The sequence below is a fragment of the Sinohyriopsis cumingii genome, unplaced genomic scaffold (genome assembly GCF_028554795.1).
Source record: "Sinohyriopsis cumingii isolate HCF-2022 unplaced genomic scaffold, ASM2855479v2 utg000898l, whole genome shotgun sequence".
Classification (NCBI taxonomy): domain Eukaryota; kingdom Metazoa; phylum Mollusca; class Bivalvia; order Unionida; family Unionidae; genus Sinohyriopsis; species Sinohyriopsis cumingii.
The window spans coordinates 1,463,480-1,535,568 of record NW_028315941.1 but is presented as its reverse complement, the minus strand read 5'-3'; the positions used below and the strand labels follow the sequence as shown (position 1 = coordinate 1,535,568).

The window sequence follows — 72,089 nt, the reverse complement described above, 5'->3', positions numbered from 1 at the left end:
TTGCGAGTGCATTAATAAACAAAATTTACTGATTCACAATCAATGGGGATTTATCTTTTTAAATATAGTTTTTGTTCCTCAAACCAGCGGCTAAATATTGTATTAGTCAACAGGCAAATCTGTACTATCATTATCGGATTCGTTGTGTCTGTTATTTATTTGTTCTTCAGTTGAATTGCAGCTTGTGCTATTGTTTATTGCGTCATCGAAGACGGACAAAACATCCTGTAAAAGATAAAAAGATTGCATTAAATCGTCTGGATTCAAACATTTTGAGCAAAAAAAAATACCCCAGATTGTAATGAAAATAAAGGTTACAATTTTGATGTGCACATATCAAGTCACGTAGAACTGGGTTGCAAAAATAATCTAAGCGATTAGCTTTATATGCGTCAAATAACCTATATCATTTCGGCTATGGGAGATATATATTGTAAATGTGATTGTTTAGCGAAGTGTGTTTTTATCGCAGATATACAGAGGGAAATATAAGTCACATTGCAAGAGAACGTTCATTCATAGTATGCCTACATCTATGAAAATATAACTTGTAGAATATAACTAAATTAATCCAATAATTCGTTTCATTTGTTTTGCTATGGTTCTTTTGTGTGTGTGTGTGTGTGTGAACGTGTGTGTATCTGAGAGAGAGAGAGAGAGAGAGAGAGAGAGAGAGAGAGAGAGACAGAGAGAGAGAGAGAGAGAGTGTGTGTGTGTGTAAAAGCTACCTCATCTATAGTACTATACGGGTTTTCCTGGGACATTTCCTCAAAACTGTCATTTCGAAGGTTGTTTATTCTTCCAGATTGATTGTCAGATTCCCTGTCTTTTCGTTCCTTTGCATAGAGAGATTCTAGTTTGCTCCAATTCTCGAGCACACTCATCTCCTAGCTGATGTTCCTCACAGCTAGAACTAGAAAAGCATTTCCCCTTTATCGAATTATAGCCTTGAGTGCCAGTTCTGAGGCCCCACCCATTAAATTTGAAGAGGAGTATAACATCTACAAAGATAATTCACTCCTTAATGGGTAAAAACAGTCCTTTGTAGAATTTAAAAGATTATGTAAACTCCTTGATTTTCTTTTATGATTTGGGTACTTTGGCTGTAAAGTCCACCATTTGTATCGTCCTGTGTGTTAGGACGAGGTAAGCGTCTGTTCTGTATCATGGATGTCCCTTGTGACGTGTATTCATTTGTGAGCGTTGAAGATTGATAACAAGTTCATTCGGTGATTTGGAATCTATTTGCAATAAATTTATGGACTATAATGTAATTGATATTAAATTCAACGAATACGTGCTAGATCTAACAATACAGGGGTGTCAAGAGATTTCAATCTTTCTGGCAATATATGCCAATCCACTAATAGGTATGTCAATATTATTTGTGTAACGGAAGCTAATGTAAAAATGGACTTAAATTAGATGAATATTGAACAATGTGCTCCAATAAATATAACCTTGCATCTCACATGTTTAAATAAGAACCAATAGTAGAGAAGAGTTTTAAAATTGGGCATAACTCGTTTGAACATGTACACATTTTCGTGGTGAAGCATGCAAGAAAAGGCAAGACTAATTCGTTTGCAAACTGTGGTCTTAAAATGCTTACCGATGCAAGTCGAAAAGGGAAATAAATGTACATTTTATACAAAATGAGAAAATTGATTTGTTTAGTCACGTAAATATTTAGGTGGTGACCATAATGTACAGTACGTTTCATGGCAAAGCATCAAAACTGTAGTGGCACTAAGGAAATTGTGTCATGTACGTCCCTAGGCTACAGGATACAGAGGGCAATGACTCTAAGTAAACTTACTGTAGCAATGAGAGTTCTCGATATTCACATCTTTCAGAGATTAACATGAAACTGATAAAGGTTTATGTCAATCCATCAAAAGGAGTATTACATGTGCATGCTATATAAGTTGAATATTACTGATATCATCATTGAGTATATGGGAATTTAACATTAGTGTTTGATTAACTATTTGGATATTTCGGAGTTTAACGTTACGACTGTCACAATAGCATCCTATAGAAGTATATTAATAAAGATATCGAAATGTAGTCATATGAGGATTTAACACCACTATTTAAGCCGCTCTTTGGATTTATTTGAATATGGCATTACGGATGCCATATGGAATTCTATGGACATGTAACTCTATATTCTAATATAAATTTAACATTACGGATATCACTATCGGGGTCAATGCGAACTTAACATGAGCAAAACATGTTGTCGTCTACTTTCTTTCCGCCTGTTAAACTACTTTCCGTATTTCTATAAAACGCAAATTATATGGACAGGGTAAAAGCACAGGGTTTCATTGTCTCCAATGTAGAGTGAAGAGTGGAAAAACAGTTTTGTTGTCTGTGTGTCAGAATGAGCTATGAATGATTGCCAAACAGAGCAACATATAAATTATATATTCAGTGACCATATTACAGTGTTTATCATAAGGAATAATCTAGGCAAGGTCGGCTCGAAGTAATAAGGCGCCATGTGGAAAACACATTTGGTGACCCTCCCTGATTATTAAAATATTTTCTGCTGCTAAGAGGGCTGATCAGGAATTGGTGTAACTTATGACCAAATAAAAGAAATGTATATATGACGGGAAAAGAAGGTATTGTTTAATTTTAGCTCCTTGGTTGATTTTTTGTGCCTTTTTTCTTCTCCGATTTGGCACCCCTCTGAAAACGGCTCCCTATGGAAACGCACTGCTCATGCCTAACTTGCCCTATGCCTGTGTATAGGTAAAGTTTCTGTAGAACTATCTTACTTGCCTTTGTTCCAATATTCAGCGCCCCGATAAGTCCTAATGTACTGATACATGTTTTGAACAGAGGTAAGCACAGATCGGTGAATAATTTGATACAATATTCATAAGTCTTTGTAGTGCAACAGAAACAGGTCATTGTTGACTTTACATACAGTGTACTAATTAACAACGCCATATCATATCCTATTGATAAATATATTTTGAAGTGTTAATGAAGGGCGTGTATAAAATACATTCAGTGGCTCTTATGTTGCAATATTTGCCTATATATATACATATATATATATATATATATATATATATATATATATATAAATATACTTCCATCCTCAGAGGGGCCCCGAGTGGCCGAGTGGTCTAAAGCGCTCTCCGTTACGGGTCACTGCCATCTCACCTCTGTCTGCGTGGGTTCGAGTCACGGATTCGGCTACTGTGGGTATGTGAGAAAGCTTGCCAGTAGCTTCTCGTGGGTCGGTGGTTCTTTCCGGAGTTTTCCCGGGTTCTTCCTCCACCATTAATACTGGCCGCCATGTATAGCCTATCGTGTGTTGAAAAATGGCGTTAAACCCTACAATAACAACAATAATAACCATCCTCAGACTTTCTACATTTACAATATCTAACCTTAAATATGAAAGTCTGTTTTGAATAAATTATTAAAGAATATTGAAACGTTTTAGGACGAAAGCAATTACTCGCGAGAAAAGTATTTAACATAACCAAGATGACATATTCCAGAGAAAGATTAAAGAACAATATTTTTATTTTTATTTTTATTGTTTGTGGGAGAGATATTATTTGATAAGAAATCATATTTGTCATTTTAAATTAGCATAGGAAATGCATTGATAATATTTAACTAATGGCAGAAAAAGGAGCACTTTTAGAGACAAACACAAATATTATCACTAAATACCCAACACATGCAAGCAAACATGTGTAGTATTAGAAACAATAATCATACATGCATTTGGCGTTACACTTGTTGTTTTAAGTTTATATGCCTATATTTAGTAAAGAAAAATTTGAAATAGCAAATTAAATTGCATTTATAAATTGTATCTAATGGCATGTACTTTCATAGACACATATCATAAAGTTCTGACATCCCACACTTAGAAACTAATATGTACTGAGAAAAAATATTTATCTTGATGATGATTTAGTGATGAACGGTTACATTTGGGTGTGAGAGATGAAATAATATTTCTTCTAACTATGTAGGGGTGAAAATATTGTTTATTTTGTATTAATTTCCAGAATCGACAATCTTGGGTGAATGAAAATGATAGCCCACAGTTTAAAAAGATATTAAGAACAGATTTGAGCTTATAAATCTGCTTGATGTCAATTGTGCCATTTAAATTTAGCGTCGTATGTTCTAGAAATATAGTTGTTTCTAGCATTTGGTTTTTGGACACAATGCCCTTTGGAACGATGAAAAGTAGACGCTCTTTTCGACAACGTGGTCTAAAATTAGTTTGTAAGTGTTTTGTGATAGATTGTAAGCATGTATCCTTTTTAGCCTATCATAAACCTTCTACTCATGTCAATAGTTTATAAGAACCAGTGTTAGGTTGTAAGTATTTTTGTGCATGTGTTAATAAGCGCACACCCGTTACTCCGATATATTAGTTTATAGATGTGGATGATTTATTGTAAGTATTTGTGCTAGTTAACAAATTATACAACTTCCCTAGCCATACAGTAATGTGCAACATCGATTAGCCAAGAAGTAATGGATGGTTGGATGGATAGATATATGTATGTATGGATGCGTTCATGTACGTACTTATGCATGCATGTACACGCGCATGTTTATGTAGGTATGTATGTAAGTGAAATCAGTGTTTTGACAAATTTGATGATGAAAGGCATTTTTTACTTCTGATGGCAAACTTATATCAGCTCATCGATCACTTTGAGAACTGACGAAGCAGCAGTAACTATCGAAGTTTTGAGATCCAAGAACAAGCATCGCAAGCAAGACATTTTATGGCATACATGCAGCAAATGAACATGTCAAAACAGCAGCTGACAAGGAAGCTATTTTTCTTTTGTGACAACAAGATTCTTATGGGTATGACTTTTTGCTGTTGACAGCTGGTAACTTAGACATTCACACACGCTTCAAGAGACACGTTAATTGTTTCGTCTCTATATTTTGTATACTCGATAGCAACCTAAGGTACGACCTTGTAATCAAATCAAAACGATGCACCCGTGCCTCTGCCCTAAAGGGACGAAGTGTGGGTCACCTACACGTCGGTTTTTAATCTGTTATGTTAAAGCGATCAGCTCAATCTGCATGTTATGAGTCTTGTCGATGCTATAAATTCAACAGGACTGTTACATTCAATCCGAGATGGATTTTCAGACTGTCTTGTGTGATACAAATGTGGTACCAATCTCAAATCATGGCTTGACATCATCGTTAGAACGCGTCCAACTTAGAATGAAACAAGTCAGTGATAAACGTGGCCGATTTTTCTACATGGACGTCTGAAATAAAATCATTGATCTGACGGTGCAAATGTACACCATCGTTTGCAAATCTCTATAAATAACCTTGCTTAAAGTTTGGATATAGAAATAATGTTCTAGTGGTACATATATTTTTGTCCTTGGACGATCTTGACTCTCGGTCATGATAATAGCAGTTTAGTAATTATGGCAGTAACGGTTGTTGTGGTAGTGATGATGAATTGTAAGAGACGTCATCTTTGTTACAAGTGCTAGCACTGTTTTCATCGAGAGTGGGAACATAGTACATTGTCGATGTTGCAGTTCCTTCACTTCTGACTGCTCTATATAGATGTGTATTCGTTTATCATGATAATCCATCCTGGCATAAGGTTTTAATCGATTGTAGTTTCACTACATACATATAGGGACCCGACACAGGACGTTTAAGTGCAAATTGTGTTTAAGAGTCAGCCGATCACCTTAACTCCCTATATATTGGTTTGTAGTTGAAAGTATTTGTTTGTAAGGACGAGGGTCTGTTACCATAAAGTAATAGATATGTTGTCCCTTTTATGTTATTTTGTAAGAATGAGCATCTGTTTGTAAGCAAAATATTATTATCTTCTCGTATGATATCACTTTGATATGGATTTGTAGGCATATGGATGTTTGTCTTCACAAGTGTCTATACTTTGTATCACAATTAACCACCGTACCCATTTTTCCTTGTTGGGCTGTAAGTTTATCATTGTTTGTTGTCTTGTATTATACCCCATGCCTTTCATCCAATTTTGTATGTGTATATGCCTTTCCATGATGAGTGTTTGTCAAAGTATCATACCCCTTCCTCCTCTAGACGTATTAGTTTGTACGTGTGGGTTGTTACCATTGTTCCGATTCGTCTTTATTTGTAAAACAATAAGTGCTTTTCTGCTATTTGGTTATAAGTATATTACTTTGCTATTTCAAACATCACGCCATCTTTTGTTTATAACGTATCATAGTGATATCAAACTTTATTCAGAATACTAATATAATCTATGCTGAGGGTTAGCACCGAGACAAGGAAATCCTAGTCAAGGGGTTATAGTACATGTCTCCCACACGAGGCATTGTCTCGTCGAGAGACAAATAATGCAGTCCCGCAACTGGGATTTCATTGTCGTTTTGCAAACACCAACATTAATTATGTTTTCACTATTTTTTCCAATTAAATTATAACAATCCTGCACCTTTGAAACATAGTTAGCAGACTTAACAAATACATTATTAATCATGTACTATTATTGCCTCTCGCTTTATATAAATGTATTCCGGTGTCGTATTCTTTTTTGACAACTTGAATAATTATCGAAGTATAATCTAGTTAGAGATGATGCTCTTACAAAGGAAAGAGAACACTTTAAAAAATATTATTGTTACGTGTTGTTAACTATTGCACCATGAGCGTCTGGAGTAACATGCTATTGTTTGTAAACACCGCAAAGTAAAATTAGTATGTTAAATATAGCAGTAGGGTGACCTGTCGACCCTAGGTACACAAGTTCTACGGATAAGAAAATAGAAACATAACACTTGATATTATTACGGTATTACCACATTTAATCGATGGATGTCATATACAAATAACAATAAGTAATTAATATATTGTATACGGATAACATTTAATGTTCATCAGTTTTGAGTTGGAAAAGGTCTGTAGTAGCCAAAGGTACGATACAATACTGGTTACACGGTTCTAACACAGGGTGTGTAGTAACTGGGAGGATATTTCTAATTCATGATTTTCTTGGAAATTTATATTTTATGTCCTGGAAATATGGCACGTTTTGCTTGTACTAGTGCAATGATACGCTACATTGAAATTGCCTTGTGGAATGGCAAGAGGGCAGATGGATAAACGACACTTAATGGTAAGTGTACGAGTTTCCATTTACGATTGCATTATAATTGATTCTAGTGGGGCAGACGGGGTGTTTGACTAAGTATGAATAAGCAGGTCTGACATTACGCATTTCTGGTTGTTTCGATAGCTCCAAGAGAATTTGGATCGTTGTATTCAGTGATGAGCGCGCTTAGAGCTCTTTCAAATAGCTAGACTCCGTGTGCGTGTGCGTTTTTCTCCAAATAATTTCGTATGGTGTGTTATCAAGGCTGAAGAAAGCTAATCTTTGATATAGAATCAACAGCACACAGTTCAAGAATGTTTATATATTCGTATTATTGCGCCATAGACGAATCGCAATTCGACATACCTATAGTATTGGTATATCAAATTGCTTATACTTACACTATGCTATTTTTAATACACACACACACACACACACACACACACACACACATATATATATATATATATATATATATATATATATATATATATATATATATATATATATATATATATATATATATATATATATATACATATGTAATTTCTACAGGAATACAAACTTAATTGTTTTATGTTTCGAGTAGATTACTTCAACCTGACGCGGATGCCGAAAACATTTTATGGTGACCTAGAAATTGATGAACCATATCACCAACTATTATTGTATGTACAATTATGAAAGTGCAAATTGTATCCCGGATATTTGATTGGTATAATATTAATCATTGGTAGTTGGGTGACTAATAAGAAATTTAGAGAATTATTTCAGAGGAAATGTGCCGGCTGCAAAAAGATGATTTTTTTGTGCGTGGTTGTCTTTTTTTGTCTGCTTGGTTTAAACTGTTGGGTTGCAATATTCTAAGGCGGCCTTTCTACGATACAAATAAATCAAAGATTTTGTTCTGTCTTTATGTTTGTCTAATCTCTGTTTTATATTTGACTTTGGAAAAGACTCAAGAGTCGAATGCGCACAGTCTATTTAGAAACTAGTTTGATTGCTGTCAGTTTATTGCATGTATCATAATCAATCCCTGACACACGTGATTCCATATATATATATGATGTAGCCGGGTGGTCCCTGAGTGCATTAAAGCAAAGTCGCCAAAAGTAGTATCTATTGTGTTTGCAACAAAATTTTCAATAAGGCATGTAATAGCAGGGCCATCGAGTACTTAAAGCAAGGTCGACAAATATCTATACTTATCTCTCTGAATGGCAAGCTCACTGGGTACAATGGAACAAAGTATGAACCAAATTATGTATACATTGTTGTGTGTACCTGTCATTGACAACTCAGTTTGAGAGGCATACAGCAAACATATATGATACCTAGTTCTCAATGAGAAATAGGTTCACTTTATGGAACTGTTTTAGTAATTTACCACCTATCGATTATATGACTCCATATTTTGAACATTACAGTCGACGTGACAAGAATGAAGGAAGAAGTGTGTTAATGCATGCCAGGTAATTCTATCAATAAAACAGATATCAGAAACGTCGTACATCATGCATATTAGTTACGACTATATATTATGCTATATAAGTTGATCGGGACACATGACAGTGTTCAATTGAAAACAAGTCAAAAAAGGACCATGTTGCTTTTGATAACTGCTTATGAATTCATTATTTCTCTTCCCTATCCCTGTCACTATCTGTTACAAAAAAAATACAGATACGTACTACGGTACAATTCGTGAACAGTAGCAATGTTTTTCTGTTAAAAGGAAAGGATGGTCGTGTTCAATCTTCATATTTATACAAACAAATAGTGTCTGTCGGACTAAATCTCTGTGTCTGTGTGTGTGTGTGTGTGTGTGTGTGTGTGTGTGTGTGTGTGTGTGTGTTCAAACTTGTAATATGAGGTTTTTACAAATTTTGTCGCTGATCTTAAATTCCCGTTTGTCACAAAAGTGATTCAAACGTTCATATTAAATTCCCATAGATCCTCATTATGACATCCATGATCGCACTTTTCCCCTTCTAACAAAGATTTAAAATTAGGCGTTGTATAATAATTATATTAAATTATATACTGAGATTCGAAAAGCAGATATTATGTGTATTATGCTATCAAGAACAATATAAAATATTATATATTAGATATGAAATAGTATTACTGACTGATAGACTTTATCGATAGCTAATTCTAATATTAACCTAGCGTATATTTTTGTTGTATATTTTCCAATGATACTTTTACTATGGAATGACTAAATACAGAAAACTTGTTAAACTAGGTACATGTGCAAACAGTATTGGTAAAAAAGCATACCTGCTTTATTAGAAACATTCTTACGCCACTGCCTCACCAACAAATATTATATGACCATCAGCAAAACAGCGAATCCAACAAATCCCATACCGATCACTGTCGTTTGAATGTCGTAGTTGGCAATAATCATACATTTTTCAATCATGAAGAGATGTGGAAATTAAACTTATGTAACATAGTTAATGTTTTTTTGTAATCATCAGTGCATGCGAAAAGTATGTATGTATGTATGTATGTATGTATGTATGTATGTATGTATGTATGCATGCATGCATGCATGCATGCATGCATGCATGCATGCATGTATGTATGTATGTATGTATGTATGTATGTATGTATGTATGTATGTATGTATGTATGTATGTATGTATGTATGTATGTATGTGTGTATGTATGTATGTATGTATGTATGTATGTATGTATGTATGTATGTATGTATGTATGTATCCCACGCTTGTTTATAACTGATTATGAAATAATGTACAAGATCAAATACGTTTCTTCGCAACTATTCGTTAATTTTGAAACATAAAAGTCGATCAATTTTGTTTGTGTATTAAGCTTAGAACCAGTTGATATAATGCAAAACCGGCATAACAAATGTTCATAAATCCTTAATACTTTGTCAAACAATTAACTTTTCATTTGATATGTCGACGTCATGCAGCGAAGAATGAATCTCAGTTCAAAACAGACTTTTCATTAACTAGGCCTTCAAAAAGTTCAGACATATGCCAGTTTTAAAATTTACATCACATTACTGCATGGCATGTGCATTATCTGCCATCCAAGTTAATGGGATAAATCTTACAGTGTATTATGTTATATACAAAGAATAGTTAAGAAACAATCGCCGGAAAAACGATTGTCTAAAGGATACATTTTAAAGGGAACCAAGCATCATACCTAAGGTTCCCTAATGTTGATCAAAAGTAAGGAAGAGAAAATCTTCTGAAGTTTAATGAATAAAAAATGATTAGCTCGTCTGGAACTAATGCAATACGTCACCTCTCATGCTTTCCTCCTTTCGTTTGTCATCTGTGATTAAAATATTTATTGATCCATTTATTTCTGGTTCTATTAATATCATAATACTTGTCCAAGAGTAATTAAATGTTCTGCAATTGAGTTAGTCTTAACTGGAACTTCGGAGAAGTTTTGTATTAAAGTATGATTTACCTTTCTAACCGTATCACCCTCTTTGCATTGTTTATTAACTCCCGGTGTTATTGTTGTTAGATATTTAACGTTATAGTGTATTTCATGTGGAAAATAGGAGTGGAAAGTATAGGTTAAAAGCTGTAGCAGCATGAATTGTTGAGCGCTCACCCTTCCAAAAACATTGTTAATCGAATACAATATTTGTACCATTGTGGGGGGCATTGTCTTATGAATCTTACATGAAATCTAATAATACGGATATTTAGTGGTGCATGAACAATCTGACAATTTAAGTTTGATATGTTTTTTTTAATCTTTGGTGACAATTTTGGAACATTAACATATTTTATATAACATTTAGAAACAGTTTCATTTTACACATGTTAATATAATAATACTAATAATTCTATGTCAGGACTTCACGTTGTAAATACATGTATTGAATGCGAAGTTAAATTTTATTCCTGTTTTGGTAGTATCGGATGTGCTTGTGAATTGAACGACAAAATATTCAGTCCTTTTGAATATTAAGTTCAATAGTTATTATCCCAACAGGTATATATACGATATGCAGCGAGATTTTCTGCTCTTAAACAGATTGGTCTATATTTAAAAGTTAAATTTAAGGAGTTTTTTAACACAAAAGGTTAGATCAGATATCGACTCTAACAGGAACGATTATTTTTGCTGCAATTGAAGAGTTACCGGAAATGTCATGGTTCTTTTTTATATACGCAATCTGGATTTGTGATTATTTGCAAAGACGCGTGCATGTATTCTATTAATTACGAAAATAAGGGATTAAGGATTGGCTGGGTCTTTCTTTGCGTGAAAAGGGGTAAATGAAATTCTGTCCAAATACATTTTTGTATATACTTTATGTATTCTAAAATATGTTCTGCAGCTCGAACACATTCGCCTGTACACTCATAATTTGAATTTATATAGCTTCAGGGCTATATGTAATGCGACACCAGACGACTTCGCAAATCCTATAGTCGACGTCAAGGCCAGCACACTAAGGCACATTCAGGGAGCACAAATATGATTGAATGATTGATTGATTAATTTTATTTTTAACGGCGCATCAGCACTGTAAGGCTATTTATCGCCAAACAAAATGTTATATGTATAATCTTTAAAAAATTATGATAAATCACATCTCGACCACCGATATTAAAACACAAATAGTTGAAATTAAAATGGTAAGATGGTAAGGGTGATCAATACAGCTTCCGGATCAACGGGGGATGTAAATGTTGTATGTCAATGAAAAATGATGAAAAGGTATTTAAAAGGGACGGTATATATATTGCATAAAACTGCACAAGATGACAGCATAAAAGTTAGATTTTATAGTAAATATTTACTGCTTTTAGGAACTCTATAATACAAGTGATGTTTATAGTATCAAAAAGTTCTTTCATGTCATGCGCAATGTAATACCGATCGCGCGTAGGTTGCAGGTCAAAGCATTCTATCATAAAGTGCTTGACAGTGAATGGTTCATTGCAAGAAACGCACTCTGGTGGGTCTTCACCTTTTAGTATGTGGGAGTGGGTAATGTAAGTATGACCAATTCGGATTCTTGCAATGACTATTTTCTCCTTACGAATGGTTCTGTAGAAAGGAGTCCATTCTCCTAGAGTTGGCTTGTTTGCATGAAGTTTCTTATTTACAGCATCATTCCATGATGCTTGCCACTTCTGCCGTAAGGACTTTCTGATACTAGGTTTAAAAACAGTATACGGTATTTTAAAATCAGATGGTTCTAGAGTAAGGGCCATTTTAGCAGCGCGATCAGCCTTTTCGTTACCTTTAGTACCAGTATGGCTAGGTAGCCGCAATATATTATATCGTTGGAGATACTCATCTCGGTATTTTTGACGAGTATGTTTTTCAATAATGGATTATCAAGTTTTCTATTATGTAGTTACTGAAGTACTGATAGTGAGTCGGAGAAGATGATACTGTTTAAAATACGTTTGCTTCATATATGTTGCAGAGCAAGGTCTGTTGCTCTGGTTTCGGCTGAAAAAATTGATGTTCCACTTGATAAACGAACTTGCGTTGTGTGATTTCTACAGACGATGGCTGCAGGAGCCTTTACCTCATCCTTTGATCCGTCGGTATAAATTCTTGTGTTGTTTTTAAATTCGGTGAGGAGTTCTTGATAACAGTTGTGGAAGATGGAACGGTTTATCTCAGATTTTTTTTCAATCGTGTAGCGTAAAAAGTACGTTTGGTTGCTTAATTAGCCAGGGTGGTGTTTCAGAGATGGACGTTTTGTGAATTTTAGAAAGATCAATTTTTGTATTGTCAAGGCTGCATGATATTCTAATGCGAAAGGAAGGTATGGCGTTTGGTTTATTTTCGTATAAGGTTTTGTGTTTGGGTTGAAAAAGAGCCGAAAAAGCAGGATTTAGGGGATTTGATTTTAATTTGAGAGCATAGTGTGCGGAAAGCATTTCTCTACGATGCGATAACCGTGGTTCGTTCGCTTCAACTAGCAGGCTTTCACACGGGGATGTTTTAAATTCTCCCAGAGCCAGTCTTATTCACTGATGATGAATTGGATCAAGCATTTTAAGATACGATTTTCTTGCTGAACCATACACAACGCAACCATAGTCCAGTTTGGAGCGAATAAACGTTCTGTATAAATTTAAGATGGATTTTATATCAGCACCGCTGTCAGTGTGCGCTACTACTTTAAGCATGTTAAGTGCTTTTAAGCACTTAGCTTTTAAGTTCTTTAGGTGTGGTATAAAGGTCAGTTTTCTGTCAAAGATTATACCTAAACATTTTGTTTCCTCAACAACTGGAATAGGTGTTCATCCAGCGTGAGCTTCGGTTCATCGTGATGTCTTCGTAACTGAGAGAAATGCATGCATACCGTTTTTGATTTCGAGAATTTGAAACCGTTTGCATTGGCCCAATTTTGAATTTTGTTTATATTTTGCTGCAGCTGTCTTTCAATTGTATGCATGTGCTTTGATCGATAACATATTACAAAATCATCAACGTATAACGAGCAATCCACACCAGGAGCCAAACACTTGGTGCTGCTATTAATTTTGATGTTAAAAAGCGTCACAGATAAAATACTGCCCTGGGGCACGCCCATCTCTTACTCGTGCAGATCTGAGAGGGTGGAGCCCACTCGTACCTTGAATTCTCTGTCGGAGAGAAAGTTGGATATGAACAAGGGCAGACGGCATTTTAGACCTAGATAGTGCGTGTCATTTAGTATCCCGTACTTCCATGTAGTTTCATATGCCTTTTCTAAATCAAATGTTCTTTCTTAATAAATGCATCGCGAATAAATGTTTCCAGTCTAAACAGATGATCATTGGTGTTACGGCCATATCGAAAGCCACTTTGGAAAGGAGATATGAAATAGTTAGTTTCCTTGTACCAGTACCAGACAAGCCGAGAATTGATCATTCATTCCATTGTTTTGCATACACAGTTTGTGAGTATAATTGGTCGATAGCTATTGGGGTCTTCGCTATCTTTACCGGGTTTGAGGACTGGTATTTCAGTTGCTTCTTTCCAGATATTTGGTACATTACCAGTAAACCATAAATCATTGAAGAGTTTCAAAAGAGATGTTAATGATAATTCTGGAAGGTGTTTCAAAAATTGGTAATGTATTTCGTCAGGCTCAGCGGATGTATCATGGGCCTTATCTAAAGCCTTCCTAAGCTCCGATAGTGAGAACAATTGATTATGACTTTCCGAGTTGTTGGATGTGAATTTTAAACGTGAATTTTCTTCTTGAGTTTTAAATTTTCGGAAGGCTTCTGAATAATTAGATGATGATGAATTTTTTGAGAAACTTTCAGGAAGAGTATTTGCAATGTCACGTTTTGAACTAAAGCTGTTATTGTTCAGTGTCAGATGTCGGAGAGGGTTTTGTTTTCTCTCTCCTTTTATTTTACGTATAGTGTCCCAAAGTTTCTTAACAGAGGAACGAGAGTTTAAAAAAGAAACATATTTATTCCATGATGCTCGTTTACTTTCTTTGATTGTGCGGCGAGCTTTGGCATGGACAATGCGATATATATTTAAGTTTTCGAGCGTCGGATGATTATTAAACTTTTTTAATGCTTCTTGGCGTAGTCTAATGGCTTCCTTACATTCCTTAGTGACCCAATGTTTTTGGGTTCTTTTACTATACAGCGAGGACTTGGGAACATATTCTTCTGCAGTCTCTATTAAAATAGATGTAAAATGCTGAATAGGGTCATTAGGTTTCAAATTTAGTCCAATCGGCCTTCTTTATATTCCATTTTGGAATTATGTCATCAATTGTAGAATTAATATTTTCAAGGATATTGGAAAGTGATCACTGCTGTGATGGTCATCAGCGACCTTACATTCATAGTCCAAAAGCAGCGAAGGAGAACAAATTGTCAAATCGATGCACATATATGTACCCGTTCCTGGGAGTAAATATGTCAGTGTTTTGGTGTTATATAGACACAGATCGTGTCTAGAAATAAAGTCTTCAACTTTTTTTTCACCTCTGTCACTTATATGATTTGATCCCCATAAAATGTTATGGGCATTAAAGTCCCCGAGTAAAACAAATGGCGCGGGAAGCTGTTGAACAAGGTCGTCTAATTCGTTTGGTACTAGGTTAGTGTTTGGTGGTAAGCAAATAGAGCAAAATGTAATGACTCGATGAAGAGTGACGCTCACAGCAATGGCTTGTAAATTTGTGTTTAAAGGGATGACGCTATGAGGGCTCTGTTGTTCACAATAACAGAGACTCCTCCTGAGGCCTTGTCAACATTTTGAGAGTAGTTGTTAAAAAGGGAGTAGTTTTTAAGTGTGATGTTATCTGTATTTTTCAAAATTGTTTCCTGAAGACATAGTACTGCAGGATTATGTTTGTTTAAAAGCAGAAGAATATCACGGTAGCTGGCTTTAAGTCCTCTACAGTTCCATTGTAAAATGGTGTTCTTCATTATAACTTTATATTGAAGATTATGGAGCTAGCTTAGACCGTTCGCAGATGCAGTCTGTTTGGTTATTTGTCTTGAGGAAGTACGGGAGTGTATGTTTTGTTGTTAGGTCTGGAGCTACCTTGAGGACATGGAGCAGATTCTTCTGCATACATGTCCTCTAAGTCTCCAAACCTATTGTGCAGCTTTTTGGGGTCATCGGACCCCTTTTACTGCCTATATGTTTGTGACTTTTTCTTGCCATTTGGTGATCTTGGTGGTGGAGTATTGTTGAGTGTTGTTTGCGTCGATATTGAGTTTGTCTGGGTTTGTAGTACGGGATGTTCGAGTCGGAATGGGATTCAGGTGGGTTCGTTTGAGTTTGGGCGTCTTTCGTTGCTTTTTGGCTGCTCCTCACTAGAGTTGAGAAGGATGGGCCGGGGAGTGATCTAGCTTGAACAAATTTCCTGGCCTCTGGATAGGGGATGTTGTACGTGTATTTAATACTCTGTATTTCCTTCTCCTGTTTCCATGTGTCGCATTCCTGTGAACTAGCATGGTGTTCCTTGCCGCAGTTGACGCAATGCGGAGTGGCTTTGCACTCTGTTTCCCAATGAGAGGGGTCGCCGCATGGGCCGCATACATGACTTCTAGAGCATCTGTCTTCATGATGACCGTATTTTTGACATTTGTAACATCGGAGGGGATTTGGTATGTGTATCTTAACCTTAACTTGTAGGAATCCAACCTTGACCACTTTAGGTACTGTTGGCTTATTCAAGGTGAGTATAATAGTGTTGGTGTCCTGCAGATTGTCGTTTCGTTTGATACGAATTCTGCGGACTGCAGTGACACCTTCATTTTTCATGCCCTCGACGATTTCTTTGTCGCTGACTCCAGCCAAGTCACGGCAACTAATGACGCCTTTTGGTGTATTTAGAGATGTGTGTGCGAAACAAGTTACGGGGATGTCATGAAATATCTTAATTTTTTGAATGTTCTCATTATGTGCTTTACGTTCGCACTCCACAAGCAGACCACCTGATTTGAGCTTTTTAACGCTTTTCGGTTTGCCGACTAATCAAAGTATAGTGTTTTCAAGGTATAGTGCTGCTAGGGATTTCGTTTGGTCTTTTGCTTGGATGACCATAAAGCGAGGAAAGTATTCCACACAACATGGTTAATCATCTGAATCAGTTCCAGTTTTGGTTCGTTTGTTTTGATTTTTTTTTATTTTCCATCTTGGCTTAATTAAAATTCAGCACCCGAGCTCCCCACCCACGAAGGAGCCCAACAAGGAGACACTTTTCAAGGGCTTGGGATACACAGATGCCATACTCTGTTGATAAAATTACCTTTGATTGACCCTGAATTCGCCAATTTCTAAGGTCGGCAAAATTATCCCCCGATTGACCCGTTAAGCCACCGCCTTCTAGGAAGTCTTCTAAGACTTGGGAAAGGGAAAGATAAAGGAATAGAATATAGGGGCAACGGTGGTATCAAGAGAGATACAAGAAGAGAAAGTAGGTGAGAGAGTAAATAAAGACTTCCTAGGGCTCGGCGTGACCAGATGATTTGTCGAGACCGGGCCCATCCCTACCACAGTCTAAGAGAAGTAGAGGCCAAAGTAGTGTATTGCATCGGAAAGCCTCTCCTCAACTACCAGGATCCTTTCCTCTCCCGACACAGGACGCAACACACCGCATACAGGTTGCCTCTAATTAGTCGTCTTTTAAGACACTTAGCGAGGCACGTCGGGCCAATTCTACAACCATTGACGAAGCGCTTACGATTGACTATTTGGATGCAAAGGAAAACACTATTGTAGTGTACGACGATAGGGTGCTTGATCACAAAGTCAATCTCGCACAAGTATTTATAAGAAGCCAACACGAAAGCATCGATGTCATGTATTTGATTCAACGAGACGCAATTGTACCTAAAGTGATCCGTGACAACTGTAACATGCTAATGATATTTCGTGGCATTGACGCGCATGGTCTAGGAAATATTACTAACACTTGGTTTGTCGCCCGAACTCAAGTGGGATGAATTTCGCGATATGTTTGCTCGGATCACTAAGGCTCAGTATAGTTTCCTCACCATTGATTTGACTGAAACTTGCAAGGGTTCATGTCGTTTGGGTTTGGACACCTCAATATACAATAAATACAATCATGAAATATATGTCAGATCATGGACAGTACACAACAGATGTTGCTGACCTGCTTTATTTTAGCCACACCGTGCAACTCACACTGGCATAGTCTTTGGCCTCATCCCAACCTTTAACTTTGGATTTGCACAGCGTCCATCACAACTTATTAGTTATTAGATTATTTTTGGACCTAAAACACAGTCGGCTGACTTCGTAAGAAAACCGCCAACGATCCAATTTGGCGTACGGCACGTGCTGCTGATAATTTTGAGTTATTAACGTTCGATTCTTAGATGCCTGTGTTATCCACTTCAGTGGATAGAGAATTACGTTTGTTATCGTTTAGGCATTCGAGTAGGCAGTTGGGAACCACGTCAATAAAGGGACACTTTACATGGCAAATAAGCATTCTATATGATCCCATTTCTCGAGAACATGTGTTTTTGGCGTTTCAACTAACAATACGAGATAATAACCACGGGCGTAAATTGGGTAGGTGTGGCTGTTGCTGATGGTTATCGTTGTCATTTGTGATACTTTCTGACAAGACTCTGTTGTTGGAAGGTGCTGGTGGTCGAATTAGGATCATCGATGCACCTGTGAAAAATACATACAATTCATAATTTAACATGTTATGTATGTAAATAATAACCTATCACGAAGTGAAGGTCGGCATCAATATCAATCATCTTGCGGAAATCAAAAACATAATAAAAAGCAATTGTTGTGTAGCATTGAAATCTTTTCAGCGAAATTAACAGATGTTCCCGTGTCATTGACTTCAACACAAGTCGCTCAGCTCGGTACTGCCAAGCAAAACTTTACCTCAAATGACATTAAAATAATCCAGGTCAGAGATAACACAAATGCATAAAACAGTGGAATATATCCATTCCTTTTAGCGGTTGCAAAAGCTGCGGCGTTAGGGGCTGTTGGAACGGCATCAGTTAAAGGCTCTTATGAACGCAGTTGTACAGTAAGAAGATGACTCCTTTGACATGTCAGTTGAGGAGTCTTGATTTGCTTACAATGGCTAAATGAGTCAATCTTTTCGTGGTGTCTTTATGCGAAATGAACTTACCGCAACACATTATATAGGCATTGTCATACTGGATTTGACAACAGGACCCAGCACTTACATACCTAGTGACACCCCATCATCGTTTGTATTTTCACACGCATTGACTGACACCACCGGTATACTTTGTTCATTATTCAACCACGCACGGACGATAACCATTGCGAATGTTTTATTTGACTACAGAAGTACAAACAGTATTGGATGGCAAAATATAGAGTAATCCTGTTGTTGAAGTGTTGCGTGCGCTGGAGCGTTCACGAACACGTCAAACATGTATTGATTTCACATTAAAGTACGTTTAGTACTATACAAATATCAATCAACATTTACGGACTTTACTCAGCTCGACGACGTGTTACAGACAGTGCTTGCGGACATGAACAATAACGGACACCTCCGACCACAAATAAAGAACCATGCGGATTTGCAGACAGTAAAATTCGAACAATTTACTGTTAAAAACAAGAAAAAATATAAAACCCAAAGCTAAAAAGAGACTTATGTCACAAATGTTTCAGTTAATAGAACGCCTGCGCTGTTCTGCAAGAGAACTCCAAGAATATAAATAAAATAAGCTGAAGCAGATTATATCAGATGTTGGATATGTTCAAATATTGCCCTGAAACAAAGTACATATGATATGAATACAAAAGATCTACAGTTTATATTTAACAGTAATAAGGACATCAAACAAGGAACTCTAGCACATTTCAGTTATGATATATCTTTACTAATAATGGGATACAATCAAATAAAGGATATGGAAAAAGTACCATCACAACTCCTCAAACTTGCAAATAGTACATTAGTATTCTAAATCTTTGTATTAAAAATCGTAGACTATACTCTCTAACAGCTCTATGGAGAAGAAGAAGGCAAAGAGCAAAACAAATGATATATACTATCAAAGAAGAAGTAAGTGTTTCAAAAGTATCAGAATTACCCTTGCGGTTGATAATGAAACAGTAGAAAGCACGTTCACTCCAATTATTCAGTTACAACTAGTGCGAATTAAATCAAACTAGACTATCTTTCTTTGAATTTAAACGTACACACGATGGACCGTTTTGATAAAAGCTGCTTCAGTTGTAATGGCATAGAAAGCTTTATATATAGCATAGGAGGGTTGAAGGTAAAAAGAAAACAAAAGCACCAATTACAGGAAAAAATATCCTAACAAATGTATGCAATACATTTTTAGAGGTGGCTTTAGTCTTCTTTTTGTTACACCAGAAAATGTAAGTAAAATAAAGAATGCAAATCAGTATGTACTATGTCATCGTAATAATTTATTCAGTAATCTTTAGTACATGTTTTAATGCCTGGGTGCCTTAATTAAAGTTGCTGTCTTATGATTATTGTTTTGCAACTGTTCGTCCATATAGGTGTCCTAAATATGTTTTTGTGAAATATCGCCACATATATTCAAATTCGAAACATGAAAGTTAATACACTTTATCACAGACGGAAGTAGACAATATTATTATTTTAGGCCAGTCCAGCAGGTTTGGTATTTTAAACATTTAATAACTCCTTAGACGTTCATTGGATCCATGTTTGAGCACAAGATCATTTTAAGGTAGACATATTCAGTTCTGTTGGCAAATTTAGTTATATTTAGATGACCAGATAAAATCTTCGGATTATTACAGCAGTTTGCAGACTTTTACATAATTTTGAACCTTTTTGACAGATCTTTGTTTATACATCAGTGTTAACAATTAAGAAAAAGCCCTTTGCTGTAGAGAAATTAGACTTGGTATGCAATGTAGAAGACCTGTTTAAATTGTGTTGCTGTTATCTTATAATGATGTTAGTTTATGCTGAACTTTATGGATTTCCAAAAGTTTACATTTGTCAAACTTTGTAGATGTACTTGGGGTAAAGACGAATCTTATTTTTTTATTTTTGTGTCAGACAAGTCAACCTGAGTGTGACTGAAATAAGACATTATTTTCTGAACAATAACATGAGAACTCCTACAGCTACAGTTACCACACTTTGTGGATGGATTTCACATAGGTAATACAATAACCATTGATTTCATGGTGAAAATGTGAAAAGTGAAATTCACTGTGAATAAAAGAAGAAAATATAGTACCAAAGGTTGTTGTTGGTTTGCACATGTGGTAAGCAAGAATCCTGTTAATGTTGGGGAATAAGCCAAAGCCACCATGTGCGAAAGAAGAAAAATGGTTTCCATATGACAACTTTAGTTCTAGATCCAGTATCAAACTTTAGAAGTTATGCAGGCGTGGCAAAGAAGAAGCCTACCAATGTTTAGGTCCAAAGGTCAATGACTAATATCACTGTGACTGAGAGAAGAACAATGTAATAATGTTAGTTCTATATCACAAACTTGGACAAAACTGTGTCAATGGCCTGTTCTTGGGGTAAGGAAGAAGAGGATCGATTGTGGGCTCCAAATGTCAGATGTCAGTTACTGAAGGAAGAAAAAGGTTTATGCACAACATTTTTTGTTATCTCTATTTTTGACTATTATACATGAGACAAGCATATACTCACGTTTTATTTGGAGATAATTTCGTTTGGTCTACTGTGGAGCATACATGTTTTGCAGACGCAGGTCTAGGCCATTAGGTGTTGCCTTAGGGTTAATTGCATATGTTGGATATATACAATATTAGTAACATGGAGTGTAGTTGTTGTTATACCTGAAAAAGGTAATGTGCAAATGTAGTAGCCCCAGACAAACGATTTGATTATTTTACGTTTCAGCCACAATGTTGACAAAGATGGCCACCAGTGACATCATTATAACTTTGCTAATAAAATAATCAGTCATGCTTTTGTTGCTTAAGACAACAATTTGAACTCCAGTTTATGCAGAGGTATTATAAAGATTATCATCTATCTGCAAAATGATCTATGTTTCTGTGATGGTTAAAATTTCCTTTCCGTCTATTTTCTGCCTTTAATTGACCTTCAATCTCTTTTCCTCTAATAATTTGTATTAACAATCACAGTCATCTAGTTTTATTTATGTTTTATCCACTTGAAGTATGAAGACATCCACTGATTCAGTTGCACTGTTGTTATGGTGGGAAAACTAATTTCTCCTTCTCCGATCATGGCAGATCGGTACACTTCGGACGCTTCTCGTATCACGCCAAGGTCTACTGCAGCATCTGATGGACGGAATGTTAAACATAAACCATTACTTGTTTCACTTCTCATGAAGGATACAAAATGGTAAGTTCTAATTTTGAACCAGAGCTTAGTTATAACAGTAGAGTGACTGAAAATATTAATTGACACAAACACCAATAGACAGGAGAGAGGTAAGTTTGATTTCCCAAAAGCAAAGCCAGAATCGGAGCTAGTATAAGTCAGGTTTGAGTCTGGAAGATTTGATTCACTGCGAAGAGATTCAGATTATCACGCATCTAACACAAGGTCAGAGTCACACTTTAGGGACCAAGGGAAGAACAATCAGATTCATTATGTACAGATGGATGGGGCGAACACTGCTTTTACATACTCTTCATATGACACTGGATCTGCGCATTACATAGCTTTCCATGCAAATTTGCATTAAACAGGTCCTGGTCGTGACAGTCCGGGTCCACTACATGAGAATAATAGAGTAAGTGTTCCATCAAGTAAACAAAGTAAGTCTTTTGTTGGGCTTAACATTGCTCGTCAAATTTACACAAGTGCGCCCACGAATTACACTGATATAACGTATATTGTGTATAAATGTCCACATGCAAATTCTAACAATTTCACATACTGAGAACGTGATGCAGCTTACACAATTATAAGGCAGAGAGTGAAAGTGAAACGGTGGAACACACAGACGCAATACTAGAGATGGTTATCATAGACTATGAAACGTGAATATCCATCCTACGGAAACAGCACACGACCGCCATATTCCTTACGAATATCGTACACCCGAATCTCCCAAATATCAACATCATCTTGTCCATGCAATTTCTCGACAGAAACAAAATATTAATAATACGTTCATTCTGCTGACAATTCTAAAATTCTACGAGCTCAAGGTATTTCACCCCCACAAAGTCAAGTTCAGTTCACGCCAAGGACAAATGGTAAGGTGGGTAAATCAAATCAAACTACTATGATAGAAAAAGTCTGAAACGGGGGAACTGAATTGTGCCTTTGGAAATTATATCGTGGGAGCACTCATCTCAGTATTTTTTACGAGTATGTTTTTCAATAATGGATTCTCCAGTTTTCTATTGTGTAGTGACTGAAGTACTGATAGTGAGTCAGAGAAGATAATACTGTTTAGAATACGTTTGCTTGCTATATGTTGCAGAGCAAGGTCTATCACTGATTTCGGCTGAGAAAATTGATGTTCCATTTGGTAAGCTAACTTGCGTTGTGTGATTTCCACAAACGAAGGTTGCAGCAGCCTTTTCCTCATCCTTTGATCCGTCGGTATAAATTCTTGTGTAGAGGGAACGGTTTGTCTCAGATTTTTTCCATCGTGTAGCGAAAAAAGTACTTTTGGTTGTTTAAGTAGCCAGGTTGGTGTTCCGGAGATGGACGTTTTGTGAATTTTAGAAAGATCAATTTTTGTACTGTCAAGGCTGGATGATATTCTAATGCCAAAGAAAGGTATGGCGTTTGGTTTATTTTCGTATACGGTTTTGAATTTGGGTTGAAAGACAGCCGAAAAAGCAGGATTTAGGGGATTTGATTTAAGTTTGAGAACATACTGTGCCAAGAGCATTTCTCTACGATGCGATAACGGTGGGTCATTCGCTTCAGCTAGTAGGCTTTCACAAAGGGATGTTTTAAATGCTCCCAGAGCCAGTCTTATTCCCTGATGATGAATTGGATCAAGCATTTTCAAATATGATTTTCTGGCTGAACCATACACAACGCATCCATAGTCCAGTTTGGACCGTATAAACGTTCTATATAAACTGAGTATGACTTTTCTATCAGCACCGCTGTCAGTGTGCGCTACTACTTTAAGTAGGTCAAGTGCATTTAAACATTTGGCTTTCACGTTTTTTAGGTGTGGAATAAAAGTCAGTTTTCTGTCAAAGATTATACCTAAAAATGTTGTTTCCTGAACAACTGGAATAGGTGCTCCGTTCAGCTTGAGTTTAGGTTCATCGTGGTGTCGTCGTAATTGACAGAAATGCATGCATACCGTTTTGGATTTCGAGAATTTGAAGCCGTTCGTACTAGCCCAATTTTGAATCTTGTTGATATTTTGCTGTAGTTGTCTTTCAATTCTATGCATCTGTTTGACCGATAACATATGAGAAAATCATCAACATATAGTGAGCAATCCACATCAGGAGTCAAACACGTGGTGATGTTATTAATTTTAATATTGAAAAGTGTCACAGACAAAATACTGCCCTGGGGCACACCCATCTCTTGCTCGTGCAAATCTGAGAGAGTAGAGCCCACTCGTACCTTGAATTCTCTGTCTTAGAGGAAGTTGGATATGAAAGAGGGCAGACGGCCTTTTAGACCTAGATCGTGTAGGTCTTTTAGTATCCCGTACTTCCATGTTGTGTCATAGGCTTTCCTTATATCAAAGAAAACCGCTACTAAATGTTCTTTCTTGGTAAATGCATCGCGAATGAATGTTTCTAGTCTAAGTAGATGATCGTTGGTGGTCCGTCCATAACGAAAGGCACTTTGGAAAGGAGATATTAAATTGTTAGTTTCCAGGTACCATACAAGCCGAGAATTGATCATTCGTTCCATTGTTTTGCACATGCAGATTGTGAGTGCAATATGTCGATAGTTGGTAGGATCTTCGCTATCTTTACCGGGTTTGGGAACTGGTATTACTGTTGCTTCTTTGCATATTTTAGGTAGATTACCAGTAATCCATAAATCATTGAAGAGTTTCAAAAGAGATGTTAAAGATGATTCTGGAAAATGTTTTAAAAACTGGTAATGTATTTTGTCAGGCCCAGCGGAAGTATCATGAGCCTTGTCTAAAGTCTCCATAAGTTCTGACAGTGAAAACAGTTGGTTGGAACTTTCCGAGTTGTTGGATGTGAATTTTAAACGTGACTTTTCTTTTTGAGTTTTCCGTTTCTTAAAGGCTTCGGAATAATTAGATGATGAGGAATTTTTAGAGAATATATCAGCAAGAACATTTGCTATGTCACGTTTTGAGCTAAAATTGTTATTGTTCAGTTTCAGATGTCGGAAAGAATTGTGTTTTCTCTTTCTGTTTATTTTGCGGATCGTGTCCCAAACTTTCTTAATTGAGGAACGAGAGTTTAAAGAGGAAACATTTTTCTTCCATGATGCTCGTTTACTTTCTTTGATTGTGCGGCGAGTTTTGGCCCGGAGAATGCGATATTTGCTTAAATTCTCGGGCGTCGGATGATTGTTAAAGTTTTTCCAGGCTTCGCGGCGTTGTCGTATGGCTTCCTTACATTCCTTAGTGAGCCAAGGTTTTTAGCTTCTTTTACAGTTTGTTGAGGACTTGGGGATAGATTCTTTTGCAATGTCGGTTAAAAAAAGATGTACAATGCTGAATGGGGTCGTTAACATTGAAAACTGTATCCTCATTTAGGCTAGTTTACAAAGTGTTTCAAACTTGGCCCAGTCGGCCTTCTTTAAATTCGATTGTGGAATTACTTTATCAATTGTAGAGTTAAGATTTACAAGGGAGAGTGGGAAGTGATCGCTGCTGTGAAGGTCATCAGCGATCTTCCATTCTTAGTTCAAAAGCAGCGAAGGAGAACAAATTGTCAAATCGATGCATGTGTATGTACCCGTGCCTGGGTGTAAATATGTCAGTGTTTTGGTGTTATATAGACACATATCGTGTCTAGAAATAAAGTCGTCAACTTTGTGACCTCTGCCATTTATATGATTTGATCCCGATAAAATGTTATGGGCATTAAAATCCCCGAATAAAACAAAGGGTGCGGGAAGCTGTTGAACAAGATTGTCGTTTGGTACTAGGTTAGTGTTTGTTGGTAAGTAAATAGAGCAAAATGTAATCACTCAATGCAGAATGACGCTTACAGCAATGGCTTGTAAATTTGTGCTTAAATGGATGAAGCTATGAGGGGCTCTGATGTTCACAATAACAGAGACTCCTCCTGAGGCCTTGTCAACATTTTGAGAGTAGTTGTTAAAAAGGGACTAGTTTTTAAGTGTGATGTTCTCTGTATTTTTCAAAATTGTTTCCTGAAGACATAGTACTACAGGATTATGTTTGTTTAAATGCAGAAGAATATCATGGTAGCTGGCTTTAAGTCCTCTACAGTTCCATTGTAAAATGGTGTTCTTCATTATATGTTTGTATTGGAGATTCTGGACCTAGTTAGACCTTTCGCGGAGGCAATCTGGTTATTTCTCTGGAGGAAGTACGGGGGTGAAATTTTTGTTGTTAGGTCTGGAGCTACCTTGAGCGCATAGAGCAGATTCTTCTGCATCCATGCTCTCAATGTCTCCAAGCCTGTTACATAGTTTGATGGGGTCATCTGACCTCTTTTGTTGTCTGTTTCCGTGAGATGTTTTACTTTTTGGTGATTTCGGTGGTTGGGTATTATTAAATGTAGTCTGAGCAGATGCCGTGTTTTTCTGTGCTTGGTAATGGGGGGTGTTTGAATTTGGTGTTGAATCGGATGCTTTTGTTTGTGTTTGGGCATCCTTCGTTGTTTTAGGATTGCTCTTCACTACGGTGGAGAAGGATGGGCCAGGATGCGCTGTTTTCGCCTGTACAAGTTTTCTGGCTTCTGGATAGGGAATATTTTACCCTCTGAATTCCCTTCTCCTGTTTCCAGGTATCGCAATCCTTGGAATTTGCGTGGTGATCTTTTCCACAGTTTTCACAATGCGGAGTTGCACTACAATCAGATTTCTGATGAGCACAGTCTCCGCATCGGCCACATATTTGACTTTTTGACCAGCGGTCTTCGTGATGGCCGTAAGTTTGACACTTATAACACCGAAGAGGTTTTTGAATGTAAATCTCTACCTTTACTTGCAAAAAGCCAACTTTTACCACTTTGGCCTGTTGAAGTTGAGTACAATGGTGTAGGTGTCCTGCCGATTGTTATTACGTTTAATACGTATTCTTCCGACTGCAGTGACACCTTCACCTTTCATTCTTTCAATGATATCAGCGTCGGTGACTCCAGCCAAGTCACGATAGCGAATCACGCCTTTGGACGTATTCAGTGTGGTATGAGTGAAAGAGGTCACTGTGACATCAAAGAACGTTTTAATTTTCCTTATATTGTCTGATTGACCTAGTCGCACAGACTCAATAAGAAGGCAACCCGATTTCAACTTTTTAACACTTTTATTTGTGACAATCTATCCAGCGATAGCCTTTTCGATGACAAATGGAGATAGTGCGGCAAGCGGTTTTGTGGCATCTTTGGATTGCATGACCATGAAGCGTGGACATGTCTCCACACTGCATGGTTCGTCGTCAGACTCTGATAAGGGTTTCGATCTTTCATTTTGATTTTTGGGGGAATTTTCATTGTTGGCTTAATTAAAATTCAGCATCCGTGCTCCCCACCCACCAAGGAGCCCAACAAGGGGACACTTTTCAAGTACCAGGGATACACAGATGCCATACTCAGTTGATAAAATTATCTTTGATTGACCGTGAAGTCGCCAATTTCTAAGGTCGGTAAAATTACCCCCCGATTGACCCGTTAAGCCACCGGCTTCTAGGAAGTCTTGTAAGACTTGGGAAAGGGAAAGATAAAAGAATAGAATATAGGGGCAACGGTGGTATCAAGAGAGATACACGGAGAAAGATAAAGAAGGTGAGAGAGTTTATAAAGACTTCCTAGGGCTCGGCGTGACCAGCCGATTTGTCGGAACCCGGCCCATTCCGACCACTCGTGTAAGAGAAGTAGAGGCCAAAGTAGTGTATTGCATGGAAAGCCTCTGCCCAACTACCAGGACCCTTTCCTCCCCCGACACGGGACGCAACCCACGGCAAACAGGTTGCATGTACTTAGTCGGGTTTTACGACACGTAGCGAGGCACGTCGGGCCAATTCTACAACCCCGGACCCGCAGGGGGTGCCTATGAAATAAATTGTAGCTGAAACAGGAGTTACGTCGCTACAACGTCTCTCATGCGACATCCAAAAATCTGTAACTCTGCAATCCCGCTCGCCGTAGACATGCCGGAACTAACCCTAGAAGACCTTGAGGCGGTAGACATTCCCCAATAAATTAGAGACGTCATTGACGAATTGGCAAGGGAGACAAGGGGCGAAACACGTGTAGAACGAAAGGAGGACCTGGGGAACCATCTGAGTATAGATTAGGATTGACAACAAAAGCAGAGAATATATTTTAAAGCATTTCTGTCAGAAACGTTTTGAGAATATACCCTAGTTTATTAAAAAGAAGTATGGCATCAGAAGAGAGTATTTATTGCCGGGAGAAAAGAACAAATAACATAAATCACATGACGATTGGAACAAATGATTTTAAGGATGACGAGAACACGGTTAAATGTATGAATAGTATATGTACAAACTCCAAAGTGCACGAACCATCATTGTAACCAGATCCGGCAGCTACGGTACAGCATGGCACAGCCAAATTAATTGCCGAAAACAAGTTAGGCGCCGTTCAAGAGACACCTCACAACAAAAAGGGAACAAAGTTTCCCGCGCAGCGATTTCATCGTCGGTTAGCACTCCACATCCGCTGTGTCCATTTATGGGTGGGAGATCCTCGCTGGCAACAACTTCCATTATATCATCAATGAAGCAACAACAACCTCTCAGAGTACTTACACGCGTGGAGTCATCGAACCTGTCGTGTATCTTGCGCTGTTCAACAAGTCAATCGATTGTGTATATAGTGACTAGCATTACCCAGATGGTGATTAATCGCTGTCATTGCTGCTAATGCCGTCTCCTCTATGATTAATTCATTGCAACATCACGGTCAAAGATCTCCGAATACAAGTATATAGAGTGCAGGCCATGAAAAGTATGGCCGACGACACGTCAAAACGTTCACACGGCATGGGGTTACCACCTTTGATATATTAAAATTTGCCACCAAAGACGATTTAGCCGCACTAACAGACCTGACCTGTGTCGATAGGAAATAATTTGTAGTATTCTGAATCAGTTTGGAAGATGAAAACCCAGCAATATCACACTCACTGGTATTATCATTAAATTTGCATGGGGTAGGCGGCTTGAGATTAAGAAGAGATCCGACTATCCATGCGTACTGAGTCGAACTGAATTACATAATGCCATGCAAGTATATTTCAAGGTAGATTGCTGTGCAATACCGTCTAGTTTTTTTCAATGTAGGCGCATCTGACAAACGTTAGAATATCTCCATGATGATATAACCATCAGAAAATAGAATTTCTATAATGAGATTTAGTTTGTTATTGTACCTCAGCGCTACTTTGTCAAACATGCCATTGACATCATAGGGCTTTAGATACTTAAGGGTTATTTTACTTGTTATAATGTTATAGCAGGTTCGCAAAGGCTATAAACAAGCAGAGGTATACTAACACTATAAGGTTATATATATATATATATATATATATATATATATATATATATATATATATATAGAGAGAGAGAGAGAGAGAGAGAGAGAGAGAGAGAGAGAGAGAGGATATTGCACTCATTATTCAGTGCATCGTGTTTGTGAAATAGGTCTCGTTATAGACTGAATCAATAAAAGCGTTAAGTACGTTTCCTCACCAGGAGTTAACACGAGGTTGTTTCTTTGTATATTTATATCATTGATGAATGAAAGAAGACAATATGCGTCGGTGTTTCCCTGGAACTTTATTTCCTGCATGTAGTTTCCATCGTAGTTCGTGAGCACAGTAAATTGTATTTTCCACCAGGAGATATTTGCATTCATTCTTTCCAATCATGTGTATAAATTTCCAAATGTTTCTAATTTTAGAGTGTGGTTGGGCGAGTCCCACTCATTGTGTTATTTCGCTGTTTTACGTGTGGACTATCACTGAAAAAAGTATTTATCAGTCTGGATTTTAGATCTGGATGTATGGTAACTATAAACAGGTTTAACTGCGGATAAATTCTTTTCGGGAGGATCTGCCTTTTTTCAATAGGACCATACAAAATTCATTTTAAGCTGCTATATTCGCCAATGACATCGGAAATAATTAAGATAACTGACCCTGATGTATGTAAACCAGAAATAATGCAAATGTAATATAGAAAGTGCTCATTATCTGGTCACACTTACTCACCCTTTGTCTGAATTGCACTGAAGGGGTTTGGACAAGGTTTTGGTAAAATACGGACTACATATGTACCTTCTGCTTGAATTGCTAACTTCATTTGGTAAACTATTTACAACTGTGCCGTAGTGCAGAATTATCAGTCTAAAAAATAAACAGCAATTTACAACAGTAAATATGTTACCGACCATGATATATGCTTGCAAAACTTTGGCTTTAATCAGACGCCATGCCAAGAAGCTGAAACATTTTCACGAGTTCTGCCGGAACTGATGAGGTTAAGATGGCAGGAGAGGGTCCTATACACTGAGATTCACAGACGGGCGGGCAATTCAAGCATCCACACTTTGCTGATGAAATTCCAATTTGAGATGGGCAGGCCATATCATCAGGATGTCATAAGAGCGACTACCGAAGAGCATCTTCTACGGCGAGCTGAAAGATGGAAAACGTTCTCAAGGTGGTTAGAACAAATACTTCAAAGATTCCATTAGGTCATCACTGTAACGCCTTTAACATTGACCTATAATCTTGGGAAGATCCTGCACAGAATCTTTCTACCTGGTACAGTCTCATCCATAATGGAGATACAGAATATGGCAGTGCAAAAGTGCAAGCAGCGTCAATCTCAGAACAGCAGCACGTCCTCCATTTATCAAGTAAATCCAAGAGGCATCTCCTATCAAGTGTGTCACAGATACTTCTGAGCAGAAATTGGCTTCATCAGTCACTCAGGTACTCACAGCAATCAAACCAGTTAGTGATATCGTGGTCATATTCGAACTTGAAGAACTAACGACAAGAACGATTATTATTATTAGGTTTTTATTAGCGTTTCTCGGTTTTGGCCAAAGGAAAAAAAAAATAATACGTATCATTCAATTGATTATGTATGTCTTTGAATGCTCCATTTGAAGAAGAAATGTTCAATAGTAGTTGACATTTACTCGACTTCGGCACTACACAAAATGTGGTATGTGACACGAACTTTAGTCTGGTCTACGTTCTACAGCATATGATGCTACCTGAATGACCAGTCGATTTTAGAAACAAGCAGCCAGCATCCGTTTTTTGCTTAGAACAGACCCTCCCATATGGTCGTATTTTCAAATAATTAAATAAAACACAACGGTGTTTTTCTATGTTTTGTGACACCTATGTTAATAGTAGTGTTACTTAGAACAATCCATATATGCATGCAGGTCCCTTACAAGCTGTGGTGATTATAAAGAACAAAATCAAGGTCAGTTGAGTTTATCTCTGTTTTTCGTTATTGTGTTATTCGCTGCTTATTGAACCTAAACATTATGGTGACTGGTCGCATTCTGACGGTGGTCACAAACAACAGTATAAAGAGTTCAAAATGAGTTCCATTAGTGTTTCAAATGAATTCCAATTTTGAGTATTTTGACGTGCCATTTGCTGGGAATAACACAATTATGTTATTCATTTAGGCACAGACACCTACGTTCAATTATGGACAGATGTCAATAATATAATACAAGTCAAAAATACATAACAATACTTGTTTGCAGAAAAGGTTTATCAATGAGTCTATTTTGACATGTTTGATATTGTCACGATTAGACTTTGAGGAGATTTCTTTATTTTGATGTAAATTATACGAACAATGGAACATGCAATTTGACAATGTCGAAGTATTACTCAATGGCAAAATATTTGAACCGGCTGTGGTTTTAATATTGTATGCACACTAACCTGGAAGCGATTCATATATGGGGAAAGTGTCAGTAACCTATCCACTAACAGCTAATCATCAGTCAAGTGTGCCGAAGAGGTATCATGAAACCACTGAAGGCTGATTATTTGTGATGAATGGAAATGGGTTTCATGAAGACGTTTGACAAACGTTGTAATCTGCCCATTAGTCACATAACGTTCACGGATGTACGGAAAAGAACAAGGGCGAAGTTTTGCATAACATCTCAAAATACTGAAGCATTGCATCATTAATAAATATCTCAGCGTATTGTGGCCTTAACCTCTCTAGCTGAAACAAATTTAAATCGATAATTAGAAGAAATGTATATCTGTGAAAAGTGTCATGGTGATATATAATACAAAAAACTTGTCAGTAATCATACAAATGACTATTGGACAGTCAACCATGGATGGACAGTCAACCACCAACATTAAAACAGCGCATGACATATACCGGGTATATGCAGTTTAAGAAGGTGACGTATGAGGAATTCCTCATAATATTTTTCCAATAGTAAAATTATAGTTTGGTCTACGCTTTTACGATATGGAGTATGTTTTCATCAATTTAATATCTCAACATCAGACTGAAGTATAAAGCTACAGCTATACCTTGTTCAAAAGAATTCCACATTTTATGAACCAAAATTTATATTTTCAGGGCATCGGTTTTTCTGAATTTTCTCCTTCGGTGGGAATTTATCTAACTCTTACAATTGCTCACTCTCAATAAACGGAACAACGTTTTTCCTTCATGCCAGAATACTTTAGAAAACCGTTATTAAGTATTAATTAAACGTTTGCTTTGCAGGAGAATTCGAAATGATTTATTCAAGTTTGTCTCTCCATGATTTTGTCATAGCAATGGAATTCTCTGATATTTTTAATCGAAGGGGATTTTCAATTTTTAAATCTTAGGTTCTGATAAGAGTGCAGCATAACACTAATTTGTTGCCGAGATTATATTAATCGGCTGAGCAAGCGAGACAGCTTCTAGTACCATTTTATATATTTCAGTGTGGGTTCGAACGAGCGACCTCCCGTATAGGAGGCGAAATCTTTAAACGCTTAGGCTTAGAATGTGCTTTGCAGAAAGGGGAAAATATAATGAAATGGAGCAAAAAATGACTGAAAACCAGAAGACGGTTATATCCCAAGTTAAAAGACACTATATTCAAATGTTTTGCATTTCGTAACAAGAACAGTGCACTTATAGGTCTAATGATTATAGAAAAGCATCAATTTGAACACATCTGTAAGAACGTATTGATGATTATTCGTAATATTTTATTTTAATGGCATTAGAAACAGTTTGTGGCACATTATTTCTATAACATGCATGAGATCTTTTAAATAAAAATATTATATGGTTCAAATTTAGCTGTGACTTGCTAACTTCATATGAAATTAATATACATACATATTATTGCCCTTCTAAAATTGCCACAATTCTTATAAGGCGTGGGGTTTGTTTGCTGCAGAAGTGGTTGCCTTAATAGGGGTGGATATTTTCTTAATGCATTGTTCATTGTGGATCCAGAGGAAGCATGAGTTCAATCAAAAAACTTTCTTTTTTTAAATAATGTTTTTCTCAGTAAAACAAACATAAAGTTAACACTTTGAAGGAAATCAAATCACTCCTTGCTAAAAGTGAACCATCATTGGACAGAAAATCCTCAATTTGACCTTAATAATGAAACTCTCTCGGTTCAATATTTAATAAATTGTATCTGTTTATGTAAAATGCAGGAGTCCCTAGAAGGGACTTATGTTCTACTCGACATAACGAATTTCCAGGAATACAAGAAAAGACCATTTCTTCCCTTTAACTGTAGAGTGTTGAAACCATCATTGATATTTGTCAGCCGTAACAAGAATTTCAAATTTGCTCTGGTGGATATATAGGATCTAGATGGTCAACACTGACGACGAGAAAGTTATTCCAAAATTGTTTTGTGTGAAAATCCCATGTTAATTATATATGTCTGCCCTAATCACTGTGGACCATAAGAGCAGTTGTTGGTCTTGAGAGGTGGAAAAAATACCCTGTAATGGTTAGCAAAGAAGGAAATGTACAAGGATATCGTAATGTGAAAGTTGTGTTATATCACTCAGACATAAATGTTATATCTGTTCAGTACTACCAAGACCCGTCATTATCCTATCTACAACTTTAACTTCCTCCGAATGACACTTGATATAAATAAACTTGTAATGAAAACAAGGTTTAAAGATGTCTTTGGACACCTTTTTTGTGAGAATGGACCTTTGTAGAGAATCGTGATGTGATGGTAATATCCATGATTTTACAATATAATATAAAGTTCATATGATAACATTATCCAATTCCAATCAAACAATTAGAGTTAATGCGGAAAAGAAAACAAATTAAAAGAACCAAGACGACAAACAGTTTGACTTTTTCTTAATAAATTAAATGATACAAAATCACCAATATAAATGCAAAAAAATAATTTAAAACGAATACCAATAAGTATTAGGGAACAAAGAAAACTGTATAGCTCTAACTATTTTGCACACACTACTATAGACAACAAGTACAGCTTGGGTGGTAGGATTCAAATTCGCCACCCTTATCTCAACCACTAGACAACCACAAATGTATATATTTGCAAGATAGATGAACATAAATCTGGATTTCTTGTGCACTGAAAATGTTACTTAAATAAATGATGTAACAATGACAATAACACCAATTGTTATATATAATGCAAATCTGATAATGTTGTTACTTTACTCCTGATGTGCTTTCGCAATAGCCTGCTATACCACCTACTCCATATAATCCACCTCTATCTACATCTCCTACTCCAGGGAAATCATTATTTGACACAATTAAAAAAAATAGTTTGTTCCTTGGTTGGTTAAAAATGCGATTCAAATAGTTTGTTCCTTGGTTGGTTAAAATGCGAGTCAAATAGTTTGTTCCTTCCTGAACTGTTAGTGTATTTAGTTTTCATTAGTGAGTTTGGTATTTGCATCCTGCATCCTAAATATATTTTCTTAATTTATATATTGAAAAACTGAAACCTTCGTGTGAATAAAAAGGGAATATGAAATAAATGCAAAGCCATATAAATGTTTTGTTCCGAGTCGGGGGAAGAACTCGTTTGATACGTCCTGGGCATATCCCTACGCTGTATAAAATCCGTTCGGCCGCCCACTGGGAACAAAACACATATGCTAAATTTTTATATTCTTAAGGTGGCAATGTTCTCCTGTTTTCAACAGGTGGTTCGTGGTTATATTTACCATTACCAGGATCTTTTACAAGAGCAATTATAGCTTCTCCCAAACCTTCGTGTTAAAGTTTATGTCCTTCTGATCAATTACTGATCAAGTAGGCCTATTAGTGTTTTCTTCCCCTTGAAGTATCTGCGGTCATGCCGTGGAAGATTCTAAATTTATTTTACCTTGCTTCAAATTAACGCTGTTGTTATTTTATTTTAATGCATCGTCATCAGGAAACAGTATATGAAATATGCTGATCGGACTAATTCTGGAACACTTTGCTCTGTTAAATATCATTAGGAAATTCATATTATACTCTCCATTCCTAATTTCGCATCACGCCTACGTGCGAAGCATCTATTTTGTACTTACGCTTCCGTTGCTAGAATAGGTACTTGATTATCGGTGCTTGTAAATATTGTCCTGTTTCTTTATAATAAAATATTTCATCTCCAGAGTGGATTGTTAAGAAATATCTTATGTTAATTTCATATTCTTACTACTTGAAATCTTGTTATTTTACCTTAGTACCCCTTCCACAAGTCAACATTAATATTCATAATAACAATCTACCTTTCGTAAGTGTGCCACCTTCTGATGGTCTAAGGGGTGGATACAGGAGTGGGGGCCAGAGGCAATAATCACCCCTCCGCATGACTTGCAATGCGAAGTATTAAGCGTGAATCAACTGAAATGTTTCCTTAAGTAAGCAAGATTGCTGAAACCTTTCCCTGGAAACCCTTGAAATGCAGGAGTTTCCGGTGTTCCGCCTTTCAGAACCCTTGCCTCCTCGTTTACGGTCCTCTTCCCACCTTTGTCACTATCAATATTCCTTGATCCGCCCCTGTCTGATTCCAGTGCTTGCATCGACTATATTCTGATGATTCATACAAAGTTTTATAACTGTGCTCATCAAAACGACATCTGATATTTAAGATTAAACCATTCATTTGATGTTGTTTATTAGTCCAATATTTTAACAAAGGGGTCTATTTTCCATGTATGATGCTTATGACGATGGTCTGAAAAATGATTACTTATCTTATGAATCATATGTATCCCTCAACATGTATGGGCAACTGGTAATATACATCTCCGCCTGTATATCTGTCTGTGTATTTTGTGTAAGTCTGTAGTTATAAAATCGATCTTCTTATTATGATGCATGACCGGAAATGTATCGATTATGTGACGCAGATTAACACAAAGTTCAGCCAACCGTCAAACCAATATCTATTTGATGATAACATCCACCAACATGAATTACAAATGTCACAATGGACAGTGAAACATACAGTGACCAAAAACACATTCTCAGAAAATAATTACATTATATAAATTAGCGAAACGATAATACACAAAGTAATTAATTTCTATGTGAGAATAGTGCAAGAAAACTATCAATGTGAAAATAATGGAAGAAAACTTTCAGTGTGAAGATAATTCATGGAAACGTTTTTTGGTGAAGATAAAGCAACTAATGGACATTGGAAATGGAGAAACATATTATGTTTTCATTGCTAATATAATTTATTTAATAGTAGTTCAATCTATTTACAGTTTATATATTTAATAGTTCATTCATTAAACGTGCTTAGTTGATTGTGGCAAATATCTAGGTAAGATACCCATATCCCCATTGTTTCGGATTTCCATTTAATAAACCGTACAAACATGTCGACAATTGTTTCGCTGTAATAACTTTCTTCCCCTTATTTTAAATAAGACATCGTAACGTCAGATAAGTCAAATTACATATGTCTGAACTTCGTAGCTCGAAAACGACATTTGATATTGGTTTTCACAGGAAATTATGATGCATAACAATAGGGTTTACATTAAATACTATAAAAAGAGGCGACACGCTACGCACACACACACACACACACACACACACAGACATACACAGACACACACACAAATAGATATGTATATATATATATACACACATATATATATACACACACATATATATATATATATAGAGAGAGAGAGAGAGAGAGATATATATATAGATATATATATATATAAATATATATATATATATATATATATATATATATATATATATATATATATATATATATATATATATATATATATATATATATATATATATATATATATATATATATATATATATACATATAATGCATATGCCACATTTTGGCTTAGCACATAGAAAACACTCATTTAGAGAGGAGAGAGTTTAAATATGGAAGACAGCTGTCATTTTGCTTGTGTGGATGGTCGAAGTTTAAAATTGCTCCAGTACCTCTGCCAAATTTATGGCGGTGTTGATGTAGTGTGTATATATATTTTCTAAAAATTGTTTTATTTTCCTATATATTTGAGTTTAGTGAAGAGTTGACAAAATCTGTCCGTACCAGGGATTCCTAAATGATTCATGGAGAAGCCAGGGAAATGAGTTCACAAACACATAAACTAAAATAGGGACACATAGGGACGGTGTATTATACATGATGGTAAACAATGGGAAGAAGCATGACGAATGTACAATATGACCACAAAGGAACTGAAAAGCACGATATTAATATTTCCTAAAAGAATGACACCATATAATGAAATAGATATGTAAGCCATTGTTATGTGGAAAACAATGACATACTTTCTGAAATCAAAAATGAGTAAAATCAAAATTGAAATACATTGTTATGTAGAAAAAATATATTTCCACACCTGAAATCAATTTTGTCCCGATTTCATCACTGGAAAACAATGGCAAACTAGTGTGAATTATTCATATTACACATAAACACACACACACCCCCCACATATATATATATATATATATATATATATATATATATATATATATATATATATATATATATATATATATATATATATATATATATATATATATATATATATATATATATATATATATATATATATATATATATATATATATATATATATAATTGCGTGTGTGTGTTTGTGAGTGTGTGTGCGTTTCTTACCATTTCATTCCCATATTGACTTCTATATTCCTTCCACAGTTCAAATGTGATTTAATATTCTCATGCACTTATACAAATTAAATTTCACACTTAAAAATAGTTTCTTAAATATGATATGATGTATTGAATTATGATATGTTAGAAGATCCAAAGCTATAAATGCCACGTGGTATGTATTGTTGTAATGTAGAGAAAAGCCTATAATACCATTAGAGAATGAATAACACGTACATGCATTCTTTAAAATTTCTGCCATGAGATAAAGTTGTATTACACTATAAAGTATCAACAAATATAAAAGTTGATTTATAAAAAAACATGTTTAAAGTAATGTACTATTATCTTATTTATCATTAGAACGGCATATAAAGTATTTCAGGTGACTACCTTTACTTTTCTCATCATATGAAAGGTTTACTGAATACTTCAGGCGATTACCATTTTCACCATACGAACGGGATACTGAGTACTTCATGCGATTTCCTTTCTCATCACATGAAAGCTAGACTGATTACTTTTCTTATCAATTCAGTTGCAGAAAATTTCCCATTTAAAAGTCATTGTCAATAATATATTTCTTATAAAGCTTAATTAACTTGGAAATTGCGATTGGTACGTTATATGTAAAATTATTTCTTCAATTGTTTAGAAATAAGTATCAGCTTTTGGTATTCTAAAGGAATAATCCATAAATGACTATGAACAAAAAATATGAAGAGAAAATAGTAAAAAATACAGATTATTATATATTGAACGAAAACAAAAAAAAAACAAACGTTTGGAAATGTTATCAAGTATTTTACACGACAAAATGGCTTGCATTATTATTTAGATGTTTTTATTGTCTGCATGACAATTTATCCCTTAGGTATGAGGATAATATTATATGTATCAGTAATATTCTATTTCATCAAGTGACATTGTGTACGGTTGTTATAAACCTTTAATCAAGAATATTTCCCAATCAATGGGATAAAATGATGTCAACTTTTCCTTCTTTGATTCGTGTAAATAAAATTATAATGTTTTAGACCTTATCTTCGTCTGACATTGGCAAAATATTAAGACATTTACCAAATACAGTATGACAAATTATTTATGATCTGTATAATACTTCATACAGCTTGGCATCTGAATATGATTTGCCATGAATACTATTTGTCATCTGAATAACGCTCAGATAGCGGCTGCAAATGATTAATTATATTCTGAAAATTTGAGCAGATGTTATTGTTAGTTAAAGGAAATGTTTACGTAGTTGATTGTTTGTGAAGAATTTTAAGATAATATGCTTCATGCTCGCTTTAGATATCTCTTATACACTATGAACCTTCTATTTAACTATATAAATGAAATAGGCAACATGATACAGATTTATTATTCAGAAGATGATCTAATTTACTCGCTGAGAAAATGTAACCTACGTTTGTCGAGACCTACGGTGAATGTAACAGTAGATGTATGCGTATGACCTGTGCGGGGTGGGGGTGGGGTGGGATGAAATTGGAAAGGATTGAAATGCAGCACTTAGAGTATTGGGAACAGCTAGGTTAAACATGTAAATTGTCAGCGGTCCACATGTAGGGAAATGTACACGATGAATATGTTTTGTACATGTTTGGTTCAATCTCCATATACATTATTATTTTCCAGGTAAGACCTCATGCTGACAAACGTTTACAACAAAGAAACAGGAATACTGCTTGTTGTCACGAATACGTGTATTCGTAATATATTTTTTTCGATTGTGCACGGGGCAGACAAGCACGTACCAACAGTTACATTTGGCAATTGTAGGAGCAAAAATAGCTGACAGTTCTCATATCATCTATGCATGAGACTCTTCAACAGTGCACTTTAGAAATGAAAAAATTCGTACAAAACCCAAACTTTGTATGATATATCCAAATATATATCCTTTTCATTATAGATTTCAATCCGAAAATTCAATAACATCTATGAAGATACCATTTAAGTATTAATCATATTTGTTTCCTCTTACAATTCGTAATGACAAGTAACTCTTGATCATGTCACAGTATAAATACCTGCCTAGGGACAGAATTATAGATCAAAAAGAATAAATTAATTCATGATTGTCAATTTCATGAGCATAGTTATCAATTTAACTTCTGACCAATATGTTTCAAGCCAGATAGTTGCTTAAAAATCGTTCCTTTTATACGTGCATGGAATTGCAACAGATAGTTACTGTCATTTCCCAGTAGTTTATCAAGTTATTCAATGCAATGCTTATGCTAAGCACAGGCTTAATACTGTATGTCTTTGTACCTAAAGGTAGTTCTTGAAACCTGTAATTTTTTACTTACATTGTATTTGAACGAGTCAATCAGAATGTTGGGCTCTGTTTCAAGTCCCAGTGTACACATCCGGTGAGGAAAAGAGAAAGTGTTATCATCAACATATTTATATAAACAAAAAGATAATTGATAAAATACTAAAAAGCAAAGCTCTGAGGTTTCGCCACCGACGAACCCTTTTTTGAATTTCAGCCCAGCAACACAAGACGACCTGCATTATATATTATATTCTCAGAGACTGGTTCTTTTGTTTGCGTAATAAAGTTCTCTTATTTCTATTGTTTTCTCAGGTTTTGCATGATCTGTAATAAATGCATTTTGTTAACGTCATATGTTTGCCATAAATAGCGTTAGAGAATTCTCTGTTCATTTTAGCTAATGGTTTCCTACTAGTATAAATGTTTATCTTGGTGCATTTTTAAAATCACATTTAACAAAACTCTTTCAAAGTTAACGTAGTCAGAGTTGACAGATACTGATTCAATACTTGACGATATAATGATAAATGAAGGATTTTATAATTACTTTACAAAACAATTTACAGCACAATTTTTGACATTTCCATAAGACTTTTGTTCTGGTTTCAAAACGCACAAGTGTCTTACTTGAGTAAAAGGAGTAAAAGTGATATTGTGAAAATCAACAAATCTAGAAGGCAGATGAAAACCTATATACATTTGATTTTTATTTTGTAAGTATTAGAAGAACACCAAATGGATTGCAGCCATTCTCAAAACATCAAAGTTCTCTGATTATGCACGCAAGATTAAACAATGTCTTTTATATGACACTGAGATCGAGATTTTGGAAAGGTCACACATACTGAAATCTTGGTCAACAATGATAACAGGGTTTTCAAGTTGTACTATACATTTGCTAAGAGTTTTTACAATATTATCCGAAAGAGTTTTTCATTCATTCTGATGGAAACCTATACACGCTATAAATTATCCATTTAATCTCATATAGGTAATGTCCATAAATGATCTGCTGAGGTAATCAAACTCTCGTTGCTACATCTTTGCGCGGGAAATAGGAAGGTATAATGTGGTATAAACGCACTACGGTTGGCCTGTAAGAGCCTATACATTAACATGATAAACTCTGCACGCTTGTTGATAACATATAGTCAACTTCAGGTTCATTTTCAGATATAAAAAGTAAATCATCAGTGTTATTAATTAGAACTTAACGAATGTCTTCAAACATGTTATTTTCCAAATTTTATGTTGACATAAGCCATACTACAGACTTTCTTCTGAGTATCTCGATGATTTACAAAGTTATGTTCCTTGGTTGGGACTAAAGAATGGTATGCTGCGTAGGTAGGCAGATAATACTTGTGTTGATATGGTTCCGACCAAGAAATACGTCTTCCTCCTGCTCCAAAAAGGAATCAATTAAAACTGGTATATTGCTTTACTGTGCATGTTTAAAGAACTGGTTGTGATTCTTGCAACCAATAATTTTATGCAACAAGCGCAATGTCTCAAAATCATACAAAATATTTACTTCGTTAAACGCAGAGATCATCATAATCTAAATATAACACGTTATTTCATAATACGTTCAAAAGCAACCCATTACTTTGCCACGGAGATATACATCTCTGGAACTGACATAAATTAAATTATTCAGTGTATAAATAAGGCTCACATTTTACATACAGCTAGTTTAATTTTCCGTTTTAAAATAGTTATAATTAAACAAACAAGTAGAAAAAGATGCGATACATCTAAATAAAGGGAACATCTCGTCTTCCAATCCAAATTATATACGTGTTAATCATTGTATAAATCATATTTTTTTTGGCCAGCATATAGCGCCAAAATACTAGGCGTACGCGATTTTGCCACCCTATGGATTTTGTGCTCCATATCCACTATTCATAATGATAAATAATGATGATATTTTCCTTATATTCATATGCTTTTGATTTACATACTATTTCAAAGCATCTGATTTATGTAATCTGCAATGTATATCCTGACGGAGCATTTTTTGTTGCCTTTGTGATATCTACGGTCATTATGTTGTTGAATGCTAAACCTGTTTCACCATAAATTGAATTATTCATATTAACTGTGTTCTTATTTTGTTTTAGTGTATTATCAGGAAAAGATATTTCGAGAACCGTTTGGTATCTGCAAATAACTAATAATAATCGCTCATAGTATAATTTTCATTCCCAATTGCGCGTCAAATCGAATAGCGAGGCAATCGGAAGAATCTGAGTATTTAGTGCTTACCGATACTTTTAGTTGTTGTAAGGGTCACTTATCAAAACATGTATATATAATCATATTTCTTCATAGCAGAATACTTGTTCTCCGGAGCAGATTGTTTAGAAAAATTAAATACAAAGGTTATACCCCTACCAGTAGAAATATTTTTATTTTCTCCTAAATACTACCTCCACAAAGTCACCCATAATATTCATAATAACAGTCCTCTCTATGTAACTATGTAATATTCTGTTGGTCTATGGGGAGTTTCCAGGGATGGTGTCAGAGTCCTCAGTCCTACTGGCTTTACAGTACCTTTCCACGCAAAGTATTAAGCCCGAAACAATCGAAATGTTTCACTGAGTACGTATTCTTCACAGCTAGATGGTTACACTTGAAATTCGAGCTTCGATGGTTCCGTCCCACAGACTCCGCGCCTAATTATTTACAATCCTCCTCCTCCAAACATATCGCCGCAAAGCTATTTCTTGGTCTGCCATGCCTCTGTTTCCAGTGAATGCATTGACTGTACTCCGATTACAAGATTTGCATTATATTAAGGCTCAAACATTTATTTGCAGTTGTTGATGAGGCTAATATAAAATTAAAGGGGTATATTTTCAAATGTATGCTGCTGATGCAGATGTTGATGATCACGAGTTGTAAAAGTATTACAAATTACATCTGTATCAATCAAGATGTTTCTATAGTTAGCAGTAAATATTTAAGTCTCTATCACTGTCTGACTCTTTGTTGTAAGTGTGTAGGATACAATGGAACTACATTTTATTACACGCGACTATAAAAGTGTAATCTATTTGACAGCGTCTGGAGTGGCCGAGTGGTCTAAAGCACTCTCCGTTAAGGATCACTGCCATCTCACCACCGTGAGTTTGAGTCTAGGATTCGGCTAATGTGTGTATGTGAGAAAGCTTGCCAATATCTTCTCGTGGGTCGGTGGTTCTTCCTGGGGTTTTCCCGGGTTCTTCCTCCATCATTAACACTGGCCGCCATACATAGCCTATCATGTGCTGGAAAATGGAGTTAAACCCCAAAACAAGAACAACCTATGTGACATAGAAAGACTCAAAATTAAGTAAACCTCTGAATTGTTATACATTTGACGACAACATACTCAATGTACACCTGAAATAACAACGGTTAGGAGCGATCACATTGGGTAGTCAATCAGAAGATTAAATAAACATATTTTCAGAGAACATTTAATTGCTACACATAAATGAAAATATCAATGAAAAACAAAACAATTAACATTCAGAGTGAGCATAGTTGAAGAAAACGTTCAAGGTGAGGATACTGTAAGAAAACTTTAAAGGCAAAGATAATGTAAGGAAAAAGAGATTAATATTTGAAAATCGACTGAAGTTTTCATGGCAATACAATTTATCTGACAGTGCTCCAATCCATTTACAGTTTAAAATATCCGTAAGCGGATTCATGAACCTAATTTAGTTGATTTTAACAAACTATACACATAATTTGCACAAATGTCCATTGTTTCGGATTTCCATTCACTAAAACGTTTCAAAAAAGGTCAATAATTGCTACGATGTATTCATTTATTATGAAAACGAGATCTTATATTGCCCTATCTTTGAAAGGTAAAATACATGTTGTATACTAATATGCTACGGTTTACATTAAATACCATAATAATGAGGGGCCATATTTACATACATGATTGGGATCAACAATGGCCTTATGTCTCAGTTGACGCTAAATTGTGGTTAGTCCATACAAGATATTGATTTATTGATTATTTAAATAATACAGGATATTTCTGATGAAAGACAGTGGGCGCATGCGCCTGATAATAAACAGATGATATGTAGGACCGGATCACAGACCCTCCCAACACAGATATATTTTTTACTGGGGGGGAGGAGGGGCCACCTTTTGCAATTATTCCAATGCATCCAACCGTGGTAATTCGGCATTTATGTAATGTGTATTCGGTCGTTCAGTTTATTTCTTTTCCAATATATTTGAGTTTGGTGAAGAGGAAATAGAATGTATTCGTACCAGGAAATCCAACAGAATCAATAAGTGAATCCGGCTAAAGGCTTTCATGCACTCAAATACAGACACATATGGAGATTATATTCTACATGATGGTAAAATAGGGAAAAATATATAATATAAATTATGAACACAAGACAATACAACGTGACAATACTACTTCCTACGAAAAACCTATAAGAATTGAAATAAAAATGTGTAATCCATTCTTATGTGACAACAATTACTTCCTTGCTGAAATCAACACCGATTAAAATCTAACGTTACTCTATTTCGTACTTTTGTATTCTCATTCTAGCTACCATTTTGCAGTCAATATCGTCATTCTACATTTTAAATATGATTTAATATCCAAGTGTACTACAATTAAAGTTCATTATTTTGTAAAACTTTGTTTTTGATTATAAATTATCGTGTATCGGTATCAAAAAATTATAAACTTTAATTTATAATAAAAATCAATTTTACAGGGGTACTGTTCATCATATGAAAGATTTATAGATTATTTCAAGAGACTGTTCAACAATTAAGTAGTAGAAAATTAATGTTTCAAGGTATCGTCAAAGGTAAATTTCCCTTATAGCTTCACAAACTTGGAAATTGTGATGTACATTAGAGGTATATAGTATTTCTTCATTCGTTTGAAATGATTGTCGAGTTTTATGTGCATATAGAAATACTATTTCATGTATCATCAATATTCTTTTTTATCTAGAGGCAATTTTCCAGCCAGTGATATTATTTACCGTTATTATAAACATATGATCAAGAATCGTTTCCAATCAGTCAAATGTCTCTTTCAGACATCTATATAAACATATAATGTTCTAGACTTTATCTGCATCTGTCGCTGGCAACATTTGAAATCATTATTTAGTATAGATCCAATCTGAATAACATTTGTCATCTGAATAACTTTCAGATAGCCGTTGTTGCAAATGACAAATTGTTTTCTGAACAAAATGGGCATAAAGTAATGTTTGCCAAAGGAAGTGTTTGCATTTTGTTTTTAAAGGACTTTAATAAAACGTTTGACGGAAATTAAGTTGTGATAATCTCGTGGACTTAATCTGGTGTTTAACTACACATTTAAAAAGCGCATCGTGGAAATGATTTGTTATTGAGAAGATGAATCACTTTATTTCTTCTAATATAATATGTAACCTCCATTAGTGGAGAGCAACTGTGCTTTTAACTGTTGATGTATGGGTATGAATGGAAGGGATATACAAGAAAAAACAGTTATATGCAACATGTGCACAATTGATATTAGTTAGGTTAAATCTGTAAAGTGCAAACGATTTGGATGCCATCTTTGGTAACAGTAGGAATATATAACTGATAATTATATTTTGTACACATTTGGTTCAATTTTGTTTATAAAGTATTCATTACCAGGTAAGAACATTCATTTAATAAACTTTTGATAAAATGTAAACACAAATATTGTTTCTTGACACGTAAACATGTGTTCGTATTCTTTGCATTCCCTCGAGGACGTCTAGGGAAAACAAACATTCATAAGTCGGACCAAAATAGCGGTCAGTTCCATTAGCATAATGTTGCAATAATGCTCTTTATAATTGCGAAATTAACACAAAGCCTAAACCTTCTATCATATATAGAAATATACCTTTTTCTAGTGCCAACATTCAACAAAATACGTAAAGATGTACTTTAAAAGTGAAGCATATATGTATTTTGTTTCCCCTTGACACTTGTAGCGACAGATAACTTTTGAGAAGACTTTGCATCCAGCTGATAAATGTTTTATAATATATAGTGATATTGATATTTGAAAGGTAACACCGTAAATTGTGAGTTTCGGAGATAAAACATTTGCGAGTGCATTTAAAAACAGATTTGTTAATTCACCACCAACGGGGATTTGTCTTTTTATTTGTCTTGTTGTTCCTCAAATCAGCAGCTAAACGTTGTATTAGTCAACAGACAAATTTGCATAGTCATTATCGGATTCTTCGTGTCTATTATTTATTTGTTCTTCAGTTGAACTGTAACTCTTGATAGTGTTTATTGCTTCATTGAAGGCAGATAAAGCATCCTGTAAAAGAAAGAAAGATTGCATTAATCGTTTGGATTCTATCATTTTGAGAAAAGGAACAACAATACTCCAGATTGTAATGAAAATAAAAGTTGCAATATTGATGTGCACATATCAAGTCAAGCAAAACTGGGTTGCAAAAATGATCTAAGCGATTACCCCTATATGCGCAGGTCAGGTAACCTATATTATTTCGGCAATGGGACATATATATTGTGAATATTATTGTTTATCGAACTGTGTTTTGTTCTCGCAGAAATACAGGGGCAAAATTTAAGTCGCATTGTAAATTGTAACGAATGAAGAGAACGTTCTTTCATATTATCCCTAGATCTATGAAAATATAACTCGTAGGTTATAGCTAAGTTAGTCCAATGATTCGTTTGTTTGTTTTGCTACTGTTCTTTTGGAGGGGTGTATGAACGTGTGTGTGCCTTAGAGAGAGAGAGAGAGAGAGAGAGAGAGAGAGAGAGAGAGAGAGAGAGAGAGAGAGAGAGAGAAGTTAAAAGCAACCTCATCTATAGTACTGTACGGGTTTTCCTGGGGCTCCTCCTCAAAACTTTCATTTTGAAGGTTGTTTATTCTTCCAGATTGAGCGTCAGTTTCCCTGTCATTTGGTACCTTTGCATAGAGAAATTCTAGTTTGATCCCATTTTCGAGCACACTCATATCTCCTAGTTGATTTTCGTCACAGCTAGAACTAGAAAAGCATTTTCCCTTTATCGAATCATAGCCTTGAGTGCCATTTCTGAGGCCCCTACCCATTATATTTGAAGAGGCGTACAACACCTGCAAAGATAAGTCACTCCTTAATGGGTGAAAAGAGGCTTGTATAGAATCTAAAAGGTCATGTAAACTCCTTGATTTTCTTTTATGATTTGGGTAATTTATCCTGTAAAGTCTACCACATGTATCTTCCTGTGTGTTGGGACCTGGTAAGCGTCTGTTCTGTATCCTGGATGTCCCTTGTGAGGTGTATCCATTTGTGAGTGTTCCAAGATTCAGGACTAGTTCATTCGGTGATTTGAAATCTATTTGTAATAGATGTATGGACGATATAGTAATTGTTATTATATTCAACGAATACGTGCTGGATCAAACAGTACATAGTGTCAAGAGATTTAAATATTTGTGGCAACATATGTCAATTCACTAATGGGTATGTCAATGTTATTTGTGTAACGGAAGCTATTGCAAAAATGTACTTAAATTAGATGAACATTGAACAATTTACTCCCATAAATATAGCCTTGCATCTCACATGTTTAAATAAGAACCAATAGTAGAGAATAGTTTTAAAATTGGGCATTAATCGTTTGAAGATAGTGTGCGCACAGTGATTGGTCAGTCAACATGCCTATCTTCTGATGGAAACCACAATATGCACTAAATTTTATAGTAATCCACTAAAATGTGAAGAGTAGCGACATTTTTAAAACTCCGCTATTACTATCCATCCAAATGTATGTCAGTAAGAGCTGTACATCTAACAAAATTCACTGAATCACAATGTTTTGACAGTATGTCTATTGTCAGTTTCGTTGCGATACATAATATATGCAGTTGATCATTGTTTCTTATCATTTTGTATACCCCATTCCTTTTATTCAATTTGCATGTGTATATGTGTTTCCACGTTGAGTGTTTGTCAAAGTATCACGCCCCTTCCTCCTCTTGACGTATTAGTTTATACGTGTGGGTTGTTAACATTGTGCCGATTCGTCTTTGTTTCCAAAAAACAATAAGTGCTTATCTGCTATTTGGTAATAAGTATCAGAACTTTACTTTGCTATTTCAAACATTACACCATCTTTTGTGCTTGGTTTAAACTGTTTGGTTGCAATGTACTAATGCGGCCTTTCTACTACAACAATAAAACTGATTTTTCGGACTTCTTATGTTTGTCTTATCTCATTAAGAGTCGAAAGCGCACAGTCTATTTAGAAACTAGTTTGTTCTTTTTTCAGTTTATGGCATGTATCTTAATCAATCCCATTTACGTGATCCCATATATATATACATATATATATATATATATATATATATATATATATATATATATATATATATATATATATATATATATATATATATATATATATATATATATATATATATATATATATATATATATATATATATATATATATATATATATATATATATATATATATATATATATATATATATATATATATATATATATATATATATATATATATATGGCATGATGTAGCAAGTGTCAAAGAGTGCATTGCTTTGAAATTATTAAGTTTTAATGTATGATGTACCCGGGTGGTCCCTGATTGCATTAAAGCGAAGTAGCCAAAAGTAATACAATTGTCAATAGGGCATGAAGTAGCAGGGTCATAGAGTACTTTAAAGCAAGGTGTACGAACATCTGTACTTATCTCTCTGAATGGCAAGCTCACTAGGTACAATAGAACAAGATATGAACCAACTTATTTATACATTGTTGTGTGTAGCTTTCATTGACAACTCATTTTGAGAGGAAGACAGCAAATATATATGATACCGAGTTCTCAGCAAGAAATAGATTCACCTTATGAAACTGTTTTAGTAATTTACCACTTTTTGATTTTATGACAGTCACTTCGTATTTTGAACATTATAGTCGACATGATAAGAATGAAGAAAAAACCTTAAGTTTGTTAATGCATGGCAAGTAATTTAAATAAATAAAACAGAAATCAGAAACGTGGTCCTTTGTGTATATTAGTTAAGACTAAATATTATACTATATAAGTTGAGCGGGGCACATGACAATGTTGAACTTGAAAACAAAGCAAATGAAGGACCATGGTACTTTTGGTAATTGCTTATAGCTTGTCTCTATCTCTATCACTATCTGTTACAAACACTCCAGATACACATTGCGGTAAAATTCGTAAACAGTAGCACTATATTCCTGTTAAAAGGAAAGGATGGTCTTGTTCAATCATCCCGCCAAGCATATTTGTCAGAATAAATGTGTGTGGGTGTGGGTGCTTTCTCGTCATATGACTTTTTCAAAATTTTGTAGCTGATTTCAAATTCCCGTTAGTCCCAAAAGTGGTCCAAACGTTAATATTAAATTTCCATACATCCTCATTTTGACATCCATACAGTTAAGTTCTCATTAGATCGTATAGAAGCCACATTGTAATGTTAACGTCCCAAATAGCTTTAAAGCAGCGAAATTGCTAATTTTAATTTCTCATAGGAGTCTGTAGTGATATACATGATGTTAAAATTTCATAGGAATATACAGAGGTTCAAACGCTAATGCTAAATTCTGATCGCACTAAGTTGTGACATCATTAATGGTGAATTCTCATAGACCTCCACAGTTTTCCCCTGTACTTCTAACAAAGATACAAATTAGGAGTTGTATAATAATTTAATTTAGCTCTATCAAGATTAAAACGTTTATTGCAAATCGAAGAGCATCTAGTATGTGTATTATGCTATCAAGAACAACATAAATGATTATATATTAGATATGAAATATTAACCTAGCGTACATTTGTGTTGTATATTCTCCTATGATACTTGTATTATGGAATGACTCAATAAAGGAAACTTGCTAAACATGGTACATGTGCAAATAATATTTGTAAACATATCATACCTGCTTTACTAGAAGCATTCTTATGCCACTGCCTCACCAACACACATCCTATGACCAACAGCAACACAGCGACTCCAACTAACCGCATACCGATCACTGTCGTTTGAAGGTCGTAGTTGGCAATACTCATAAATTTCTCAATCATGAACAGATGTGGAAATAAAACTTATATAGCATAGTTTATGTTTCTTTGTAATCATAAGTGCATGCAAAAAGTGTATGTATGTATGTATGTATGTATGCATGTATCCCACGTTTGTTTATAAATGAGGATGAAATAATGTACAAGGTCAAATACGTTTCTTTGCAACTACTCGTTAATTTTAAAACATAAATGTCGATCAATTTTGTCTGTGTATATAACTTATAACCTGTTCATATAATGCAAATTCGGTAGAATAAATACTCCTAAATCCTTAATACTTGGTCAAACTATTAACTTTTCATTTAACATGTCGACGTTATGCGGCGTTCAGCGAATTCCAGTTCGAAACAGACTTTTCATTAACTAGAACATCAATCAACAGAATGACCAATCATTCAGGCATATGCCAGAATTTAAACTTAAATCATATTAGTGCATGATACGACCATTATATGCCATCCCTGATAATGGGATAATTCTCACAGTGTATTATGAAATACACAAATAATAGTTAACAAACACTCGCCGGAAAGACGATTGACTGAATAATATATTTGAAAGGGAACCAAGAACCAAAAATAAGGTAATTTTTCCCTAATGTTGAACAAAGTAAAGAAGATGAAACCTTCTGAAATTTGATGAGAAAAAAATAATTGTCTCGTCTGGAACTAATACAATACATTGCCTCTCCTGTTTTCTTCCTTTCGTTTGTCATCTGTAATCAAAATATATGATTATCCATTTTTTCTGGTTCTAATGATATCATAATACTCGTCCAAGTATAATTAAATGTTTTGCAACTGAGTTATTCTTAACAGGAACTTCATATAAGTTTTGCATTAAAGTATAATTTACCTTTATAACATAACCGTATCATCCTCATGGCATTGATTAATAACTCACGGTGTTATTGTTGTTAGCTATGTAACGTTCTTGTCTATTGCATTTGGAGAAAAGGAGTGGTAAGTATAAGTTAAAAGCCGTAGCAGCATGACATTTTGAGTGCTGACACCTTCAGAAAACATTCTTAATCGAATACAGTAGTTGTACCATTTTTGGGGGCATTGTCTTATGAATGTTACACGAGATCTAATAATAATGATATTTAGTGGTTTATGAACAATCTGACATTTTATGTAATGTTTTGAGACAATTTGAACATTAAAATATTTTATATAACATTTAGAAACAGTTTTAATTTTACACATTTTAATATCAAAATAAAATTCTATGTCAGGACTTCACGTTGTAAATACATGTATTGAATGTATGGTGAACTTTCTTCGTGTTTTGGTAGTTATTTAGTAGCTGACTTGCTTATGAATTGAATATTAAGTTCAATAGTTATTAACCTAACAGGTACACATACGAAATATACAGAGATGTATCTACATAATTTGCACTTAAACAGATTGGTCTGTATTTAAAAGTTCAATTTAGCGAGCTTTTTAACATGGAAGGTTAGATTATATATCGATTCTAACCAGAGCGATGATTATGCTGCAGTTTAAGAGTTATGGGAAATATCATAGTACTGTTTATTTACGCAATCTGGATTTGTTAACACAAAGATTCACTGACAAGAACAAAGATGCAAATTGTTAAAACAATCGTGATATTGAGTAAATATATAATAACGCTATATATACTCCTGATAAGTTTGCTTTCGTTTTGAGCATAGTCTTAACAGAAACATGTCAAAAACACACTCAATAATATTGCCACAACCTAAGGAGGAATAAATGTTTGTGTCTGTTACTGGACCTGTGTATAAGTTTGCTGGACCTGTATATAATAACTTGCAAATTTGCATTTTGAACAAAAATAATGTACATTTATGTGAATATACTATATTAATAAAGCGTAAACAACTATAATGTATTGTAAACCGTTTACTGGCCAATGCTAACTGAATTGTTTCAACATTGTTTGGCTGGTCTCCTTCCACGCATAACATTTTGATAATTGAGGGTATGTGCTAGGTGGAAAATCAGTTACGAAGAAGAGGATAAACAAAGATTCAGAAACCATCTGATTTTATAATTTATAATTTTGACGATCTGCAGGTAGTTCCATCTACTGATGAATCCTGTGTAGAAACAGAGAAAGAAATGTCACATTACGCGTGATAATTTGCCAAAGTTTGCATGCATTTTGTGGTTAATATTTTAAATTCTGACTACTTTCAGTTCATTTTGCATAAAGGCTTCGGCACTGATAAAGAAAAAACTAAGTTTCATTCATGAGGAAATAGGCAACTAATTAAACAAATGATATAATATCTGTGAATTTTGGAAATAGATGTAAACACAGGCTAGTTTTATATCGTTCACAATGTTCTAATTTTCTCTTTGAATTGTGCTGTCTAAACAAAACATCAGCCTGTGGCCAGTCAGATTTTATATTCGCTTGTGATGACATTACGCTAGCAAGGTCTATGTAAAGAATCGATACCCATCACCATACTATGTTAAATCTAAAATGCGATGTACTTCATTGATTTTCCAGGCCTGTATTTATCTTTGTATCACGCGCAACAAGAACAGAAAACGTTAACCTCTGCATGTGATTACATTCAGTGCAGTTAGATCAGCGCATACGCTTTTTATTTAAGATTATAAGGAATGTCTTACAGCTTAGGCTGTGATCTCACATTATGTTTTCAGATCTGGGTCTGTGCCCACTTTATGTTAAGCAAACATTGTAAACGTGTACATTAGAAACTTCTTCTTACCTTTTTATCTACAGTGAAGCATTATGTGCCTGAACAAAAAATTAAAATAAAAATGAACGATACAGGGTGTTGAATCTATATGATGACATCTTCTAATCTGGAATAAGGCAACAGTAGACTTGATCGAATTTCGTTGGGTATTTTGTAAGATACAGACAGCACACAAACACCAGACCCGACCCACAAACAAAAAAGAACATCACCAATACTTCACGTTGACATTTCCAGGATCTTTATTGACCTACATGACATGTGACATCATGAATTGGAAACTATCTATGAGCAATACCTGCACGTTGCTTCACCTGACTCTTCCATACGATTGTTTCGAACGTGGACATTTAAGGGAAAATACCGAAATGGCCACCATTATGCAAAGTTGCAGAATTTAGCTCCACCAGATAATGAATATATAGGCCGGAATTGAATTAGCACAGGGCGGCAGTGTGCGAAATTCCGCTAGTCACAGCTGCCTAGGGAAAGATAAGTGGCCATTCCCTCTGACCAGCTGAAATGTGTAGCTATATCAAGTCAAATTAGTGTACAACTAGTAAAATTTCGATTTTATGACATGAAAAGAAGCAACATAAGCCATGTGTGAAATAAATAGAGGGAGTTGTTTCTCATGAACACTCGCAATTCTGGGTAAGATGGGAAGATAAATAACTCAATGTGTATGCATTGGATCGTTTTCCGACAATCCAATGAAAGAATGGATCATTCCGCAGACCTAATTTCATGGGTACCTGCACTTTGGACACAAGATAATTACTGAAGGAGGCTGGGCCTATTTATACACCTCATTGACAAGTCAGTGGGTGAAGATCCTAATTAATGTTCTGACATTCCGACAGGTTATCAATGCAACATCACATTCGGATGACATGCATCCAGATTAGGCATGGACCGATTACGATTGTAAGAGTAATACAAGTTTACATGAATGAACAAAAGACCTTGAATTACTGGCCACCTATAATTACTCATTCCTTATTGTAATATAAGGAATGGGTCATTTTAGGTGGCCAGTATACAAGCTTACTGTTCTAACAGTATAACATTGTTTGCTTTTCAGGCATACAGTTTTTGGTATATGCCCCTAAATATATATATCAAGCAAACACAAAGCGATCGCAATCTTTATCTGAATCATCCCCCTGTTATAGTAATCGTCATTATAGTTTCCAGATAAAGTGTAATCGTAATACTTGTCGTAATCATCAGTGCCAAACAACCTGTAATCGTAATCATAATCCTCATCAAGCATCTGTAATCGACCCCATGCCTGCGATAGATACGTTACGTTTGGATTTGGATTTGCTACACAGTAGATATCAATTCTAGTCGTTAAATAGCGTATACGTAAAGTAGAATTTAATAAATTTAATAATAGAATATCTAATGCAAATGTGTTATTTTGAGGTGTTCGTTTCAGCTATTTTCCATGTTTTATTATCTAAACTTTTATCAAACAGGGTTATATTCAGTCTAGCTGCATTAACTATTGAGATATTGCCAGCATATGGTCTTCTTATGTGATGAAACTAAGGAACAATTGTTTATAGACATGACAAGCAATATTTCCAGGGTATTGCTAATATGGGCTTGTATGGGGATTATTTGGTGAGCATCAGACGCTGGAGGGCAGCACTATGCTGGCTGTATCGAAGTACCGGAAACGAAGTGAATGAATTCAATTTCCTTTTCATTGACGTCGCATCTTGTTGTTGATAATATTTTGGATCTGCACCTTTTAATACCTTTTAATACTGGTTTGCATTCCTCATATCGCTTTATTTATTTTGTATTTACCAAAGGTTAGGTCAGTGCATTTATTAAGGCGGACACCACTTAAAACATGTCAACATATACACGAATTATATTTATCGGAGTTAGACATAATCGTCTTCAAACATATATTATGCAAAAGTGCATACAAGATCGACTTTGTGCAATTGAAATCCTGAAAATATCGACCAATTATTAAATAGAAGATAAAATAGAGAAATTCATGTTTGCATGAAAATGTATAAAAGTGTTATTAATACTATGTTTATTCCATTTTTTTTATTAGTCACTGTGATTAGAACAAACTCGTAAGACGTTGAAACCCAGTTCACAAATTGAGTCAGCAGATTGATCTATGACAGAACGATATGGTTAACGTTTATAGTCGTATATCCTTCACATTATGTGACACCTTAACCTTTAAATGGCTATTATGAACTAAACGAAGTCTGGGATACAATATGCTTGTTCTGAACATCATGCATGTTATTTTATAAAAATAGTTATTCGTAAAATTGACACTCAAATGCGGCGAGATCGCCTACTAGCACTTGCAATACTAGTATAAATAAGTACTCTCTCTTTCTTTCTTTCTTTCTTCCTCTCTCTCTCTCTCTCTCTCTCTCTCTCTCACACACACACACACACATTCACACACACACACACAAGATGATCGGGTGAAGCTTAGGTGACCTGGCAGCAAATATGCATTATTATGTATAAGTGTCAGATACACTTTACAAACATTGAGATCTATGCGATGCTTACAAACGTCTGGCTTCGTAAAAGTTGCTAAGGCGCTCACTAGTAATCCATCTGGAAACAAACAAGTGGAAATCAATGCAAATATACTCTTTAGATCGTCTGGCTTTTTGACCTTGACGGCTTGGAGAGTTTGATTGTTTCCCAAGACACTTGACTGTATACAAATATGTTCTTTACATTTCTTTCAGTTTTATAATACCCATCTGTAACGGTCAAATTCAGTAGTTCCTAGTAAAAATCTCCACATACACGTTCTTTACATAAAGGACAAGTACCGAATGGAAATATATTGCACTGCTCTCTGTTCATTTTCAGCGCATATAGAGGAGGTCATAGTGTAGACTGGTCAGTCCAAGGTTGAGAAACATATTTATACTCATTTACGTGTATTAATGACATCACCCCTCACGCACAACCATATGTTTGCAATAGATGACTAAATAACCTACACATGACAGTTTACGGGTGATGATTACAGATACATTAAAGCGCATATTTGTCTGTAGGCATTAACATTTGGAGGTCATTTGAAATTCTTCTGGACAAAAAAATCGTCCAGAAAAGACAAAATGTGATATGGTCAACTAACAAGGAATATACAGATTTTGCCGTTTAAATAACTATTTGCACTGTATCTTATAGCGTGATTCACTGCTTACATAACTGTTTGAACCTACACTTCTTTCCATTTAGCCCTTGATAAAGGACTTTAGAGTTTTGACACAGATGGACCAACATACTAAGTAACACGAATTAGGCAGTGGATTGAAATAAAGTGACCAATGTAAGGTTCGAAACGTCCTAGGAGGAGTAGCAAAGCATTTTTAGCATTTTACCTTATCTTAAATTGTATGCTTCTTTTGTAAACACTCTTTAAACATCATGAAATCAAAAGTTCTCAGCACACAGATTGTTCCCCACAAGCATAATCCCCTCCATCATAAGATATTTTTGGACATCCGTGTTTATATTGTCTAATCACGTTTGCTCCTTCATTTTCTGACGTGGTTTCCTATTTGCAGATAAATACAAATAGACGACTTAATTCCTAACAAGTAAGAAAGTAATTGGGCAAATTGAACATAAGAGCCGGTCAGAAGTGATCATAGCATCTATTTTATCAGTAATGATCTCGCGATACATGCACTCATTGGCAGATTACTGCGGGACGGTTTAATAAAGAAAATATCATTATATGGAACTACATGCTCCGATTTTATGAACAGTGCTTATCTATTTTAAAAATAGCAAATTGGAAGAGAATATATAAATTAAACTAAAGATCTTTTCGTTCCTTTACTTATAGAAAGATAGTATTTTATTATATACCAAGGTGTGATGCATATTAAGATTACCAGCTCTAATTAGTCTGTATGAACGAGATACTCATTTTAACCGGTAAGGGTGTGCACATGGGCAAGTGTGTATGTGATATAATTTGCGAAACATTGATATGTTAATGTAATGGAAACCGCTTCCCAGCATTTCACCGTACACGAAATGCTGGTCAGAAGGACAAGCACAAAGTTCTACTGATTCTAATGAAACTATCTGTAAACGGACTAAGCATTGCAACAGGTGTGCATGTATTTTTCTATATCGCAACAGATGTACGTTTTTAATAACCTATAATGGTCTTATATCCAATAACTGAATTCTGGTTGCTTTTAGACTCGTCAAAACGTTCTTTTGCAATTATGTCCCCTGAATATGTGCACCAAAAACCGACACGAATGCGACATAAATTATTACTAATCTGACTTACCGTCCTCCACATAATGTAAGGTAATTGGGCCCGATATTATCGTAATATTTGTTTCTTGATTTGTTACATAGCATGTGTATTGTCCAGACATTCTTAACTCAAAGCTGATTTTTAGTTTCTCGCTTGAAATAGTATTATGCCCCTTCCACCGAAATATACAATTTGGGTAGGAATTGGCGAAACAGTCTATTTCGAAAATCTCATGCTCCTTGAGTAAAACTTGCGCTTTCTGCTACTGAGCGATATATTGTCTAGTCCGTCTGAAAGAAAAAAAAAGGTTACAAGGAAACGTAATTTACTTGTTAACCTGTAAATGTCATGTGTAGCTTGTTTTAACATAAATCAGTCTCAATTTGGATTTTAGAAATTTTATTTTGGGACATATGCACATCGAAAACATCAGGATGCAGAATAATTTAAAACATTATATTGATATGGTGATCATGTTTGGCAATGCAGTAATAAGATTGTTGTCGGGTGTTTCCATTGCACGCTAGAAAAAAAAACCATGCCCTCAAATGTAAATAATGTCCATTTTGAACTGCCCTTTGTCCTTGTCGTGTGTATCTGTGTTTGGTGGGGCTAGGGGAAGCGTTGCACTATACTACACCAGACAACGCTGGAGGAGAACATATTACAAGGAAGAAGTCAATACAAATTTATTCCATTTTACAGCAGTGTGTGTGTATCTATGTGTGTGTGTGTGTGTGTGTGTTAATAAACTTGCGGGCCCGTATTTTGAGAAATACTGTCTGATATTTGTTTAACAAGATTACAATTACAACGCAAGAGCTGCTATCTTAAGAAATTAATTGTGTTTTGATATAGCATATGTTTCGAAAATTCTTTCTAAAATAAGGATAAAGTTAGAAAAATATTTTCTCCAAGTTTCTAGCAGAGTGTAACTTATGATACGGGCGATATACAAGTTGCAAAAGAAGATAACGCAATGTTTGTCATTTAAAACATACTCGCCTCCTTCCAATGCGAGTATAACTCATACTATTTCAGAAATTACCGTTTGGTTAGTGCAGAATGTGAAAATGTTGTGTAAGATGCAGCACGAAAAGGTAATGAAATTTTACTTGCAAAGACAGAACACAGGACTGACGGGTTACAAGATAGCACGCGATACATGTCACAATCTACCCATAACGTCACAATGGAGCGCACTTTTCTTGAACAATTCAGTCGAAATCAGTTCATCTAAATTCATTTTAGTCCTAATGGTGATGTACAATTTGAACACTTACTTTATGAGTACGAACAAGTGGCTGTATGCTTAGTATTCAGTTTATTGTTCAATTCTGTAACATATTTTACCTCGTAGGTTTGCATACCTTTCCTAGGGCTTATCGTATAGTCCTTCAGCCTAGTTATAATTTAAGGCCATACTTTTAAAACGCATCTCGATAAAACCTCCAGGTGTGCACGCTAAAAATAATATTTCTCGAAATGAACACGTTTCAAGCAGATTTGATACATGTCAATGTTGAATAAATATGTTAGCTTATTTATCTATTATTTATCTATCGATCTCTGTATCAATATATGTCTGTCTATGCATGTATATATGTACATATTTCTGTCTTTCTATCAATGACTCGAACACTTTAAATTAACTTACATGGTACTTGTATCGTATAAGGATCACTGTCTACTGAACAGCGATCATGTTCGCAGATTACACTCGGGAAGTTGTTTGCTGTTTCGTTCAAACATACTTGACATGTAACGCGGCTGAAGTTGTCAGTTATGCGCAGACTGGATACATAGTGTGAATTTCCGTTGTGGACAGAAGATACCTCAGTACCATTTATTCTCCATCTGTATATGTAACATTCTTGTTCATGGGAGGAGCTCCAGGTCATTTCAAACCTCTGGCCAAGGATGGGTTTTTGTACTGCTATTACTTTCGGCTTTCCTGTATGATAGATATGATAAGCATGGGCACTTATAGACACATATATTCGCATTTGTACGATACTTATTGGATGATTGTAAGGTAAAATTAGGCTTGTGCCTTTTGTCATAACGTACAAAGAAAGGAAAACCCAATACGTACTTGATACTTCATGATTTGTTTTGAATTTATCTGCTCTTGAGGACCCGTTCAGCACACAGTGGTAAAAGAGAGTAGAACGAATACGTTGATGATATAGTTTGCTATTAATATGTATAAACTGATGGAAACATCCACTTTTAGCAATCGAAATGCTATCAATGTTAGTGTGTATTGGCAAAATTATTAAATTGGAGGAAGTACATTAAAAATGTGAAATATTTAGAAGACCCCTAGAGTATGACAACGCTGAAATAACCCGCCCTCTTTATATTTTGTGAATCATTTTTGACAATAAACCGAGTACAATATCATATGCAGTATTGGTTGCATATCAGTTAGTAATTTTTGAGAAACATCACGGAGATCTTTAAACTATATGTGAAACAGCAGGAAGATGAACTTACCAAATATTGCGTCAAAATTAGATTTAGAAAAAAGTTGGTCGTACAAGGTGGGAGGTATGGGAGTTGAAAGGGAAGGCAGAATATGCCAAACATTCGATACCTTAAGTGGTGAAAATATTTATTTTAACAAAATCGGAGGCCTTGACAACTTCGTGAAATTTGTGATCATAAAATGTTAGTGAATATACGTTTTAACCTAACCTTCTCACTGGGGTAAGAAAAAGGTAACACCGCTAGGTCATATAATTAAATCACTGCTATATCAATAATAATGAGTGATTCTGCGCTAACTATGGAACCTCATACATCTAAGTTCGCTCGAGAACGACTAGAGACAATGATGAAATATCTTCCCGTCCGTGATTCTGTCAAACGGCAGCTACAATAACGTAGAAAGCTCGAGTAGAATTTGTAGCAGGTGATGCGGAATTGTTTAAACCGTTCACTTAGACTACTAAAGGTCTTCTTCCATCGCTGAAACAAACCGCTAAAGCAACGGGAAAATAGAAGAAATAGCTCAAGTGACTAAACATATTCTTCCATAACTTCTAGCTGGAATAGTTGCTACTCAATCCCAATTACAATTACAACAAAAATTACTTAAAGCGATTGACGGTATTGACCAAGCTCGTGTTGAGATTGGTGCTATAAGCGATCCTCATACATCAGAACCAGAACCTGCTAAAAAAAAAAGCACCTTCCAGATTTACCGAAGTAGGTTGTAGAAACATTCTAGATAACCCTGTAGGAATTGCTGCAGTAGGATATTCAGCCAGTAAAACTTTATTAGAGCCAGGAACCGTCGATGTTTCTTAATCAAAATGGGTTCCTTTTGTGTTTCCAAATTACTATGATATAAGTAAATTCTCTAAACATATAGGAATAAATTTAAAATATTTGAGACACAAGTCGCGAAGGACATTTCTGAGCACACTAAACACAAGCAGTAGAACATGAGACGACCAAGAAACCATGCCGACAACAATGATGGTGATGTATCACCGGCAGTTGTATGGCGTCAATCCAGAATTCGACTTGGGATTTGCATCATGACGATCACAGATTAATACTAATGGTATATTCAACTGTGTAATTCTATCTCTCTCTCATATATTAGATTATGTAGATAAGTCAGAAACGTTGCAGCTGCTGTTGAAAACTGTGTATCATGGATTGACTGTGCAAGGACGCTAGCGCATCTATATAGGCAATGTGACGTCACATTCCGCTCTCTTCGGATTGGAAGACTTTCTTTTTGTTGTGACTGAATTTTTGTAACGCGTGTTTGGACAGATGAATAAACTCAATTCGTTTCGATCCGCATTTCCCTTATAAATATCCGAAGTTCACTGAATTCCCTTCACCTTTTCTCGTCACAAGATATGGACAAACGTAGAATCGTCTACTCTCGAGCGTCAGTACTGTTCCGTACGGACTTACACATGTATGTGAAATCATCATAGACAATTATCAGAATCACGAAAAGGAGTGTTTGGAAAATAAGGATTTATATGGAGAGTCAAGGCTGTTTGAAGAGGGTCCTTATCTACGAATCAGAATAAGTTTGAGGACGATTGACGGTATTGACCAATCTCGTGTTGTATTTGGTGATACTAGGGATCCATTTATATCAGAAGCTGTACCTGATAAAAACACTTACCAGATTTACCGAAGAAAGTTTTAGAAAATTCCAGATAATCACGTAGCAGTTGATGAAATAGGATATTTAGCTAGTTATACTTTATTTCATCTAGGAACCGCTGATGTTTCAGTATCAACATCGATTTCCTTTGTGGTTCTAAATTTCTAAGATTTTAGTAAAATTTCTACAACAAATATAAGGATACATTTGGAGAATATTGCCATGACATTAAGACAACAATGGTAGTGATGTATGCCGGGTAGGTTTTGGCGTCAATCCAGAATTCAACTTGGATTTGCAGCACGAGGATCACAGCTTAATGCTAATGGTATATTCAGTTGTGTGTTTAATCTCTTTCATATATTTGATTATGTAGATACGTTAGAAATGTTCTCTTTGGAACCAACCATTCAAATACGTTAGTTAGAAAGGCTACCAACTATACCGTGTTCCACACAGGGAGCTCCTGCAGCGTGCAAGTACGCCTAGCATCTACTCCCTGATGAGCAAACACCGCCTTCAATGGCTGGGAAACGTCCGACGAATGGAGGATGGAAGGCTGCCAAATGACATCCTATATGGACAGCTGGCCACTGGCATGAGAAGAGTCGGCTGCCCCTCACTCCGTTTCAGGGATGTATGCAAGAAGGAGATGTAGGCATGCGACATTTCACCCGATGGCTTGGAAGTGCTGGCCGAGGACCGAGGCACCTGGAGACTAACGGTAAACAAGGGAATATCAGTCGCTGATGCGAGGAGAGGCCAGTTGGTGGCGCTGAAACGTGAGAGAAAGAAGAACTTGGCAGCAACCACAGTAACTCAGACTACCCAGTATGACTGCACCAATACGGACTATCAATCACATATAGGCCTGCACAGCCACAGCAGACAATGGCAAAATCCCAGAGGCAGACAACACCCAAATGATGATATATAAATAAATAAATAAATAAATAAATAAATAAATAAATAAATAAATAAATAAATCGTCTATCTTTATAAAAACTCCTGGTTACAGAAACAGTTGCAGTTGGAGATATTGGACAACTCTAACTTCGGACAGATATAACACTGATCCAAAATCAGCACCTCAGGGGTGGTAGTCTAAAAAATATTCAACAGAAGAATATACTTTCAACATCGACCAGGCGATTAAAAGTCAAAAGTTCATCCACTAGCTAATCAACGAGTATATATTTTATTTTCTCTAAATTAATCATTTCACATAACTAAGAACAAGATGATGATTGGTTTTTACTCACTAATTTTCTATCGAGGTAATTGAAGGTACCTTTTATTGAGCTACTAGTTGTCTGGCCACTAGTGGCTTTTGCCATCTTTTATTTTATCATAGTACTCTCTCAAAGGTGTGTATTTGTTACCCCCGCAACGACAACAAAGGTCAGATTTACCTCTAGCACCAATACCTTATTTTATGCTTGGTTTCGGTCCTAAACTGCCTCTTCGGACACTTGCGGAATGGTATCCGCAATACTCGTAATACCAAGATTTTCCACATTGGGGTTGTTGATCCAATCAACAGCCATTTGCAGCTACTTTTTGCTTGCGACATTATTATATAATAAGCTAGGGTGATCTTTAATTAGAATGTATATTTGCCTTAATTATATAATGACAGAAGTAAGCACGTTAACCGATGATGGGCGTTCAATATTAGCTTGCATCAAGACATCCCAGGCTAGATCTTGACAATTTAACCGATAAGGAACAACCTCCATAATACCAAATTTGCATCATCATGTTGTCACGTTAGGTAAAAAGTTTAGGCCAGGGACGCTAACAGGTATCGACAAGCCGTATTATTAAATGTTTTTTCATGTGACAGCCGTTGTTTACGCAATTTATCTGTTGAATAACCTAATATTGATGTTCTTTCACCAAAATGCAGTACCAACGAGTATGCTATTATAAAGTGTGTAATTCAAAGAATCACGTGACATTTCTTGAACGCTTTACTAGAAAATGTTCAAATGGGTTTGTGGAGCAAAACAATAAACAAATGGACTGAAGGTGTCGGTGATAATGGAGCCAGAATAAAATATATTGCCGATTTAGGAAAAAAGTTTAAATTTCCGGTAGAAACAAGGACAAGTAAAGATTTTGTACACTTCCAAGTATCAAACTAAAGGAGCCCTGATAGCAATAATTGACCAGAACGCTCACGCATCAAACACGACCTTAAAAAAATTCCACCACAAAGATATTATCATTTACTACGGTGATATTTTTGAGTCTATGCATAATATAATTAAAACCGAGTGTCAGAGTGAACCAGATATCGTCATATCGCCTAGCCCCCCCCCCCCCTGGATTTCATCAGTTAGTTTACCGTCTTGTGGACTTTATCGTACGGAATATCTTCATGTGCAAATGAAGTGAGTTGCTCTGAAATACAGATCTAGTAAATGAAGTACTATATAATTGTTGTACTGTCTCATCTATCGTTGCACACGTTTGCCGGCAGAGAAATTCATCGCGACCAATATCCCGAGAATTTATTGAAGATGTTCAACACTCGTGTATTGAATATGGAAATGGAGGTCCCTGGAATACAAATATGATTCCAAGAACGTAATCTCGATTGACATGGTTGCATGTTCTTCCGGAAGCTTTCTTGGAATGAATGAATGTGAGTCTTATTTTTAGAGATTTGGGCATCCGACACATGAAGTTACTCGTTTTGCGATAAATGGTCCATTACCGGATTTTGATTTTAAAACATTTGAAAGGATTTAATCATTCAAATTTGCAGAGACTGTTCATCCGGTCATTTTCATGCTTGATTTTTTCGTTATTTTAACGAACAAAATCACCTAGACAACTGTACAAAGAATAAAACCAGTTGGGCTCCAATAGTGTTTTTGAGGTAAAAGCGCTATACGAAGATCTTTTCATCGCTGACAGTGAGTGAAGCAGTAATGTCGTATAGTCTATATTACAAGAAGGAAATATTATTTGCAAAAGACAAAAGTTCAAACATTATTAGTAAATCTATATATGGAACATCAATTGACAATAAGCGTCGCTGTACATCATTAATCAAAGACGAGGCAGAACTCCACTTTATAATTGATGATACGGAAAAAGGTGTATTAATCACCAGGGGGCGTGCAAAACCTTCCAAATGGGACTGAGTTATGCATTATTATCAGCTATCGTGATGGTTGTTTGCTCATTTGAGATATTCAATTCTCGCTTGCACATCGATAAATCTGGCTTCGTTGTTTAATCGATTTCACAAAGACGCTGTTAGAATAGCCACAGATTTATTTGCTATCAGCGAGTCAAACATAGGCTTGCTAGATGAAGTGCTACTGATCCTGTATTGCGGAATAAAATACTTTATCTTAATTTTCTTCATGTTTCTGGTAACACTATCAGTGCGTTAACGTTGTTTAGATCCGGTAACCCCACCGACATGTTAGTGTTAACCCCAACGCACCAACTTGCAAAAGAGATGAAAGAGAGGTGTAAAGTCTCATACTTATCACAGTTTCTTTCAATGGTTCGGTGATGCCTGGACTCCAGGAAAAATGGGTGATAAACATATTCCTAAGAACATCATATGGGATGAAATATGTACGGTATCTAAATACTTTATAAATGATTCTTGATTCTTCATCTATAAAATCTTTGGCAATTATCATGCGTGGCGATCATGATCAACCGTCCCCCTTCACAGGAGAATCACTGCACGACCGGCTCAATTAATAGGTCGATTATTACGAGTAAATGTTAGAGGACCACAGGACTAAAAGACAAAGAAGCAGAAAGCAAGGATGAGACTTAAATAAAATGAGATGCAATGTACGATGATGCGCAGTAAAATTCCATGGACTGCGATTGATGATGGGATTTAGGCTGCTCTAATGATCTTAAAATTGCATCAAGGAAAATAGTTTGTGATTCACTTCAAAATAAACTATTCTTCATAAGGAGAAATTTCCAGAGGTATTAGTCCCATTATGTTATCGCTCAGTAGATACCTGTCGACTGAATATTTACACTGAGATTTAGTGATATCTGAAAATACAAAGCCTCGTTCTAAATGATATTGTTGCTGTCTCCATTGACGCTGTTTGAAAAGCATTTGCACAGCCATCATGCTGAACAATAATAATTCATTCATCGCAGAGAATAACAATCTCAGATACCTCAGTTTTTGATTATCGATGATAGCGTTGAATGGTCAAATATAGTGTATCTGACAGTATCGACAATTAGTAACTAGGATGTCTCTACCTCAAAGGGTGGTTTATACTGCAGATCATAATCAACTTCAGAAAATTAAGAAGACTACGGTGAGGAAAATATTAGCTGATTATCAGCGAACTGACCACACAAAATAAAGTTCGATCATGATGTTGAATACATTAAGGAGTTTAAATAACGACAAGACAATCACTGCTCGATTGGTAACACTATATTGTCATGGCAATATTCTCCAAATGATAAACGACAATTTTCCCTGGACAGAATCAAAAGTAGTTTCGTCCAAACAAGAGTGATTTTAGTACTGAATCGTCCTGAATGTAACATACGTCGAGAAGGTAATGCCTTGATTAGTTACATAATCAATGCTGGCGATAATTGTGTATTTTCGTGAATTGCCTGTGATTGTTTACAGACAAATCCACGCCGAAGAGCCGTCGAACCTAGTATGTCAACTGCAGGCCTGGATCTTACAACACTGGGAATTGTATGTGTGGTTACGCTAAAGATATTATTATGTGCTCTTCTTTTATCACCAGGTTCATAAACGAAACCTGACCGTCACGTTATCGAGGAATAGTTTATGTGAGGGAGAGTGCCGCTTAGCCTGTGTGTTTCTTCTCGATTGCATTCATGAGCTTTATTGAAATTCCACGCGTGACTTCGTTGTTTAACGCGGCTATTACGGTTGGTAGTCTTGAAGCTCATTCGCGAGAATTCGTTTCTGCAGAAAGTATTTCCTTAGCATACTGATATCCAAAGAATAGCTCAGCACGTGTTCGATTAAATCGCCCAACGATTGCCTGATCACGACGAATTACGGTGTGTCCTCGTCTGTGTCTGACGTTATGTTATTGCATCAGTCATGATAATGCACCAATACATTCTTCGCCAGGATCAGCCCACAGCAATCGTGGCCATTGTAAATGTCCACGTTCATAAATTCGTTCAAACGCGTCTGAATCTTCAGTTGATGTTTAGGTGATAATTATTCCGCTCCACAAATTTGCCGTATTGCGTGTCGGTCCAGCTAATCTGCTGCAACATTACACCTTACACCAGCTACTTCAGTGAGTTGGTTAATCGCCGCTCCGACTTTCCAGTATCCTCTTGGACTTAATGAATCGATTCCATTATTTTAATTATCGGACAATTAATTACCCGTCCAATTGCAGCTAGACCCCCACCGCTAGATTACCAGTTGGCCAGTGACTCCATTATATTTTGTTTTGTTTCATAGACTTCAGCGGTTGATCAAAAGCATTCACTGGAAATTCACCAGGTTTTGGTTGATTATGTTTGTCGAGTATAATATCAAGTCTTGTTCCAGGGCAACAATAATTACATCCCGGAAAATGTTTTTCGCCAGGATACTCAACCGGAGGATTTCCTCGTAATTTCCCTACTGTCGCGACGATATCCCCGCCGGTTGACGTCTCGCAAGTCGCCACAAATTTGTATTTTTGCACCGCATTTCATGCACATACCTGTAAGTGCCCGTCGAAGATTCTTTGTCGTTATTGTTTTTAATCCACTGGTATTAGTGACTTTTTGGCATCAAACAAAATATAAGCTTATATACTTATAATACTTGTACAGCATTAATGTGCTTGACGTTTCAGTAACACTAGAACAGGAGCCAGTCAAGCATCATCCGGCATCGCCAAACGCTATTCGCGTCATCATCATTGGTACAACTGGGTCTGGCAAAATTCAGCTGTTACTTAACCTGGTAATGAGATGGCTCAAACAGGACAAACTTAATTTAGTGGCACCATCCGTGGATGACCAACGATGCTATAATATTCTTCAGAAATTCAATGAAAGGGTTTGTAAAGCAACGACAGTGAGGATGACGGTGACGTCATTCGAATGTATCACTGACATCGATGACGCAGCATTAGTCGAGGATCTGGACGGTAGTATTAATAACATAGTGGTATACGATTATGTTATGATCGACAAACACACAAATCCAAAAATAATATTCACACGAGTTAGACATAAAATCACGAACGTCATTTACGTCACGCACTACATGTTTAAATCCCTAACGTGATCAGAGATACAATTACACTACGAAATTTGCATCCTTCTTGATGTTCTGTTGACACGGATATGATTAGGCTTAAAAACTTCTTTCCTAATGCTCAGAAAACTCTATTTTGATTCATTACAATTAACGTATATGATCCAAGAACATAATATCGTAATGGTCTTTAAAATCGTTAAAATATCGATTTGCCCCCAATTTTGTTCTCACATATTTTGCAAGCACTTTCCTGGAGCGTTATTTTTAAGAACCCTACAGGAAGTAGTCTGCGCCCCCAATCTTGTTATCAACCTTTTTTCACGAAATAAGGTGTCGAATGTTTGGCCTGTACTCGCTTCTACCCCTACTCCATCCTTGCATGATCAACTTTGAAGTAAGCATTTTTGGGCAGAATATTTGGTATGTGCAGCCTCCCTGTTGTTTGTGATAAATTGAATTATATACTCCTGCATAAATCAAAATCAATGTGGATGTAAAAATAAGGAACTAAATCAAATCATATTCTTGTATTCACTTAAGCAATTTTGGATGAACAAAAAATTATAATAACATTTTCTACCATTTATCAGAACCTTTCCCACTACCTCAAAACTACGCCTTCCTTGAAAGCTACCCAATCAGGAATTAGTAGTGATTAACATAAGTCCAGCTTTATTTTCAATTTTATGGGGACTGAGGTTAACTTTCAAATTTTATTTCTCCTTAAAATCAAAACATATTTTTATGAATAAGAAATGAAAACAAAATTTAACGATCATGTCATGAATTGCATCTGGTGTTCTTAATGTCAGTATTTTAGGTTTAGAAGTTCTTGAAAGAGAACAATGATGTTTCTTGTGTTGAAGAAAATGAAATTGATCGAATGTCAAGATCATGATTTGTTAAATAGTTACATGGTTTTAACTTATTTGAGTTCATTCAAAATTTACCGTCTTTAAGGCAATCTGATATACTCTTAAAACATATATGATGCCGATAAAATAAAAAATTGTTTATAAGGTCAATACATTCATAAATCATCCCATTATACTCTATACATGTCATGCTGTTTCTATCCACACCGGACATGGATACATATACTAGTTGTACAGCATACTGTATGCGATTCGATCAAACTTGCGCATGATTTATAAAAAAGAACTGATTACAGATAGAAAATAAATGAAGATAATTTTAACTTTTTTGCTTAGGTTATTTAAACAATACTGCTAATTATAATGGCGAAAATGTTTGTCATTTGCCACATCGTGATTTTTACACTGCCTTGAAGAAAGTGAGAAATAAACGAATACATGGAATACTGAATTTTCTAAATAAGTTTTTTGCAAAACATTATATTCATTAAAATTGGAAGTTTGGGACTCACCGATAAGTGTTAGATTTGTAGAAATGATACGCTTTCTCCCTAATGGTATCGTCTGTCGAAGTGTATAAATACCACTTTGTCTTTCAGTTACATTGAATATAGTTAGCAATATGATAAGTGAATCATCACTACCATTTGTTTTGCAAGAAGTTCATGAATTGTCACGCACAATGCAATCGTAAGCAACATAATAAGGTGCGGTCACGTTTTCCAACGAATCGTAGATGTTGAATGAGTCGACTTCCTTTGATATGTTCCGTAATGTCCATTTAAGCGAAATATTGCATCCAGTGAAAACGGCTATATCATCAGCTAAAATTCAAAATAAAAACAAAATTGAAGTAGCTTGCATTATGAAAGAAAGGCATTAACGGGACAATAAAGTAAAGTTATGTCAACTTGAACGAAACTTCATGATGACAATATTAAACGATAAAAAATACGACTAGAATGATTTTCATCTTTGATTCGGTAGATTTAAAGATTCACAAGAAACAAACGTTCGAACTGTAAAGGTAATTTAAACTTGCAATAATATTTAGTCTATTACTGAGGTTACGAATGTACTGCTATCTAGCCGCAATGTTTGCTTCTGACTATATAGGAATGTTCAATCATAAGTTGTATGGAAACTGTAAATGCCCTCATCTAGAATATTTAATAAAATTGTTTCAGTCAAAAAAGGATAATAAATCATTTGTTTTAAAACTGGCTAAGTCTTTTCCATTCCATGTCTATATTGTTGCATCAAAAGAGAACTGTGAAATTTTGTTTATTGCTTAAAAATGTCTTTCTGTGATGATAATATGCAATATGATGTTATTGCGGAGATAAACTATTCCTCCATGTTTGAACCATACAAATGTTTTAGTGTGGATGTAAGGTATTACGAAGATAACATTATCCATCAGAAAAGGTCGTAACATTCAACATATACAAGTATTAAGCGATTTGTAAATTGTCGTTGGTATACTATGTGAATCAAGAAAATGTTAATTATTCAATTTGAAGATAATGAATCTGCGTCTTAGCAATTTTCAGTTGTGTCAGTAAAATGTATGATTTTAAAAAAGTATTACTTATGTTCAGGAACATTTCAGCCAAGAACCCGTACCTAGAGGAAATGCTTCAAATTGTATGTGGTTTAATGAATACATTTAGCAACATAACTGACTGTGACAATAACATATTTGTCAATGTTAAGGACGTTTGGCCACATTTTGCTTTCATTTCTTGCAACAATTATGTTAAGACAAGGAGCGCTCTTTAGTAGACTGCTGGAATTATTTTAAGAAACAAGTTTAAAACGTCAATTTTGCCTAACACTTTGGGGGAGAATTTACATACAAGAAAAGCTAACTTAGCAAGTGACACGCAAATGTGAAATAACATATTATATTAGGAGCGTACAGCCTTTTTCGGCCAAGGGCCAGATTGCATTTTCTAGGACCACTCGAGGGCCGCAAACACTAATTACTTTAATATAATTGCTGTTCACGGGCCAGATGTCTGTGTTGTTTTCATTTGCCCTGAGTGGCGAATAAAACACGTTCGAGTTTTGTGCACCCCTTTATTTTATTCTGGGAAGTTAACAAAATCGATTCGATCCTAAGCTTAACATTTGATTCAGAGCAAGAAAACAGCTGGACATGCATTTATTTTGGTAGCAGGCATATGCATATGTGTTTATAACATCGGTGTAGTGAAATCATAATATAGGGACAAGTACCAAAGAAAAGATTATATATTTCCAGTTGATATAAATGTATACAATTGTGATTTTTTGTTCTTTTATAATCTTGTTGATGTTATGTTTGCTACATAATGGAAGATATTTATATTATCAATGACAGTAATACTTGAGCTGCTTCAAATATATTGAAAGATCCTTTGAAGCTCAGAAATAGTTGTGTAAGATTTGCATCACATTTGCTGACGACTGGTCAAAACATACCCAGTCTGAGTTAGCCAAACAGCCAAATGCTAAAAATAAAAACAGAGTGACTTGATACGTTTAAATGAGAATCTCACATGTGATTAAAGCTCGAGTTGGCTTTTTGATACTGATTTAAGATACACAAATAATGTTTGTTTCGAAGACAACAAATCTCCAACATCTTCAGGCTGTGAAGATAGATATAAATGAATAGTTTTCTGATGCTTGGGTTTCATTCAAGAAATGAACATGTAAAATGTTTAATGAAAGTTTAATATCATAGTGTTTTACTTGTGTATTTCTCACAATAACAAAATGATTCTGGCGGAACTAATAATATGATTAGCTTCAAGTACCTAATGAAAAAATAATAAATTAGTGCTAATCAATACTGTGATATGTTCGTATGTATAAGAATCCCAAGAAAGATCAGACAATGTCTACCGTACAAACATGTTCAGTCTTACGAGTATTCATTCGATAATCAATACGTATGTCTTGTCTGTCTCTATCTTGTCTCTTTAATTCGATTTTCATCACAGATTCGTGTATCTTTCTTATCGAGTTATATATGAGATTGATACGAAAACACAACATATTTTCTGATGTTAGATAAATGAAGTAATTGTTTATAAATATATCAACACTGCCTATTTATTCGTAATTATTTTGTGCCATAGAAGCTTGCAGTGAATTTGAAACTTCTCTGACAAAATTATCTTTGTATGCGCAGTTCATTATTTAGAATTACACCAACATTACATTTTTAAAGTATTAAATAATAATGTCAGGTACCATTCATTGGAGAGCATGGACATATATTTATCTCGGGAGGAACATATACGGCTGTACTTACTATTGCATTCTGCATTTTTCTTTACATGAAATACAAACAGTATTAACACTGGAAAACAGATGAAATTCATCCTGTCAGCAACATAATCAAGATTCCAACTGTTTGTGTAA

The 72,089-nt window shown here is 35.4% G+C and overlaps 1 protein-coding gene across 1 annotated transcript; it reads right to left on the bottom strand.

The window, feature by feature from the left end:
• Positions 1 to 43,780: 43,780 nt before the first annotated feature.
• On the bottom strand, positions 43,781 to 47,551 carry LOC149773117 (uncharacterized). Its single transcript, XM_089946810.1, has 2 exons — positions 47,110 to 47,551; positions 43,781 to 46,596 (listed from the first exon to the last, which is right to left on the bottom strand). The coding sequence occupies exons 1-2, from the start codon at positions 47,359 to 47,361 to the stop codon at positions 46,474 to 46,476; spliced, it is 375 nt and encodes a 124-aa protein (XP_089802936.1). The 5' UTR covers positions 47,362 to 47,551; the 3' UTR covers positions 43,781 to 46,473.
• Between the last annotated feature and the right edge of the window lie 24,538 nt (positions 47,552 to 72,089).

What these genes read in the sequence shown, in the direction of transcription:
- LOC149773117 (XM_089946810.1), bottom strand. Translation starts at nt 47,361, where the DNA reads ATGGGTAGGGGCCTCAGAAATGGCACTCAAGGCTATGATTCGATAAAG. An exon ending in CGTACAGTACTATAGATGAG is followed by an intron (nt 46,597 to 47,109) that starts GTTGCTTTTAAC and finishes TTTCTTTTACAG; the next exon opens with GATGCTTTATCTGCCTTCAA.